Source organism: Pinus tabuliformis, chromosome 3_2 (assembly GCF_031772625.1).
Source record: "Pinus tabuliformis cultivar Carrire ecotype Pingquan chromosome 3_2, CPIR1, whole genome shotgun sequence".
Lineage (NCBI taxonomy): Eukaryota > Viridiplantae > Streptophyta > Pinopsida > Pinales > Pinaceae > Pinus > Pinus tabuliformis.
Window position 1 is genome coordinate 678,240,701 of NC_142302.1, and position 72,089 is coordinate 678,312,789.

General features: G+C 38.1%; 1 protein-coding gene and 1 pseudogene across 2 annotated transcripts; one reads left to right on the forward strand and one right to left on the reverse strand.

Annotated features, from left to right (window-relative positions):
* Positions 1–11,506: 11,506 nt before the first annotated feature.
* Positions 11,507–48,421, reverse strand: LOC149182460 (peptidyl-prolyl cis-trans isomerase FKBP62-like; annotated as a pseudogene). The gene is made up of 13 exons (XR_016257130.1): positions 48,118–48,421; positions 47,868–47,954; positions 16,519–16,779; positions 16,150–16,230; positions 15,901–15,981; positions 14,916–15,110; positions 14,570–14,659; positions 14,294–14,469; positions 13,856–13,978; positions 13,445–13,591; positions 12,922–13,049; positions 12,704–12,824; positions 11,507–11,907 (listed from the first exon to the last, which is right to left on the reverse strand). The product of XR_016257130.1 is annotated as a peptidyl-prolyl cis-trans isomerase FKBP62-like (transcript).
* A 10,280-nt stretch (positions 48,422–58,701) lies between these two features.
* LOC149182461 (uncharacterized) lies at positions 58,702–62,993 on the forward strand. The gene is made up of 7 exons (XM_089414563.1): positions 58,702–58,893; positions 59,029–59,127; positions 59,220–59,229; positions 59,730–60,080; positions 61,385–61,607; positions 61,922–62,531; positions 62,691–62,993. The coding sequence occupies exons 1-7, from the start codon at positions 58,702–58,704 to the stop codon at positions 62,991–62,993; spliced, it is 1,788 nt and encodes a 595-aa protein (XP_089270689.1).
* Positions 62,994–72,089: the final 9,096 nt, after the last annotated feature.

Sequence of the window (72,089 nt, forward strand, 5' to 3'; positions counted from 1 at the left end):
AGTCGACCATGGTGTCTAGTGTCGGGTCAAATAGGGTCGATCGAGCAAGAGACTGTGAACAAACATTTGTCTGAAACCCAACCACATTCGGCGACATAAAACCCTGTAGCAACATGATGCCACCCAAGGGTCGAAACCCTTTTTTGTGCCCACACCCACCTCTGCGGCCGAACAACACACTGCAGCATTCAAACAACACAACGCAACAGTCAAAAAAGACACCATAACAACCTATAAACCCTCCCTCACCTCACCATTAACCAAAAACTCACACAACTACAGGTAGCGCTCATAGACAACTGCCAACAGAGCAGAACAAGCCATTTTCGAGCCTGGACAGAAATTAACGAGAATGAAACAAGTTCACCCTAATCGTCACAAAGGAAACCCTATTTGGCGCCAAAACCGAAGTTCGGGTTCACTCCGGGAAGGTAACAAGTGGAGATGTGTGATGAACGTGCGTCGTACATCTTATTGTGTATGCCAAGTGTCTAAATTGAGCCACGTAGGGAGGCCACAGAACTACTGGCCTCCCTCCCTTAATAGCTATTTGATTATTTCAACAAAACAATAGTAAATTCCTTCAACCATTAAAATATCATCCTGATTTCAAGATCAGTATTCAGTTCTTCCACCACTTCTATTGTGCCTATACTAATTGTAACTTGCTAGCTAAAATCTCGCAGCAACACAATGCATTGTAACAAATCACTATGGGTACAACAGAAATTCAAAAAAAAAATCTTTACTCCAGTGGTTCACAATGTATTCCTATTATCAGGTGGTGATTATAGAAGGCCATAATCCTCCCTCTATCCACAAATTTCGAGTATGTCTCTCAAACTAACCACATCAAGAGCTCAGTTGACTTTGATGTAATGAATTCAACTATGATAAGGCTCGTTTGACATAAAACTTAGATGGTAATGGAACTCAGGTAAAACAGAGCGGATTAATATCCTAGTTGTCTCAAGGACCTTCAATCCTTGAGAAGGGAAACCCTCACCAGTGAATATAAGAGGTAGATCGAGCACTTGTGCTTAAAACAATCTGGTCATTGTCACATAATTTGCCCAAAAGCACCATGTTTTGCCTCTGCGTAGGGTCCGCTCACCTTATGGTGGTCATCCACAGCCCTTGGGGGGTCGAATATCAAAGGCTCCATCCATAATAGACCTCAAATAGAACTCAGATACTTGGCAGATTGGTAGGTTGTGTGGAACGAACCACAATTGCGCTTTTGTTGTTCCTAATAACCTCGATTTTTTCAACGAATTAAGCCACAAATTTTAAGGCTCGGGCTGAATCTTCCAATTGAACATAGAATGCCTCAATGTGCCAAAAATGTACCAAAATTACCCCCAGGAATATATTGTGCCAAAACAAGGAAAAAGGTGCCTATCTGAGGTGGGGTCAACTCCACTGAAACTAGACAAGGGATTAGATAGGGTGGGATCACCTCCATTGAAGCTCATTAAAAAGAAAGTGTCTTAAAACCCTTAAAACCTCAGCACAAGAAACAAAGATATCCAATCCAAATCAATGATGAAAATGTGATTTCAATTCTCCTTTATTTACAGATTCCATCATGTGGTTTCTCAAATGTGAGGGGTTGGTTGCAAATGCAAACCTCAAATTTGACTTTATGTCCCAGATGCCCCAAAATTTACCTAATGTTACCCCAAACATTGGATAATTGGGTTTTCCCCTTTTATCGAGACTATTACATATGGGGTTGGATACACTACTTCGTCCTCCCATTAGTAATTAATTCATTGAGGACATTACAAATACCTCTTTACAAAATTTACTATTGCACATGTGTCGATATTAGTTGTCCACAACATATAAACTCCAATAAAACATTAGCATTATTCCAATGGGAACAACCACAAAGGAGTGATGCCTCCTACTAATATAATGTTTGATTGCTTGTAACTTAAGAAAGCTTGTTGTGTAGCCATCACCCTCCCTTCCTACTAAAAACCTCTTACTAGTGACACTCCACACTTCCCTTAAAACCTCAGCACAAGAAACAAAGATATCCAATCCAAATCAATGATGAAAATGTGATTTCAATTCTCCTTTATTTACAGATTCCATCATGTGGTTTCTCAAATGTGAGGGGTTGGTTGCAAATGCAAACCTCAAATTTGACTTTATGTCCCAGATGCCCCAAAATTTACCTAATGTTACCCCAAACATTGGATAATTGGGTTTTCCCCTTTTATCGAGACTATTACATATGGGGTTGGATACACTACTTCGTCCTCCCATTAGTAATTAATTCATTGAGGACATTACAAATACCTCTTTACAAAATTTACTATTGCACATGTGTCGATATTAGTTGTCCACAACATATAAACTCCAATAAAACATTAGCATTATTCCAATGGGAACAACCACAAAGGAGTGATGCCTCCTACTAATATAATGTTTGATTGCTTGTAACTTAAGAAAGCTTGTTGTGTAGCCATCACCCTCCCTTCCTACTAAAAACCTCTTACTAGTGACACTCCACACTTCCCTTTCACATTCCTTGTTAAAAAGATCCCTTCTTAAGTAAGATAGCCTAACATCTATGCATTTTGGAGTTGTTTCTACAACATAAAATGTCTCTTCTTACAAAAATTAATATCCCACATTGGATGAGATAAAAGATCCACAAGAACAAATAAATTTCTATATACCATTATCCTTATGCCACTGTGGCTCATGGAAAGATAGTGATGCTTCCTACTATTATAATGGTTGATTTGTTATAATATGGATATATTTGTTTCTCAACTTTCTCCCGTCATCAATACCTCTTTCATATGCTTTCCTATAAAAAAATTATGATAGGTGGGATATGCTTAACATCTATGCATCTTAGAATTGTTTCAACATAAATCATCTCTCTATCCAAAAATTACTATCATATATTGGTTGAGAAACTCGGTCCACAACAATGTAAAAGCTTCAATATACTATGATCCTTATACCAATGGAGGCAACCACTAGGGAGTGATTCCTTCTACTAACAATGTGGTGTGAGTGTGGTTATCGCATTTTCCCAACATCTACATCTCGAAATTGTTTCAACAACACAAATCATCTCTTTATACAAAAATCATTATTCCAAATTGGTTGGCAGTGATCCATTATAACATATAACCCCCAATATACCATGATCTTTATGCTAACAAGGGAAACACAAAGGAGTGGTACCTTATACCTAATGATTCATTGGGTGTACAGTGAGTAATATTTTTCATACAAATATTACCAAGATAAGCTCCAATATACCAAGATCCGTATGCCAATGGGGGTTGTGACAAGGGAGCTACACTTGCCATTCATATAATGCTTGCTTGTAGTGTGAATCTATGTATAGTTGTTACTTGACTTTCCCCCCTCCCTTTGTGCAAAAGCTAAAATAAAAGTTTATTTTATAGCAATACTCCACAATGTTCCTTTCACATGCCTCTAAAAAGAATTACCAATTTCAAGTTCAACACGCCTAACAATTATGCATCTTAGAATTGTTTTTACAATATGGTACTTCTCTATACAAAAATTACTATTGTGTGATGGTTTAAATAAGTGGTCAATAACAATATATATAACCTCCAATATACCATTATCCTTATGCCAATTGGGGAAACCACGAGACAATAGTGCCTTTGACTAACATAATCATTGATTGCTTACAATGTGAGTATGTTCATTAATCAACATTTCTCTCTCTCTCTCACGCACACATATAATAGCACAATTTGAAATTGATTCTAAGACATAAATACATCTTTCCTCCTATATATTACAAACCAAATCTACTCTAATAATAATTAATAAATCACTTATCCACAAGTCTTCATAGTACCTCTCTCACATGCCTTACAAAAGCTATTCATTGCTAAGTAGGAAATACCTAATATAAATACATGACAATACATTTTGAAATTATTTCTAAGACATAAATACCTCTCTTACCATGTATTACAAACCAAATCTACCCTAACAATGATTAATGAAAATACTTATTTAAACTTAGCTAAAAAGCCTTGAAACCTAAAGTTTTACTCTAAGTAAAAACATCACAAAGTCCTCTCCTATTGAAATGACCGTTTTCCACCCCAAATGAGCACTATTCCAATATGATAATTATGTTTATATTCCAAAAGCCACCATTGAACTTCATCTTTGTTTTCATGACCCATCCATCTTTGTAGTAAACTTTATCACAAAGAAATGACAAAAGTTAATAACTCATATCAATAAACCTGCCTCTTTCTTAAATAGGTTTTTAGTTTATGCAGTTAGTTTAAATCAACCTTAATTATTGGTTTATTAAGGACCAAGAGTAATTAAATTCTTAAAAATCCAAACTCATCTTTTTCTTTATAATACACAAGTTTTTCAGTTTAGAGGACTAAATGAATAAGTACTATAAAATGCAACTTTTTTAATTGTTCAAAATTTATCATTACACTCACTTTAAAATTAGTCTCTCTCTTTCTATATATATATATATATATATATATATATAGTGTCAATTGGGTTGTTTTCGGCAAATGAGTGAAATGATTGTTATCCTTCCCAGCAAAGTTCAAATCCTTATTGACATGTTGAGTTTTGATGCCTTGAAAACTATTGTTGCAATGGATTTGAGCCTAAAAAACCCACTCTTAAATAAGTATAATCGTGGGTTGGCCTAGTACTAGCAACCTCACTCGCCTTCAAACTAAGAGAAACTGATTTCTTTCCCGAAATATATTTACATATTTTTTTAAAACAATATTTTCATTAAAATAGCATTATATGTGTGTGTGTGTGTGTGTAATCTCACAGTTATTTTAAACAAAGTAGTATTTCTATTTATGCATATATCTTGTACGTCTCTTTTATATTCTCTCTTTTTTATATTATGTATAAATCTTATATATTATATATATTATGCATAAATCTCATATATTTTTCTTATATATAGCAAAAAAAATTAATAATATGGTGGATTAGTTTAATTAATTCACATGTGTTTTAAAATAGAGTTTATTTTCAAATTTATTATAGAGTTTATTTTCAAATCATATTACTAATGAATCACCAACCTAAATCCATCTTAACTCTAAATCTACCTGTGCAAAGGGAGCAAATCTCTTTGATATCTCTCAACATCTAGTATATTAAAAATTATGATAGATCTAAGCTAATTTAATTATTAACTATAATTATAATTATAATTATTTTAATTATTAATTATAATTATAATTATTAATTATGCTTATAATTATTAATTATTAATTTTATATTTTATTTTAGTTTAGTTTTATGTTCTTTGACCTAATCAAAATGTTCTATTAATAATTATAACTATTAATTGTCTTTTTTTCTTTTTCTTTTTTTATAGCTAAAATGTTTATAGAAGGTTACATTACATCTCTCTAAAGATTACATAATTATTCATTCTATATAATAATTTTTCATAACATTTAATTAAACAATGCATTCAACTTTGCATTGACTAGTTGTTAGTTGTGTTTGGCCAAAAAAACAATTGTGACTCCTCCATAGTTTAACATTACCAATTGAATTTTATTATTTTTTCATATTATTTAAATTTATTTATTTAAAATGTAATTGGTTCAATTCTTATAACTCTTATTTTTGCATCATTACTTGTGTACAAATGTAATTAATAAAAAGAACAATGACTATTGCAGAGCCCATCCTCCACACTATAATGAAGGTATTGGTTTCATGTGTTATTCTACATCTATCAAGGATGCCATTGAATTCTTTTTAAATTCTAAGAAGACAAGCATTGTGATTAATTTAATAGAAGTTTAGTAGCTTTAATCTTCTCGCACGCACACGGTAAATGGTATGATATTTAATGAACTTTGTGTTGTCATGACTGCATAATAACTACTCCAATTAAATTGGTAAAGTTTTGAACACAAATATTGCAAATAAAAACCAAAATTAAAGCTTGCAACATTTAAGAGATTAAACACTTAATCCAAGCAAGTAAACAAAAATTCAATAATTAACAATCATAATTGTAATTTAATTCTTACATGGAATAATTAATAGTCATAAGGTTAAGTTTTTATTTATTTTTTCCATTTGATGCTATAAAAAGTAAAATAAAGTAAAATGTGGCATTTAAGATTACATTAATCATATTAATGTTCATTTAAATAGATGCATGTAACATATTATAGAAAAAAACGATGTTTAATATAAAAATATTAATATTTTTAATACAATTGTTAATAATTATTATTATTTGCTTTATATTAATAAGAAGAATAATGATTTTGATATATGGTTGATTATTATTTTTAAATTTTAGTAAATTAAATATTTCGAGACCTTTCTAAAAGCTTAAGAGAAATTGTCTTATGAAAACATTATGTTCTCAACCATTCTAAAGGTAATTACTAATTTTACAATAATTATTTAGTATAAAAATATATTTCAACTCAACTTAATTGAAAAACATTTAATCAAATTTTAGCCAAAAATAATTAGAAAACAACTAACTAATTGTTGAAAACTAATTAGAAAAGAAAATCTTAAAAAACTCAAAAAATCAAATTTTCAAACTACTCATATAATTTACATATAATTTACACATTATATAAGAGATAAAAATTGAAGAGGTTTATGTTTTTTACATATAATTCAATTTTCATAAAAAATAATAATTTTGATATATGGTTGATTATTATTTTTGAACTTTAGTAAATTAAATATTTCTAGTAACAAAGATTTATGAGTGTGTTTAGCACATTTAACTCTTGTTCTTAATTTTCATTAAGTATATTCATTGTTTATCTATAATCTTTCTAAAAGCTTAAGAGAAATTGTATTATGAAAACATTATGTTATGAACCATTATGAAGGTAATTATTAACTTTACAATAATTATTTAGTATAAAAAATTATTTTAACTCAACTTAATTGAAAAACATTTAATCAAATTTTGGGCAAAAATAATTAGAAAACAACTAACTAATTGTTAAAAACTACTTAGAAAATGAAATCATAAAAAATTCAAAAAATCAAATATTCAAACTACCTATATAATTTACACATTATATGAGAGATAAAACTTAGAGAGTTTTCTGTTTTTTATATATAATTCAATTTTTATAAAAGGTTAAAAAATCAAATATTTAAATTCCTCATATAGTTTACACATATATTTGAAGAAATAAAAACCAACCTAGATCCATTTTAAATTCAATGTCAAGAAGAATCAAGCTCTTATTCTTTTCATTTTTGACTTTTACATAATACGTTAAAATAACATTGATGTAAATTTTTTAATATTTAATAAAAAACTTTTTTAAATTTAATAATTTAAATTATTATTTTTAAATATAATCATTTTAAACCCCCGATCGGGGTGTGACAGGCCTCACAAATTAGAGGCGAGAGAGGACGGTCAACAGGCATGGGGGGGCGAGGGTGGATCAGGCTAGTTTGCATGGCGGGCAGAGGGAGAAGACGTTGGTCAGGCACCACGAGAGTTGGCAAATGGTAGTGGAGTAACAAGCAATACAAGGCAGGGACAGTTGTTAAAGCAGGCAAAGGTAAGAACGTATGGCTAGTTGTCACGAACGGCGGAGGGAAGAAGGCAAGGACAAATGCACCGGCAACCGACAAGTGGCGAGATTGTCATAGAAAACTCGCAACAAGAGCAATCGGTGGTAGGAGAGATTTAATGATCTGCAATTATGGGACTGTTAGTGGAACCCCATCCCGAGACTCTCATGCAGGAGAAAGGGCGGCAGACAGAGGAAGAGATCATGTGGCAGGTCCTTCGAGCGGCATACGGGGCAAGTGGAAAGAAAATCAAAATGGTAAGCAGGCTAGGTGGAGAAGCATTCGCATGCAGCAAGACAAGGTAGGACATGCAGTTGAAGGTGGTGAGAGCCAAGGGTTGGAGGACGTCGAGCAGCATTCAGCTATCGTTTGCAAGAACTGGTATGTGCTCTCTGCTTTCACTCACGATTGTCTGGATATGAATTGGCTCCTGCAAAGATTTAGTTTAGAAAGCGGCACGAAAGTGATTCTGGAAGCAGAACATTGGATAATTCTAATGGTGCCCCCGGATGTTTTCAATGTTGAGGTCTCCCGGTCTTCTTGGGTATTCGGTCTGTCATCTTGAGGAGAGATCAACAGGCTTGTCATCCGGGGAAGGGGGTATGAGAACCCTTATCTTGGCCTCTGGGTAGATAGTTTCTGGGGTATGAGTAGAAAGCTGAGTCGTTTTGCAGCCAGCCGAGTCATCCAAAGGGGTTCCCCCTGCGTCTGTAGGACCAATTTCTACAAGTTGATATGGTTGCGAATGTGGATAGAGAAGGAAGGTGTCTCAGATACGTGCAGAAGGCTAGAAATTTCTCTTAGCCTTGACACCTCCCTCGACCTGTTGATAGGGTGGAACTTCCTCATTCCAAAGCTGAGCCTGGACCTGGAAAAGGTTTGCGGGAAAAGGTGCAGTAACTGGGGATGCAATTGGGGGTGGGAAATCGCTCTAAGTAGGCTTTTGCTTTGCTCCCTCGCAGGGACCCAATGGCGAAGGATAGCTCCCTCGTGGACCGGAATAAGAATTGTAGTCTGGTGGGCGATTGAGAAGCAATGTCTTGCTTGTTAGGGTGGCGATAACCAGGGTAGAAAGTATATTGGGAAATCGGGGGGCAAGGCTGCAATTATAGTAGGGTGGAGGTGTAGGGAAGTCTTGTGGGAGCCGGGTAGAGGGGTTATTCAAATTTTCATGGGAAGCAACTAGGACGAGGGTGTTATTATTATCCTTCAAAACTCTGTGGGGGGAGCGGGGAATAAGGGTGTAGAGGGGGCTTATCACAGTTCTCAGGGCACGGAGCGGATGAAAATGCTCGTGCCCGAGAAGACTCACCCGGATTGGGGGAAGTTTGTGGGGAATCCCAAAATGAGCAAGGCCAACTCTCAGGCCGAGTCTCCAAACAAGAACAGAAGGAAAGATGTCAATTTCATTACCAACTCACAAAGCGCAAAACTCTATGAGTACACTAAGGTTAATTTGATGATGACTTACAATGTTGTATTACTGGTTTCTGTTATAGGTAGCTTAAAAATTAGAGTTCAGAAAACTCGACACGACAATCAAACCGTGCTCCAACCCCGATACAGTTACGTTGCTTGGAAAGGGAAGAAAAAAGTAGAAAGAAGAATTGGATGGCGAAGGAAGGTCATCAACCGGGAAGGAAAGGAAACAAAGGAACGGGAAAGGCGGGAAAGAAGATGAAAGGCCTGGAACCAACCTCAAGCAAAGGCCCGAGCAAAAGAGGCAAGAAAACAGGGAAGGAAAGTATGCAAAACCTGATCAACGCATACTACATAGGAACCCCGACTGAGGTGAAAGTCATAATCTCCAAATGGGAAAGAGAACTAAACACAAACATTGAAAATCAAGAGATCGAGGCAGAGGAATGAGAAACAATCATCAAAGACCTAGGGAATACTAGAGGGCATCCAATGTTGTTTTGTCAAACTATCCAGCAGTATTAGGTCATGAAAAACATCTTGGCCCACACTATGACAACCTATAAGAAAAAAGAAGACCCGGAGGGGGATAGACCCACTGAGCCAAGTATGAAGGACCTACAAAGGGAGATACAATCTATCCAAATGCAGTTGCATAACAACAACCTCACTGTGAACAAGATTGAACAGTCTTCAGAATATGATGAGAAGTGAAGTTCCAAGTTCAAGCGCGAAAGCACAAACCCCGGTGGATTCTTAAGATGAATGAAGTAGACCAGTCAATATAATTGTATATATGACGACTAGCATTTACTTTTTTAACAAGAATTATATAGTTGATAAAGTTGTCAATGTAGCATGGATGGTAAGAAAAACTCTTTTTATAATTCAATGCAAACAAGCGGCCAACAGACCTAGTTCCTTATAGGCAAGTTGAGGCGACCTGCAATTTTGTAGAAATCATACTTATTTTCATGAAATATTAATATAAAAGAGATCTACCAAGCTTACACAAATATATATATATATATAATAATTTCAAATTAAATTTAAATATAAAATAATTATAGTTTAAATATATATTAACCATATAATATATTTATAAAATTAGAAGAAAAAAAAACATATATATATATATAAGAAATTGCAACATTATTATTACTAAACAGCAGGCACTTGTTAATATCTATATCACACCTTTTGTATACTAAAGCATGGCAGTGCCTTTAAAATTTTTAAGTTCTATTACCAAAAAAAATAAAATACAAAATATGTCTCAACATCAACATCAATATATATAAAATTAGAATTAGAATATATATATATATTTAAACTAAACAGAAACATTACTATATTTAAACTAAACAGCAACATGATCATATTTAAACTAAACAGCAACATGATCATATTTAAACTAAACAGCAGGTACAGCACTTGTTAATATCTATATCACAACACTTTTTCTATACTAAAGCTTAAATCATGGCAACATCTTTAAAATTTAACTTCTATTACCAATCTGTATTCAAGCTTCTGTGATCCATAATGAATTAAGCAAAGTCTTTCAGTAGAAATCACATAAGAGAATTTGTTGGCCAAAAAATTCTCTTATGTGATTTCTACCAAAAAACTTTGCTTAATACAAAATATGTCTCAACATCAACATCGCAACTCCTTTGAAATTTAAATTTTCCTTAGAAAACATTAAATTCAAATCTCATTTAAACACTAATCTCATTTAAACACCAACGGCCCAACGGCCCTGACAACTTATAACAAGTGTACCCCTCCCTCTCACGAACTCAAAGCCATATATTAATCCCTCTTTATGAGGATGCTGTCACTTTGCAGCCACGACCTAAAATGCAAGAACCCACCTTAAAGCTTATGTCTTTCTTCTAGGATATCGATCTCGATGTTGAAATTTGAACTATCAGTTTGCAACCAAAACTTCAAGACCACCCATTTAAAACAAGAATCTAATAAATTTGGTACATAAATCAAAGAATTTAATAGAGTCAACCCACCAAAGAAATGATAGATCTATTGTAAACTGCATAAACAATTTTGCAAGATCAATAACCCATATAGGGGGCCAAACATAATTTATTGAAATTTCAAACTGAGACATTTTCAGAATGCCTCACAGACCCCTTCAAATATGTGGTCAAGTTGTCTAAAAAGGTTTAAAGTACCCACGTACAAACGGATCACCCAAAAGATTTTGTAAATCCAGCTAAACATTCATTTTATCTCTGCTTCTGTAAGTAATGAATCTCATTGCAATTTGTCTCTGTTGGTAATATGTTACCATGTAAAAATTACTTGGAGCCTCGTTTAGCCTTAAACTTCTTCAAAGTGAAATGTCTTATTTAGGAATTAATTTGTTACAATTTTTAAGGAAACAATTGTAGAAAACAGTAAACACCATTGTTGAAAGTTTTTTGGTGTGAACTGTTTGCATTGATTTGAAATGTCCAATGTCTCGAGTAAACACCATTTCCATATCACGTAACTTGCTGTGTCACAAACACAAGTATATCTACCCACATGAGAAACTACTCATTTTTCAAATATCAAAACACCAATACAATGACACACCCAATTTTTCCTCTTGCAGTGCTTTACTACATATTTACAGTTCTCTGAAGACTAAATGTAATATATTAACATGTTGTCGTTCAAGTGTCAAAACACCAAAACAATGACATAGCCACTTCTTCCTCTTGCAAGTAATTTCCTACACATAAACAGTTCTTTAAAAACTAAATGTAATACATTTAACAAGCTGTCGTTCAACTAGAATCTATATCCATGGCCTCTGGCTTTCTGTTTTCATCAATTTTCTGTTGGCTTTTCCACCTCCATCGGTTCACCTTTACCCTTCTGCAAATGCCATTCAAAACAGGATGCTAATCAACACAATGCAGCTTTTATATGTTAGTATAATATAGTCAGTCTACTAAGGCCATTCACAGTAGTAGTTTCTAACTTTCTAGTTGATATATAACTATCTGAGTGGATTATCTGATCTTGCAAGGCAAGCAACAAAAAGAGGACAACTGGTATCCAGATGACTGACCAAATAACAAGCACGCTATTCATTACAAATTCCATCGATGAAATTCCTTTGTCCATTCGATTGTCATATAGTATAACGAAAGAAAAGAATAGAAACCAGAATCTGCAGAACGATCTACTACTTGATGTCACAACATGTGCCCTTCTGCTTGGAATTTAATACAGAAGCAACGAAGCTACAAAATTTCCAAGACTTTCACCAGAGTCAAGCTTCTTGCTTATAATTGCAAAGGTGAACTAGAGAATCCGGTGATTATGGAGACACAGAATAAGATAAGAAGATAACTCTTTGCAAGCCAACGACAATAGACATGCTGGCAACTTGTAATATGGAACAGCTTTCATTAAAAAAGAAAAAAGAAAAAAAATCCTAGTTGCAAAGAAAAACAGCAATGTAAGTTTCCATAAACCATGCAAAACTAGGTGTGAAAGTACGGCCTAAAGAGTATCTGCCCAAGAATAGGCAAAAATTGAATACAGTTATGTTCGAACCATTGCTTCAGTGATTCAATTTACAAACTATAAAAATACACAAAAAAAAAGCCTTTCGTTTAGTAATTGTCCCTCGCTCTGTTAGGTTTGATGGCTGTCAAGACAATACCTTTCCTTCAAAGGCTTCTAATTTGTTCAGCTTTGCGAACATGTTTCCATATAGCTTTGCATCTTTCTTATTATATTCAATTTGCTTTTGCTTTAAAATTTTATACTCCAGTTGCACTTCCCTGTGTATGGACATAGAATAGATGATTGCAGTTAGGAAAAGTAAACCAATAGTAGGATATATTCGCAAAACAATATCAAAGGTTCTTTGCAATGTACCTATTTTGTGGCTCTATCTCTAGAGCTTTCTTTATATCAAATTCAGCTAAATCCAAATCTGCTGTCTCTATGTATGCTTGTGCTCTTCTATACAATGCCTTCACATTTTGTGATTCAAACTCTAACACCTGTACAGAACCATGTATAAAATCTCTCTCAATATTCTTTGACAATTGACAATACTCTCAATGAAGTCTCAGAGAGTCCTCCAAGCAAGACTATTTTTCCAGAAGCTAAAATGAAATTTATATAAACAAAATTTGCGGTAATAGCCTAACACATCAGGATTTATATATCATAAAAGTCCTTAGCTGGTACTGACACAAGCTATTCTGTAGACAATACACCAATCTATCTAGAGACATGATTATTCCTTTCCCTAATAACCTTCCATTTAAACTGCCTTCAGTAAAGAAAAAACTACTCAGAACAAAAGTAAATGAAACCTCACTATCATCTAGGTTATACATTTATATCTGTTAGCTCGATGATGTAAATTTCTCTGTTTCTCTAAATCAATTACCTTTGAACATAGTTTAACTGCTTCCTTGAAGTCTTTCAATTTAAGACAGCATGCTGCATGATTCAGGTTACACGATACTTTCAAAACCTTTGATTGCTTTTTCTCCTCAGCACTGAAGGAACTGTCGTGCTCAATATATTTTGCAGCCTGAAACCAACAACAGCACTGCAGATCAGACTCGTGATAACCATAAAAAGCTATGCACAAGCAATTTCTAGTAGTCGAAAAATCTCAATTTTCAAATAAAGTGATTAGCGCACTTCAACAATTGATACACCCAACCCTTGTGCATGTTGCCACTAAAGTATAAAATTAACATATAATAAGGACCTTAAATAAAAAGTAAAAACACTCATTAGTTGAACCCTAATGTCTTGAAGTTCCTCACAGCACCAGTCATTATTATAATACCTTCTCATATTTCTTTGCAGCTCGCTGGTACTTTCCAACCTTGAACAGAGAATTTCCTTGCTCCTTCTTCTGTTTAGAGGCCTCTATTTTCTCTGTTGTATCCATATCCCACGATTCTTTTTCCTATCATAATACCAATTTAACGTTAGATGTTGAAAGAGATATTATTGATCATATAAAAGTCTGCAGTGATATAGAAACTCTGCTATCAAAGCAATGCACTCAAATTAGTGAATTACACTTTCAACTATGCACAAGAAGTTCAAAACTCTATCAGGGTGGTACATCTTCTCCTATGAGAAAGAGATACATTTTTTGAAGAGAAGAACATCACCCTGTACATAATTTCCTTACTAATTAATAGTATGTATAAAATCATTACCGTGTATATTCTACTTCCTTGCAAGTTGCTAATTTATAGTATGTATTTTCTCTTACCTTAGTAAATGATATCATTTCCACCTCATAGATGAGAGTTGAATTTGGTGGAATTACAGCCAGATCTCTCTGGGTTTCAATATTTCCAAAACCATATTCAGGTCCTATTGTAATCAGGGCAATCTCCCCTGTCTTCATGGTTTCCACTGCCTTATCAAGACCAGCAATGACTTGTTCTGCAACCAGTTTACTTAAGATCAACCAGTTTGAAAATTATACTTTTGACATCTTACCACCCTTTCCGAATCCTAATTCCTTAAATTGTTCCAACCTTACCTTCATCAACTACAAATTGGAAAGGCTCCTCGCCTTCATATCCCTTCTTCTCAAAGATTGTGCCATCTTGCAGCTTAGCAGTATACCTGACTGCAAGGTAATTATATCCCACAAATCAGACATAAATAATGGCCAAAAATACGTCTTCTGGCCAATTCAGGCATTCGACAAACACAATACCCAGATTTCCAACCTAGCAACTTTAAGATTAATGAAATGCCAAAAAGCTCAATCCATTTAAATTATAAGAATCAGCATCCACTTTAAACCCCATAATTGTAGGAGGCCTCTCAGATTTCATAATTTCTTTACTTGGAAGAGCAAGATTGCTAAAATATGCACATACTCTGCACTACCGTCCCGTCACTTGGTTCATCATACCCATCAGCTTCCTTCAGGATTTTCTTGATAACCTTCTTATCTTCCGTTACTTCTTTAACAGCTTTAAATGAAACTAATTCCAAACTCGTAGTGATAGTAGCATTTGGAGGAATCGCAGCAAACCCCTCTTCAGCATCCTTACCCTGCTCACCAAAGGCATCTGAGCATCAATATATCACGTTAGTTTTCCTATTGCAATCATGTATCTAAGTGTAGTTACCAAAAGAAAATAATAAAACTATACATTTCTAAGGCAACAGTAACAAGCAGATAGCCAAATCCTGTCTAAAGGAAGACATTAGATTGCAGCTTCAAAGGAGAGAAAATTAGTCACTGTAACGGGAGCTCTACAAAACATGTGCATGTCGCATGGACTTCCCAGCAAACAGCAAAAAGAGCAAACCTGAGTACTCCAAACTATTTTTATAAACTTGGGTGCTTTAAACTATTTGACATAAAATTTTCAGCCAAGCTGACAAGAGTTGCGTAATTCCTCACTATTTAGTCATGCACTAACTGACAATGGAGAGAAATAGAATATTACATGCAGAGCTTAGCCTGAACAAGAAAGAAAAGCATAGGCATTCTGTTAAAAGAGAAAAGCCATATCCTCTTGACAAAAAAATCAATAGAACCAAGGAACTTAATTCCGAAGGTAACTTCATGTATATGGATAAGCATAAAATATAAAATGACAATGAAATCTTTTGACTCCGTATGATAACCAAAGCCCAATTTCCTAAGCCACTAACCACATGTAGACATTGACTTATATCTGACCCATGATATCATGTGCACAGGGGTGAAAACTTGTGGATTGATTCATGACAATACTAACAATAGAAAAGCAATATTCTTCTTAGAAGTGCATATATACAGTTCAACATTGGAAGGTAAAATATCAACCCAAAGCAATATAGAACAAACCGAGTTTGGAGCTTTCAGCTTACACGTAGGTTTTATGGTAAGAATCACACTTTCTCCTCTCTTCATTGTTTTGACTGCCTTCGCAGTAGCTGGACAAAAGTGTCCTGTAGATCACAAGTGTAATAATAGAATAGATTGAAACCTTAATGCACATAAATTGGTGAGAAGGTAACAAGATGGCAAAACAAGTTTTTTAAGCAGCTTAAATAGTGACATAAAGCCCATCTGCTATTGGGAAAATCTACAGTTTTGCCCAGCTGAGCAAAATTTACCATCATTGACATAAAACTCCACGCCTTCTTCTGGGGATTTTGCCACGAGTGTTCCATCCTCAAGCTTTGCTTCATATTTCACTAATTATAAAGACGCAGCACAGTTAGCACAAAAGTTCATACTTTAATCGGTATACCAGTTTCTGAAAATACAGGACCCACTAGGGCTGCCATATGTAGTTGTAAAATAATAACAGTGACTCCCAAACAAGAATGGGAAAATACACATTTACAAAAAAACTAGAATTATATAAACAAAAACGAAAAAAAAAAGTCTCACAGTTGCAGGATCATGGTCTTATTGGTCATCCTTTAAAAAAAATACAATTAAAAGACGATGAAAATTAGCTTTAACTTCAAATGAATTACCAGTCACCTCGTCTGGGTCTTTGGGTCTTTCATATTTTTCTCCTTCAGATATTATTCGCTTGATAATGCCTCCATCATTTCATACATCAACAATCTTAGTCCACGAAAGTAATTCCACATCAAATTGGAGGGTGGCATTGGGAGGTATAGTGGGTCGCACGCCAGAAGAACCATAGGCCAATTCTGGAGGTATTGTGAATAGTGCACGTTCTCCTTTCTTCATGGTAACAATGCCTTGGTCCCATCCTTTGATAACTTGGCCTGAACAGATATTTAGGGGGCAAAATATAAATAGAAAATACAAATAGAATCTATAAGACATTGGCATGAGCCTTACAAATAATGACAAACATAAACATACAGGGGGCTAAAATGAAATCTTTTACTAAAACATCTGAATATACATAGTATATAAAACGTTTATATCAACATGTGAATATATTAAACCATGTATAAACACAACATATTAAAAAAATTTATTACTTCAGAATAAATTAAAAATATCCAAAAATGTCCATAAAGACATTTTCAATTTCAGTTATGCACCAGGGAATGGCTCTAATATGAAGGCTGAATTCTCAACCTTATGGACTATTCTTTTCTTTGCAGCCAAACAGAATATCAAGAAGTTGCAGCTGTTGGGAGATTCTAAGCCAGTTATTGATTGGGCTAAAAAGAAGGAACCAAATGGAAGTGGTTTGCCTGAAGCATCTTTCAAGCGGATTTCCTTCTCATATATCTGCAGGGAATTGGACTCAGGAAGACTCCCTACCCAAACAGGCGCTTCTCTTGAATGAAGGTTCTCTTGTGTTTTATTAATTCTTTGATGGCAGGGAACAGGAGGCTATCATGTCCCATTATTAGTTGTACTGTCCTAGTCTGATGGTCTGTCCTGTTTTTATTTGATAGAGAGGATATAATTTTTTCCAGCAAGCATGTAAAGCTCTGTATTCCTAGTTTGTTAGATCAATGATATGTATGAACAGGCGGAGGATTAGAGTTTGGATATGAACTGTATGTAGGTTTGGTATTTAGACTGGAAAGGCTGGTCACTTTTTGCTCAGTCATTTTGGACAGAGTATTATGTATATTCTACTTTGAATATAAAGATTTTTTCTTCAGAAAAAGGAGAAAAAAATTTAAAAATACATTTCTGAAAAAACTTATCAACAAAACTCAACGTTGCCCCTTCAGGATAACTACCTTCAAAGACACTCATTTGGGTGTGATGATGCTGCTTTGATGAGATCCTTTGTTCATCTTCTCAGATTCGAACCTGTTCTTCCACTTCTTTCCATCAGATACATAACTGGGCCTTTTCAGATGACCCTACTATGGTATATCAGCTGTTGCACCCTAGACTTCAGATTATATGTGTGCTCACAAATAGTACTTCATGTTATTTCAGTTGATATGATTTCATGTGTGAGTTTCTTGCTTAAATATGGTGTGATGGTTTCTAACTTGTCATGAAAGTAATAAACATTGGATTTGAATTGACAACACTTCTTAACAAGTAAAGAATTTATTATTTTGCCTTGTGTGCCATGGCATGGCATAATTGTCCTTAAACAAGTGTGTCATGACTTAGGCCAGATTGTACTATTGATGATCAAGGTGAATAGAATATTCCATATCCTAACCCTACCTAACAGTTTCCATCATTTCCCTTACACTACCATCCCATTCATAAAAAAATAATCTCCATTTATGTGTGACTTATCAAATATCATCTAAGAATGTCCAATGATGAAATCAAAGAAAAAAGTCAAAGACAAGCCTAAATCAAATAAAGCCATAAAAGGCTAAGGTAAAGAGAATAAAAACAAATTAAAAGCAACAACAAAGTTGAAGTTAAACCACTTCAATAAAAAGGTCCACCGACTCCACCCCAAAAGAGTCCTATGTGAAAAAAGCATATCTAAAGGGAGAGGACTAAGAAAATAAAATAAAAAGTGTAAAAGAAGTAAAAAATAACGGGCCAAAGTGATAATTCTAAGAAAAGCTCCCTCTCAAAATGTTTGCATGAACAAATTGAAGATTCCTAGCTTTAAAAAGCTAGTTGGACCAGTTTATAAACCTTAAATATCATTAATATGGCTTTGAGGTTCACTACATAAGGTTTCCCTTTTCCCTATTGTGTCGGCCCTTTTATTTACCCCCAACTTTTGTAATGTGACTGAAATGCCAGTTTGGGCAGAGGAGCCACCGCTCACTGATACAATATGTTTTAAACATTTAAATTTAATTCTTATCATTGCCACCTGAAGGACCCCAATGTCTAATGGAGGTTGCTTGCTTGAAAAGCCAGGAACCTGACCCTAAACTTAAATGCTTAAGTTAATGAGCTAACGCATGCAGACCTGGTTGAGCAACTTACTGACAATCAAATTTATGAGATACAATTAGAGGTGAGCCACATACTGACAGTCAAATTTATAAGATGTGATTGGAGGTGGTGGAGTAAAAGATGGTGCCCGTTCCTCTAGCGCATCAAAGGGACAAACCTGCAACCTCTCAAATGCGCGAAAGGAGACTAGAAAGAATTATATTAAGGCATAGCAAAAAGAGAACAGGAGGTGGGCTCTCTTAGACGTTGTTGGTTTCTGCTGGGTGGTCTCTCGCTAGAGAGTTGGTCTTTTGGCTTTCTTTTCACAAAGAAAAAACACAGTAACTTGCCATTCATGAGATAGAATCAAAGTTACATACAGATTCAAGTTCCAAAGACCAAAATATGGCTTCTTATAGTCAAATAGCCATAAGGAACTGATTTTCTATACTTTAGTAACTAGACATCTAACCCCATATCAAAATGATAAAAGTTCCAACCCAACAAAACTGATAATGTCCCAATTTTCTGAAAAGACACTGAATGACTAAAGCTGTAACAAAGCTGACATCTACTTAAAACAGAGATTCCAAGCTGAAATAGTCCTCAAACTGTCATAAGGATTAATGAATTTTCTTGTGAAATCCAAAAAAATCCAAGAAAAATCTGCAATCTTGTTATAAACAGTTGCATAATTTGGAACTTTTCCTTCAAAAATTCTCTGATTTCTGCAGATCCAAATTCCCCAAGTCACAAAGAAACGAAGGGTATGAAATTTTTTTGTTTTCCAGAATCCACTTCCTAAGACTATCTTCGAAGTCTGATCCTTCCTAGGTACCCTTAAACTGTAAAGTCCTCCAAACAGTTTTTGCAAAAGGGCAGAAAAGAAATAGATGAGAAATGGATTCACCATCTAATTGACACATATAACATATATTTGGTCCCTTGAAACCTCTTTTCTGTAAGTTATCCCAAGTAAGAATTTTCCTTTGAAGAACCAACCTACTGAAGCATTTGATTTTCATAGGTAAATGCCATTTCCATAAAAGGGAATACCACCACTTCACAGGATGACTTTGCATTAAGAAATGTGAAATGGCTTCATATGCTGAAAGTGTTGTTACCTTGCCTTCTTTTACATTCCAGCTCCACACAATTTCATCATCTGAATCTGACAAACTAATCCCTGCTTGAGAAAGTATCATAACATAACTGTCCCATTCAAATGCAAGTGTTCTTTGTAATCCCAGATGTACAGCAGAAAGTCAATAGGATTCAGCTAAAACCTGTTCATTTTTTACTTGAGCCAATCTAAAGATGCCTTTTGAATGCAAAAATTAATGATTTGGTCATTTGGCATCTGAACTCTCTTGTTGATCAAAATCACTGGAGTTTTCTCCTGGACTGAATTCCTCTCCCTTCCGAGTGTGCTCAGCTGATCATTGGAGCGTATGGGAGTTGTTGACTATTGGCAATAGAAGACAGAGCGGTGTTTGAGCTAATATGCAGAGCATTGTGCATGACTTAAACCCCTGTGAATCTTGGGTGAATTCCCAGTGAACTATGTGTGAGACTACTAGATAGTGTTGTCTAAGCCTGTGTGGATCAACAAGAAACTCAGTGGAAGACTGAATCACTATGGTGCTTACTGCATAGCTGATAAAACACCTGGACAATGGATTCCAACTCTTTAGACAAAGCAATACCCCATATGAACCATGGATTAAATCCTTGAGAATTTTGGGTGAATTCTCAAACTGTGTGTGAGGCCACTAGACTGTGTGTCCAATCGTGGATCAATGGAAGGCTCAGTGGAAGAATGAATCACTGTGGTGCTTGTTATATAGCTGATAAACCACCTCAAAAAGGAATTCTAGGTCACTGAGGTGCTTGCTAAGTAGCTGATAAACCACCTGGACAGTGGACATCAGACCCCTGTGGTGCTTGCTATGAAAAGACAACTGATAAACCACATGAACAGTGGATTCCAACTCCTAAGACTAGGCAATACCCCATCTGAACCTTGGGTGAATCCATGTGAATGAAATCGAAGGAAAGTTTTGGTCATTGTGGTGCTTACTGCTAGGAACAGTTGATAAACCACCCTAGTGCTTGTTGTAGGTCCAACTGACAAACCACCTTGGTGTTTGCTGACCAGTTGATAAACCCCCTGGGCAATGGGATCCATACTCATGACTGTTTAACCAAGCCTTTGGTGTTAATTCCCTGAGCAAGCATTTCCCCGAACATTAGATCCGACACGGGGGTGGTCAACTCCAAGAAAGTCGTTGTGTAGCTTGTCTGTGGTTGGGTGGAGAGTGCAAGTCCCTCTTTCAATTGCCAGCCAATTTAAGATATACAAATAAGCATATTACAATTGCATATTTGCATCATGAATCATGATATTCAACGCTATGCTTAAGTATGAGATCTTGTGTGTCTATGATTTTAATGAATGTCTGGACTATGTTGTTCAACATTATTTCATGATTGACATGAGAAAATGCATGTTTATACTCTCTTATTTGACAACAATGGCTTATGAATATAGTAGCTCAACTTGTTAAAAGGATTAGTAATGTGATGAAATGTAACTCTTCTTATATAGTTCTAAGAACTTGTGTGTTCATGCTTAGTAAATTGATAATCATAGCTCTCTGAATAAGTTTAACTAGATTGCAAGTAGTGCAAGGAAACAATAGTGATTTATTAAATGTTTCATTATTGATGAAATGACCAGAGTCTTGAAATAATGTGTTTTCTACATGAAACCCAATGAACAACATGCAAGGGATTAAGACATTTAATCAACTTCCTATTGGCCTGAAAAATGTGATGTCGAAGGAAGCACAATAACAAGGAAATTGGCACCCAAGAAAAGTAAATGATGTCGGGTTGAGGAAACACAATACCAAGGGGGAGTGATCCCGAGGAATATGGTACCCAAGGTAAGTGATACTGGCTTGGGGAATGCAATGCTAGGGAAGTGATCCTAGGGAATAACTTAATAAGGTACTCGGGAGAGGTGATATCGAGCCGGGGAAACACAATTACCGAAGGGGGGGTGATCCCAAGGAAAGCAATATTGGCTCCACCCCTCAGGGAATATGGTACCAAGGAAAGTGATATTGGCTCAGGGAATTGTAATATTGGGAAACCACAATACCGGGGAACTAAAGTATGTCCCAATACAGATATGATATACATGCCTTGTGGACCCCCATGTCATTGTGGCGTGGCGCTACATGGGTGCCACGTAGATTACTATCAATGGCATGGGTTCGTTAATGGGCTAAAGTTATAAGGGGCATAGCTTTCTAGAATCACGATTTGAGCCATCACATCAAATGCATCGTTGAAAAACTTCCATCGAACTGTTAGTTTTTGGTGGCATCAGAAGTGCTCTAGCCTTGAAAATTGGTGGAGAGGCTAAGGCACATGAGTTCTAAAGAACCCAGAAATCGTTTGGTGAAATTCCACCCAGATTATATTTTATTAAAATAATTAATATTTTTAATGGAGTTCCTAAGTCTAAACTTAGGGAAATTAAAATATTAATGGATATTAATCAAAATATGGGTGAGAATGATCTAGAAGGCGGATCAAGTCATGTTTTAATCTTAGTTGTTGATTAGAGACTTAATCTCGGTCGTTGAAGACTCAACAGGAAAAGTATAAAATGGAGGCTTGGGGTTCATTTGGAAATACACATAGAGAGAACGAATTGATCTAGAGTTTGATTTCTGGGGCTAGGAAGCTGAGAAATTCGAACTAAATGATCATTCAGCAGCAGAGAGAATCCGGAAGAAAGACTTTCCGGAAAACACTGATAGAGAGGCGGAGAGAGCTTGCAGAGGCAGTGCAGTAGCCAGGAGAGTTGACGTTGGGCCAGTCTGGGCCCACGCAGCCCTGACGCAGAGCCAGAAGGGCCAGCGCAGAGCAGAAAAGCTGCTTGTCACGCAGAATCCAAAACTGCCAAAACAGACGAACCTGCCGGGAACTGGTGGGAGAGCTAACGCAGAGGGCAAAAAAAGGTAACACAGGGCTGACGCTGACCCAGCGCAGAAATAGCTAGGGTTAGCCAGTCTTGTGTCGGATCAACCGGAATTCTGCCGGGTGAAGTGAGGTAAAACTCACTCAGATTTTCCACCAGTATTTTTCTCTATAAAGGATTGCTAGATGAGCATCCTAGATTTGTATTCAAATATTTCTCCTGCATAATAATAAACCCTTAGAGTTGTTGCACCGGTTTTCCCACATTGGGTTTTTCCGAGCATTATTGTGTCCAAAAATAAGTGTCCTATGTATCTTGTTCTTTGCTCTATTTTCTGTTTCATGAGATCAAATATATAGTTAGTGTAGGTTGCAGAAGTAATTTGCCTCACTATTCAGAAGAATAACTTGATGGATGTAACTTAAGAAATCAAGTAGGTGAAGTAGATTCAGATTTGTTGTAGTAGGGGTTCCTATAGTGTAGGAATTTTCACATGGTATCAGAGGACTGATTTTGAAACAGAAAGCGCAGATCCAGTGCTGAGTAGTGAGGCCGAAAGCTGCACTTGGCAGCAATTCGAATCCCCTTGAAGGGATTGCGCAGTCCTTGCCGAGAAGTAGATCCGAGGAAATCTCTCTCTGAGTGAGACGACAGAGGTACTATTTCTAGTTCGTGAGTTTGCAAAGGAAGAGGGAGTGACGCAAAGCCTCAGCACAGTGCTTGAAGAGCACAGTTTTTGCTAGGGCATAAATCTGCTGGAACAGAACGAAGACACATAGAAGGGGAATTTTCTCCTTAGAGAAATTTTCGCCAGAAAGTTCGAATTTCTCACTTGCTGAGCAACTGAACAGTGCTAAGCAGTGACTAGAGGAGTCAGTTCGACAATTGGGTGAGATGGCATCGCATGGGCTCAGAGATCAGGACAGGTTGGAAGGAGCTTCCAACTATGTCATATGGAAGACCAGAATCATAGTTGTTCTGGAGGAACATGATCTTGAGACCTACGTCAATAGTGTTGTAGTTGTTCCTGCTGACAACGATCAAAAGAAGAAATACAAGGCCGAGCAGGGGAAGGCAAAGAGGCTCATTCTCGATGGAGTTCGAGATCATGTGGTCTCACACTTGCAGGGCAAGGATACAACCCGAGATACAACAATCAAAAGAAGAAATACAAGGCCGAGCAGGGGAAGGCAAAGAGGCTCATTCTCGATGGAGTTCGAGATCATGTGGTCTCACACTTGCAGGGCAAGGATACAACCCAAGAGATGTGGGAAGCCTTGTCTTCTCTGTATGAAGGCTCTTCCGAACAACGGAAGATGTATTTGGAGCAGAAGTTGCAGCGGACTTTGATGCAGAAAGGAGAAGGGGTGAACCTCTATCTTCAACGTCTTCAGGACACTAGAGACTAGCTTGCTGCAGTGGGGTCCACTCCTCAGCCAACCGCGATGGTGAGGATAGCCCTTAATGGAATCTCGGATGAATGGAAAGTTTTCGTAAGCATATTGGGCACCGAAAAAATACCTTCATGGGAGGAGATGTGGGCGGCTCTTCAACAGGAGGAGTTAAGGAGGGACCTAGTGAAGGTCAACCTCAGTGGCAGCAGTGGGAGTGGCACAAAGACGAAGGAGGAGGAGGAGAACGTAGCTCTAGCATCAAAGGGACAGCAGAAGCCAAAGCGAAAGGAGGACATTTCGAAGGTGAAATGTTTCAGTTGTGGCGAGATGGGCCACTATGCATCCCAGTGTCCTTTGAAGAAAAAGGACAAGGATGAGAAACATGATCCTAAGGCTGCTTCAACAAAGATTGACAAGGATGAGTTTGCCATGAGTGCCCACACATCTCCAGGAGGGAGATGGGGCGATATTGAGCTATAGTCGGGAGGACTACATGTGGGCAAGATCCTTGAGGAGTCCACCTCTTGGATCAATTCCTTGCTATGGGAGCCCAAGATTCAGCAGTAGCGAGATGGACTTAGTGTCAGATGATGCAGTGGAGTGTTTGGAGGACAGATGCAGTAGCTGGGGACCAGAGACTGATCAGCATAGAGCAAGGTTGGCAGTAGTGCAGTTGGCACAGTGCAGGAGTCAGCAACAGCGCAGAGGATTCAGAGGGTCAACAACAGTCAAATTCCAACATTCATTGTATTATGTTCAACATAATTAAGTTCAGTTGATTTTGGATGTTTTTCAGTTGCTTCTCTCAACGACTGAGTTGCAGTACAAATGCAGTGTTAACAATGGAAGTGCTAACAGCATAACAGATGCAGCGTTTAAGAGGGAGTTGTAGTACAGATGCAGCAATGGCAGTGGTAGTGTCATGGGCAGCAGTACAGTAGCAGCAACAGCACAGTGTTGGTGGCAACAGCAATGCAAAAAGGAGGTGCTTCAGAAACAGAGCAGCATGCAAGTGGACATTGTTGCTAGAGCACTTTCCTCGCTAAGAGGGAGTGTTAGTTTTTGGTAGCATCGAAAGTGCTCTAGCCTTGAAAATTGGTGGAGAGGCTAAGGCACATGAGTTCTAAAGAACCTAAAAACCGTTTGGTGAAATTCCACCCGGATTGTATTTTATTAAAATAATTAATATTTTTAATGGAGTTCCTAAGTCTAAACTTAGGGAAATTAAAATATTAATTGGTATTAATCAAAATATGGGTGAGAATGATCTAGAAGGCGGATCAAGTCATGTTTTAATCTTAGCCGTTGATTAGAGACTTAATCTCAGTCGTTGAAGACTCAACAAGAAAAGTATAAAATGGAGGCTTGGGGTTCATTTGGAAATACACACGGAGAGAACGAATTGATCTAGAGTTCGATTTTTGGGGCTAGGAAGCTGAGAAATTTGAACTAAGTGATCATTCAATAGTAGAGGGGTAGAGAGAATACAGGAGAAGTACGTTTCAGAGAATACTAACAAAGAGGTAGAGAGAGCTTGCAGAGAGGCAACGCAGTAGCCGGGAGAGATGATATTGGGCCAGTCTAGGCCCACACAGCCCTGACACAGAGCCAGAAGGGCCAGCGCAGAGCAGAAAAGTTGCCTATCACACAAAATGCAGAACTGCCAAAACAGGCGGACCTGTCGAGAACTGTCGGAACTGTCGAGAACTGCCAGAACTACCAGGGACTGCCGAGAGAGCTGACGCAGAGGGCAAGGAAGGTAACACAAGGCTGACGCAGAGCCAGCACAAAAATAGCTGGGGTTAGCCAGTCTTGTGCCAAATCAGCGAGAATTCTATTGGGTGAAGTGAGGTAAAACTCACTCAAATTTTTTGCCAGTACTTTTCTCTGTAAAGGATTGCTAGATGAGCATCCTAGATTTGTATTCAGATATTTCTCTTGCATAATAATAAACCCTCAAAGTTGTTGCACCGGTTTTTCCACATTGGGTTTTTTCCGAGGACTATTGCATCCAAAAATAAGTGTGTCCTATGTATCTTGTTCTTTGCTCTGTTTTCTGTTTCATGAGATCAAATATTTAGTTAGTGTAGGTTGCAGAAGTAACTTGCTTCAGTATTCAGAAGAATAACTTGACGGATGTAATTTAAGAAATCAAGTCGGTGAAGTATATTCAGATTTGTTGTAGTAGGGGTTCCTACAGTGTAGGAATTTTCACACGAACCAACACACCACACCATAACACCATCGCTTGCATGAGGTAGGCAATGTCCTTATAATACTAGATGCCACCTACTCCTATAATATACAGAGCCTCCATGTATCATGCACGAGATTTGAACAGATGGAGCTTCTCACCCCACCAACTTTAAAATTTTAACCATAATTCAAAGGGTTAGGAAATAGGTTGAGATCCCACCCTGTTATTAATAATAAATAAAGGTGCCTTGGATCCAATTTGATCCCTTTCTTTGCAAGCTTATCTGCCACCTAATTATTATGTCTTTACACATGATGCAAAGAGTAATCCTTTAAATAGTTGAGCTAAGAATAAATCCTCTTGAAAATAGATTTTAATTTCAGATCTTGAGGTAAAGAAGACAAATATAAATGTTGAATTGTATTACAATAATCCCCCACTATTTAATTCTAATCAGATTGAGAGAAGTAACATGGAAAAGCCCTTCGAGAATGGAATATTTGTTTCCCTCCCAAGACTCTAATAAAACAATAATCCAACTCGTCCACCAAGGCAAATCAGCACCCTCGCCCCCCCCAAAAAAGGCCCTACCACCCCTACCTTAACTTATTTCTAACCAAGTGACCTAGGAAATATTTTATGTCCTAGGAATTAACACTCATAATGAGGGTAAGGTTGTACCGCCCCAATAAACTTAGGCAAATGTATAAAATTAGCTTTGAAGTTGCTAAAAGCGGTTATCTATGTGATGTATTTAATGACTTGTTTTCAAGCCTAGCTCATCATTATAGGTGGGGTGCCACACACTTGAATCCATTCACCATTCCTTCGAATTTGTGCATTGTGCATTGAGATTTGTGTACCTACATATAGTCATACCTACATGCATTGTGATCCATGTCATGAATTTGTGACACCTCACTTAGCCATTATAGGTGATGTAGCTTCTAGAGACAATTCTTGGCTAGGGAATCATGCCCAAGCTTTTGAGAGTTCTTCTTTGATAAGTTTTGTCAGAAAGCAAGCTTTTCATACAATGGATCTTGACCAGAGAATTACTTTATATAACCCACAAGCCATATCTTGAATACCCACAGATTCAAAAGCTAAAAACCATGACAAAGGTAGAAAAAGAACCTCCTCCCTGAGTAGAGGATCACTGAATTCAAGAAGTTAGAACTCGGTCAGAAATGCTTTAAACAACTGCGATTAAAGGGATGTAATAGTATTCATTATAAAGAACCATGAGCGTAAAGGCTTTATTCATATAGGATAGCAAGTGTGACTTGCACAAATCTATCTAGCTTACACAAATAAAAACCTATCCAAAGACAACTTTATGTATATTCGGAAATCAAATTCATCCTAATTCCAAAATACCATTAAGTATTAACAAGATGATGCAAAGATAACATGAATAACAAAGGAAAGAAACAAGTTGTAAACACATCCAAGATCTAGAATCTTTATTGGTTATGAAAATGTCTCACAGACTGCTTGATACAAAAATCATTCCTAGACCTAGCTTCCAAACCCTTTCTCTTTGGTTTTGCATTCTTTTATACATTCCTTTGAAAATTTGTTTAGTTATAAGTTTGTAATTGGTTGTTAATTAATTAATAATTAATAAGGCATTTAACTAACTAATACAAAACTCATTACATTAATTTTGCTCTGCGTAAGCACCAAATCTGAGCATCACCATGTTGAGCATAAGCACCAATCATGGCAGTTCAAGACACCAAATTTTGTTCAGGCATTCCCATGCAAATCCCTGGCAAAATGACTAGCCTCAAAACAAGCGAAATCTATTAGCAGATGGTTAATCGTTGCTCGCTGACTATGCCAGTCAAGTGTTGACAAAGGCAGGGATCCATTAAAAGACAGTGTAAACACGAAAATCATTGAGTTGGGGACTTAGGCCAAATGGCCATTCAACCCCTTTAAATCAATATAACAAAAAAAAAACTATAAAATTGTTAACTTCCTCAAACATCTGAATGTTCAGGTTTCGGCCATTGTTCGAGGTTCCAACCTGTCGGGAGGCCCAAACATGCCGAGAAGGTCTGAATTTGCAACTCGTGGTCACGAACAGCCTTGAATGCCCAAATTCGGGCCACTTTCCAACACTTCAACTTTGCTTTCGTCAAGTTTTGCAATGCGCTCTTTAGCCTCAATCCTCATAAACTCTTTTTGTAAGTGTGCCATATCTTACCAAATAAATTCTTTATCCCTGTAGACACATTTCCAAAGGAACCAAATATAGAAATGGTTAAATTACGTCGACCCTACAAACTATCGCTTCAACCACAACGATGTCTCATGGACTTTTACCCCACAATGTTCAATCTAGCACTACTATTGTCATCGAGTTGTAGAAGGTCAGAAAAATGTGCTATGATGTTTTGGTTCCATACTCTTCATGCTCATTTTGAAGCCTCCAGTTTCTTTCTTAAACTCATGGATTGCGAGAAGCTTCACACACCCCATATCTAGCCAATTTCTCTCTAACTATTCTAGGCCCCTTCATAGTCTCAAGCCCCTCATTAGTTAAGATATCTTTCTTAGATGCATCACTCTTCTTAATTACACTAACAATATATTTTTCCTTCAAAATACACATAGGTTGAGAGGATGGCAAGGTGAATCGTTCCATCGAAATCAAAATGCCATAAGGGCAACTACAATGACGCTGGAACATAAAAGAAATATCAACTGTAATGTTGAAAATGGTAGCGAGTGAAGATCTTCTCTGGTTCCTGCCTTAGCCAGAATGACCACAAGTTGTCTTTCCTTTACCATGGAGATGGTGAGTTTATCTTCCAGTTTCCGAGATAAAGTTCACAAGTTCATGCACAGTGTTGGAGGATCAATCACGTGGATCATTCTTCAATTAACTACAAGATAGATGGCAATTCGAATTTGGAAAAGGACAAGTTGAGAACTTCAGTCTTTGATTGAAGGAGGATGAGTTATAACTCCAAGTGATGATTAGGGAAGAGAATCGGTTTGACTCAATTAACTGGTCAGTCACAACTCAACTTCCAAATTTGTAACTTGCCTATTATAGCGTGGACAAAATCTATAAAGGAAGGACGACACAAAGTTTAATTCATTATTTTTGTATGCACGAGTCTGTGTGAGAGATCTTTGTTGTGAGAGCGTATCTTAGAGGAGCCAATACGCAACATTGAAGAGAGACTTTCTTGTGGCAGAATTGCGTTAAGAAATAGGGCAATTATGCGCTAGGAAATAGGAGTCGAGCCCCATAGAATAGGGAGTCCTCTATGCTAGGAAATAGGAAGCATGTGCGCAAGGAAGTAGGGTCTAACTAAGCGCAAGAAAGTAGGAGCAAGGATCAGTGTGTTTGTAGGGTGAGTCCAACAAGAGTGTTCTCGGGGTGATTATTTGCCTTGTAAGAGATTCTATTACTGAAACTCTATCAATAAAAATACTACAGTAAAGTAGAGGGTTTTCCCAATTGGGTTTCCCGAGAAAATCAAGTTTGTAAATTGTGTGATTGTGTTTTTCACTCTATGTTCTAATTCCACTACTTATAAATGTTAAGAAATTATGTGTCTTGGTGAAGGAAAGTTAGTTTCCAATTAATCATCTAAGCAATTGCATAATGACGTGGAAATTAACATGGTATCAGAGCATAGATCAACATAAAGACTAGCACCAAGTTGATCATTAGTGAAGAGCACGGTTCAGAGTTTTGAAAAAGCAGTTCTTGGGATAAGCAAGATGTCAGTCCAAGGACTAAGAGCAGATCATTGTTTAGAGGGTGCCTCTAACTTCTGCTCGTGGAATGAGCGGATTTCAATAAAGCTCAAGATCCCCAACAGTTGGCCCATCATAACAAGAATGATACCAAGGCAAGGAGGATCATTCTAGAAGGTGTCAAGGACCATATCATTCCTCATCTCCATGGGAAGAAGACAGCATTTGAGATGTTTAAAGCCATCTTAGATCTGTATCGAGTATCTAGTGATGTCACGAAGCTAGCTCTCAAAGAGAAGCTAAGAAAAATCAAGATGAGCAAAGGAGAGCCCATCGTCACATATCTTTCAAAGTAAACTCAAGTTTGGGATGTGCTAGGTGGTGTGGGCAAGACAATAGCATAAAAAGGCCTTGTGAGTCTTTGCACTTTTGAGACTCCATAAGTCTTGGTATGTTTTCCAGTATGCAGTGTGTGGCTGAGAAAACTTTCCCAACTGGGAAAGGTTCTGAAGTCACTGTGTTCAAAAGAAATCCAGAGAGGGACGAGAGATGGTATATCAATGAAGACAGAGGACAAGGAGAATTTTGCCCTGGCAAGCAAAGGCAACAAAGCCAAGGGCAAAGGCAAGGCTGAGACCAGTCAAGAGGGCGAGAAGAAGAAGGATCTAAGTAAGATCAAGTGCTTCCATTGCCATGAGTTTGGGCACTATGCTACAAAGTGTCCTAACAGAAAGAAGGGGTCTAGTAAGGATCATGTGGTTGCATCAGCTGAGGTAGATGGGTTGGCTTCTCAATTCGAGAAAGACTTCTCAATGCTCATTGTAATGGCAAGCTCCATACACAGTAGCACATGGTATATTGATTACAGAGCATCCTTTCACATGACCGGGAACAAGGAGTGTTTCAACCAATTGGAGGAGAAGGACATGCAAGTTCATATTGAGCTAGGAGATAATGGCAAGTATGTGACTAGGGGAGTTGGTATTGTTAGCTTTGAGAGGGAGTCTAAGTCTGGGAGCTCTCTCCATCTTAGAGATGTCCTCTATGTTCTAGGGTTGAAGAAGAACCTTGTTTCGATGGCAACCCTAGAGGACAAGGCTTATGATGTCATCTTCGGCATAGGTAAGGCTTACCTCTAGCACTTAGCTTCTAGATGTAAGAAGCAAATAGGTGTAAGGATGAAGGATCTTTACAAGTTGCAAGTTGGGACATGTGCAACCTTAAGCAGAGATGTAGGAGAACTTTGGCATAGGTGCATGGGACACTTACATCATGATGCATTAAATATCCTACAACAAATAGCCACAAGACTACAACAGTACAGTCTTGACAAGAATGGAGTGTGCAAGGGGTGCACACTTGGAAAGTATCCCAGGTCATCTTTCCAGAGCCGTAACAGCAGAGCCAAAGGGATTTTGGAGTTGGTTCATTCAGAGGTATGCGGGACCTTCTCTTCTCCATCACTTATGAGACACAAGTATTATGTTACTTTCATTGATGATTATTCTCAAAAAACTTGGATATTTTATATGAAGAATAAGGATGAGGTCTAACCAAGTTCATGGAGTTTAAGGCCTTGGTAGAAACCCAAGCCAGGAAGAATATCAAGGCAATGAGGAGAGGCAATGACAGGAAATATATCTCCAATACCTTCGAGGATTTGTGTGCCAAGGAGGGCATTAGGAGAGAGTTGACAACACCCCATAACCCTCAGCAAAATGGGATGGCTGAGGAAGAACTGCAATAATGTTGGAGCAGCCAAGGCCGTGTAGCATGATCAAGGACTACCTATGTTCTTGTGGCAGAGGCACGCAACACTGCAATATTTTTGCAAAACAAGAGCCCACACAAGGTGCTTGGATGAGCTACACCAGGAGGCTTTCACAAGCAAGAAGACTAATGTTTCACACTTTCGTATCTTTGGCACAAAATTTTATTGCCATGTGTCCAAAGATAGCCAAATCAAGCTGGAGCCCATAGCAAAGAAAGGCATTTTCATGGGTTACAATGAGACATCTCAGGCATACAGGGTGAATATTCCATCACTCAAGAAGACAGTTATCAAGTCAGTCGTGAGGCTTGAGGAGGACAGAGATTTGAGGGAGCCCTTAGAGTAAGAGTAGGTTGAAGTACTTGAGGAGGAGCCACTCGCTCCAACAGAGGAGCCTCAGCCAGGATCGCAATTTGAGTCTCAGTCAAGTGGCAAGAGGGCCACACAGCAGGATGCACAACAGGATGATGAGGAGGAGATACCAGGACGAGAGAAGGCAACTACTCAATTAAAGACTCTTGGCACAGAGATGAAGAGAGACAAGTGGGCCACCAACCTGATTCAGGGGGCCTAGGAGTTGAAGCTCCTAGCTCTATGTTTAGGCAGAGCAAACAACCATAGAGGTACACCGCCTATATGGCAATGATGACCGAGTTATTGGACACACAGCCTTCTTGTTATGAGGACGCAGCCTCTCAACAGGTTTGGTAGGATGCAATGGTGGAGACATATTCCTCCATCATGAAGAACAATGTATGGAAGATTGTTCCATGAACAGAGGGAAAATCAGTAGTAGGCTCACATTGGGTGTACAAGGTGAAGCATGGAGCAGATGGGAGTGTGGAAAAGTACAAGGCCAAGTTTGTGGCCAAGGGCTTCTCACAAATTGAGGGCATAGACTATGATAAGACCTTTGCCCCAGTAGCATAGTATTCATCCATTAGATGATTTTGGCACTTGCAGCACAGATGGTGTGGAAGATCCACCAAATGGACGTGAAGAAAGCATTCCTCAACAAAGTGGTTAAGGAGGAGATTTATATGGAGCAGCCAAAAGGGTTTGAGCAGTTCAGCAGAGACATGCATATGTGCAGGCTAAAGAGAGCTCCTTATGGGTTCAAGCAGGCTCCGAGAGCATGGTACACTCGTATTGACAACTACCTTCAAGGATTGGGATTTCACTAAAAGAGTGAGGTGGATCTCAACCTGTACTACATCATGGTTGGAGGGCTTCTGCTCATTCTAGTGCTCTATGTGGAGCACAGACAATTTTTATTATGTAATTGACACACACACACACACACATATATATATATTAAACAATGAATGATGATTTTTACATAGAGGGCCCCTGGCTTATATACAACCTTGGGTGCCTTTTCAAGAAAGGAAATGATCTTATGATCGTGCCCTTTCCCTAAATAAACTATAATTACAAGTTACAAATTTTACATAACATTGCCTTCCTCTAGAAAATATGTTTTGTCCTCAAAGCATACGTAACGACGGATGTTGTTGACGAAATGCTTTTGTCTCCCAAGAGGCTTCTTCTTCTAATAGGTTCTTCCATTTAATAAGGTACTCTTTGATTACTCATGATCGCAATCTGCTTTCCTGGGTGGTGATGATTCCTTCTGGTTCTAAAATGATCTTCCCTTCATCATCTAACGTTGGAAGTGTTGTCTGTGCTGCTTGGTGTATGCCAACATTGCCAAGTGCCTTTTTAAGGCAAGATACATAGAGCTTTTATCAGGAAGGCTTAAGTTGTATGCTACTTCACTGATTTTTTTGTTAATCTGGTACAATCCATAGAATTTTGGTGCCAATTTGTTTTTTCCCTTCTGTTTTAAGGACAATTGCTTGTAGGGCTAAAGTTTAACAAATACCCATTCTCCAACCTCAAATTCTCTCTTTGTTCCGTTTCAGTCAGCCTGCTGCTTCATATGATTTGTTGCAATATTCAAATTTTCCTTTAGTGCTTAGAAGACTTTTTGGGTTTCTTCTAACTGATCTTTAACTATTGGAAGTTTTGTCTCGACAATGGCAAGGTCCTTCCATTTAGGAGGTTCATAACTGTTTAGAGCTTGAAATGGGGTCATTTTAACTGAACAGTGATAAGTGGATTTGTACCAACATTTGGCGAGGTGTAACCATTGAGCCCACTTATTTTGCTTGTTTGTTCAATAACAGCATATGTATGCTTCTAAAAATTATAAACAACTTATGTTTAATCATTTGTTTGAGGATGGGATGTTGAACTCATGTTGAGGTATGTTCTAATATGTTAGAAATTTCCATCCAGAAATTTCCTTTAAATTTGGTGTCTCTATCGCTAACAATGACCTTGGAAAACCCCTATAGTTTGTACACGTTCTCGCAAAATATCTCATCGATTTGTTTTGATGAGTCTGATTTCTTCATTCCTATGAAGTATGCATACTTGGTGAGTCTGTCTACTACTATGAGGATTTTGTATCTTCCATCTAACACGGGTAACCCTTTGATAGAGTCCATCAATATTTCTTCCCACTTTTGGTTTGGAATATTTCATGGGTGGAGCAGACCAAGCATCATAATGTTCTCATTCTTATTTCTCTGGCGCTACATATTTTTGAATATCATTATTATAGTAGGTTTTAAAGAAACCTACATGTCGTGTTGATAGTGAATCATGGTACTCCTTGAGAACTTTGGACTTATATTTGGAATTTGGGCTTGGGTAAATTCTTCCTTTACACCACAAAATATTGTTTTTCCATTCAAATTTTGAATTGTGAAGAGGATTATTGATTATAGCACATGTTTCTAGATATTTTGCATATTCATTTCGAATTTCATTAAGCCATTCTGGAACTATAACCAAAATTGCAAGTAATGACGAATCTTCATCTTTCCTGGACATAGCATATGCTACTATGTTGTCTTTCCCTTTCTTATGTAATATATGCATGTCAAAGGCGGCAATTTTTTCAATCCATTTTTGTTGTTCTGTAGAGAGTGTTTTTTGCTAGAGGAAGTGTTGAAGACTATTATGGTTTGTTCTATAAAGAACTTACTTTCCAAAAGATATTGCCTCCACTTGGCCAATGCATGCATAATGGCGAGCATTTCCTTGTTGTATGTAGACTTTAAAAATTCTTGTTTATTGAGCTTTTTGCTTTCAAATGATATTGAATGGCCATCCTGCATCAATATTGCTTCTATGCCAAAACCTAAAGCATCACATTCAATTACAAAGGACTTTGAAAAGTTTGGAGTTGCTAATACAAGTGCATTGGACATAATTTCCTTTAAATCTTCAAAACACTTTTATGCCTCATCATCCCATTGAAATGAGTTTTTCTTTAGTAGGTTTGTTAAAGATGTGGTGACATGAGCATAATTTCAAATAAACCTTCAGTAGTATCCATTTAACCTTAAAAATCCTCTCAACTTGGTGATGTTAGTTGATCTAGGCCATTATTTTATAGCCTTGATCTTATTAGGATCTACTTTTACTCCTTCATTGGATATTATGTGTCTGGGATACTCTACTTTTTCCTTCCCAAAAGTGCATTTGGACATTTTTGCATAAAATTGATGTTCTTCTAAGATAGTGAGAACTTGTTCCAAATGTTGTAGATGCTCCTTCCATGTTTTACTATAGACTAGAATATCATCAAAGAAAACTAGTACAAACTTTCTCAGATCGGAATACCTCATTCATGGTAGCCTGGAAGGTCATTGGAGCATTAGTTAACCCAAAAGGCATTACCTTAAACTTGTAATGTCCTTCATGGGTTTGAAAGGCGATCTTCACTATGTCTTCTAATCTTATTCTAATTTGGTAGTATTCGGACCACAAGTCCAATTTCGAAAAATGCTTGGCTCCATGAAGTTCATCTAACATTTCATCTATAAAAGGAATAGGGAGCTTGCTTTTAATCATTATCTTGTTCAATCCTCTATAATCTATGCACAATCTAAATGATCCATCCTTCTTCCAAACTAGAACTACCGGAGCAATGTAAGGGTTTCTACTTTTTGTGATGATACCACACTTTCAAAGATCATGGACTAATCTTTCGATTTCAGTTTTTTGATGATGTGGATACCTATACAGCTTGTCGCTAAGAGGGTTAGACCACGATTTGACTTCAATTATGTGCTCAATTTCTCTTTCATGAGGTATCTTCATTGGAAGATCATGGAACACCTTTTCATGTTTTTGAATCAGCGCCTGAAATTCAAGTGGTTCTTCGCTAACCAATTTTGAAGCGAGCATTTCCATTTGATGACACTACACTATATACATCGGTGCTCATTTTCAGATCAGCTTCATCATCTAGTAGGATGACACAATTTGATTTTGAGGTGGTCGAAAACCAATAAACATATTTATGCCCCTCCCATCTAAACTTTATAAATTGCTTTTAATGGTTGGCGAAGTAAGTGCCCGAGGTTTGTAGCCATCTGATACCTAGGACCACATCTACTCCTAGTGGTACAATGTAGAACGGAGATTCTAGATTGTATCTATTAGAACCATTACATTGTTCTTCTTGATATGTCCTTTTAGCTTCAAGGTCTGGGCTGGGATATCCCTGTCATAGCTAATAATGATACTGAATATTCTCCCTATCTGATTCTGGGGAAAATTGTGGAGAATCTTCAATTTCTACCATGTTTAATCATTGGTTTCTTCACATATATACAAGGTCTTGGTCTTTTTTCCCTTAACACATATATGTCTGGGATCCCATTTTTCGCCACAATGTTTGCACTTACCTTCTTTTATTCTTTACACTTCCAGATTACTTTTTCCTCCTTCACGTAGTTGTGGTGGAACGTACTTTGTATTTTCTACGCTAGATTTCTTTTTTGCAGCTTTTGCTTTCTATCTTGCTTCTTCTATAGAGATGTCATAAAGCTTAAGTTCATCCTGGAGATGTGGTTTAAGTCCAATGATATATGATTGAATAAGGCGTGAATCTAATTAATCGAGTTACTCATGTAGCTAGAGTTTCCCATTCTCTAGTATATTCATCCACATCTCCCTTTTGTTGTAGCCCGATGAGTGTCATGAAGAAACTCTTCGTCTTTGACACCTTGGAACCTATTAAAGAAAGCATTTCAAAATTTCCTCCAATTGATAGCATGTGTCATTTTCTTCCACCACATATTCCAATTATAAGCTTTGCCTTCCATTTGCATGGATGCATGCTTGATTTTTTTCATCGTCATTGTCAATACTGTAAATCTCAAAATACTCCTCTGCCTTATTGAACCATGCAACATTGTTTTTTCCGTTACCATCAAATTTGGAAATCTCAAGTTTTGCTCTTCCTTGATATGTGGCAATCGATGGAGCAAAGAAGGGAAATTGGGTCGAGATTTGCATATGTTGAAAATTCATGTTACTATTTTATGGATTGGGAATGGAAGATGCATGTGGAGATTCAAGGACATGAGGTGTGTTTGATGGATTAGATGTATTTGAAGAATCTAGTTGTTGAGTTGCTTCATTATTTTTATGTTGTAGATAAACTGGGATATTAAATTTTTGACAGATCAAGGTCAACAACCCCATTTCTTGAGTGTGATTTTGATCAACTTTATTTGAAAGGGTTGTGTGGTCCCTTCAAAGGTCATCATAATCTTGTTGGAGTTGGTTCTTCATACTCTTTGTTGTATCCTTGAGCTGCTTAATGTCCTCGACATTTCCGTTGACCATATTCTCAAGTTCTATCAACTTTTTACTAAATTCGCTCATCGACATTGACGACATTGATCGAGTGTGTGGTGGTGTATATTTATCCAAATTCACTCATTCTTAACATGAAAATAATCATATATATATATATATATATATATATATATATATATATATATATATATATATATATATATATTTATATAGATATATATATATAACAAATTAATTTATAAAATAAAAGACATAAATTACAAAATTATATAATATTGAATTTATATAGGTTAGTATATATATAACCTTTATATAATCTAATACCTAACCCAACCCCAAGGGTTAGCTCAACCGATCGAGTTAAGTGCCTCGCCGATCGGGAGATAACAAGGTCAATTCTCTCCTCGACGCCCTTGGGGTTAGGCCTTTATAGTCTGGCCGCGGGATTTGATTCCCTCCGAGGTTGATCTGCCCAAATTTTCCTATGTGAGATAAAATTAACAAAAAAAAAAAAACTTAACCCAGCTTCACTCATTTTTAACATGAACCTAATCATATATATATATATATATATATATATAACAAATTAATTTATAAAATAAAAGATATATATTATAAAATTATGTAATATTGGATTTCTATAGCTTAGTATATACTATATATATAACCTTTATATAATCTAATACATAACCCAGCCCAAGGGTTAGCTCAACCGGTCGAGTGCCTGTTGTTAAGTGCCTCGCCGATTAGGAGATCACAGGGTCAATTCTCTCCTCGATGCCCTTGGGGTTAGGCCCTGATAGTCTTACCAGCGGGATTTGATTCCCTTCGAGGTTGATCTGCCCAGATTTTCCTATGTGAGATAAAATAAAAATAATTAATATAAAAAAAAGGAATTCAGTGTTTCATGATCGCTCCAAGCATATCAAGATCAGGTATCATCATCTCAGAGATTGTGTGCAAAAAGGGATGGCGAAGCTACCGTACATCCCAATAGAGGAGCAGAGAGCAAATATATTGACCAAGGCATTGGCAAAAAGTTTTGTCTATTTCATAGCCAAGTTGGGAGTTGAACAACATCCCTTCCTTGCTAAGAGGGAGTGTTGAATATGGTAGCGAGTGAAGGTCTTCTCTGGCTCGTGCCTTGGCCAGAAATACCATGAGTTGTCTTTCCTTTACCATGGAGCGAATTTAGAAAAGGACAAGTTGAGAACTTCAGTCTTTGATTGAAGGAGGACGAGTTATAACTCCAAGTGATGATTGGAGAAGAGAACCAGTTTGACTCTATTAACTAATCAAACACAACTCAACTTCCAATTTTGTAAGTTGCCTATTATAGCATGGACAAAATCTATAAAGGACAAAAGGCACAAAGTTTGAGTCATTATTATTGTATGCATGAGTTTGTGTGTGAGATATCTTTGTTGTGAGAGTGTTTCTTGGAGGAGCCAATATGCAATATGAGAGAGACTTTCTTGTGGCAGAATTACGCTAAGAAATAGGGCACTTTTGCGCTAGGAAATAGTAGTCGAGCCCTATAGAATAGGGAGTCCTCTGCGCTAAGAAATAGGGAGTCTTTTGCGCTAAGAAATAGGGTTTGTCTAAGTGCAAAAAAAGTAGGAGCAGGGATCAATGTGTTTACAATGCTCGTCCAGCTAGTATAGCGTGAGGACAAGAGTGTTCTCAAAGTGACAATTTGCCTTGTAAGAGATTATATTGCTCAAACTCTATTAATAAAAATACTACAGCAAAATAGAGGGTTTTCCCAATTGGGTCTCCCAAGAAAATCAAGTGTGTAAATTGTGTGACTGTGTTTTTAGCTCTATGTTCTAATTCCACTGCTTATAAGTGTTAAGAAATTCTGTGTCTTGGTGAAAGAAAGTTAGTTTCCAATTATTCATATAAGAAGTTGCAAAAATTCGTCGAAAATTAATGTGCAATGACATCTATGATCTTCAAGTATGGCTTTATAATCATCTAGCATTGCTCCAATCCCTCTGATCTCTGCCTCCTGTTTGTCATATTTTGTTGAGAGCTAGACATCCTTCTAATTACACTGAAATACATGGTGGTGTCTTAGCTCCTTCATACCAAGAGAAAAACAATTTAGGGAGGCTCTGTTATAGCACATATTAAATTCTTAAGATGGCATCAAGCCTACATTCAAATGAGATGGAATGAGGGATCTGTTTAAAGTCATTTCTCTCATTATTTCACGCTTGCAAGAAGTTCATCAAGCTTTGTCTTCTAATCAGCACTATTCCTTCTAACAAGCAAGACATAAAGTGAACCCTTTACAAAATCAAAAATAATCAGTTGCCCACCAACAGAGTTGAAAGCTCTCAATGGTGAGTTCACACCTCCTGGCAATAACCCTTTAATGTAGCCACCTGGAAACTCTCCCCAAGCATCAAAAAAAAATTGATGGGTCAATTTGTGCTACAGCAATAGGAGCACCGCACCAAATGTGTTCATATCAGCATCTTGTACACTTGGTATCATATGGATTGCACACGAACATGTCATGGTAGTTAGTATGTGTCACAAGGTTCACCGAATTCGGATAGAAATTCAGCGAATCTCACTAAAAAAAGTTTAGTTCATTGAAGTTCAGCGATGAAATTCATCAGCTAATCATACAACCAGTGTTTTGAAGAACGAGCAAACATTTTTTTCTTCTCAACTATTTAAAAATTGAAAAGAAAATACAACCAAATTCAATGATCTACAATATAGCTCGAATAAAACATGCAAAGGCAGGCCATCTAAAGCAAATGGAAGAAAAAAAAATACATTGGGCCAAGAAGAGCTTCAGTTAATTAATCTCACTCAGGACACTAATGCCTCTCTTTGGACACTATAAAGGTAAAATAACAATAGCCATGAACTACATTTGAAAGCATAAAACTAATTGATCCTTCAAATTAGAACTAGATGTGACAAGGGATGCCCTAAATCGTGTTCAACACGTGATTTTTATATTTTGGTGATGGTGATATGGTTAATATTTAATATATATAACTTATGTAACATATATATAAATCACTAGTCCCGAGGGGTAGTTTAGTTGGTCGAGTCCTCGTCATTAAAGCATATTTGCTATTAAGAGGCCACGACTTCAAATCTCTTGACACTCTCAGGGTTAGGCTTCGTGGTTGAGTCGGCAAGAAGTGATCCTTTTGGGTAGATCTGCCTGGTACAAATATTTTGTGGACATAGCGATCACCGATATTCAGGTATTGTGAACCACATGATATATATATATATATATATATATATATATATATATATATATATATTATAATAATAGCCATGAACTACATTTGAAAGCATAAAACTAATTGATCCTTCAAATTAGAACTAGATGTGACAAGGGATGCCCTAAATCGTGTTCAACACGTGATTTTTAAATTTTAGTGATGGTGATATATATATATATATATATATATATATATATATATATGTGTATCATGTGGTTCACAATCCCCAAATATCGCTGATCGCTATGTCCACAGAATATTTGTACTAGATAGATCTACCCAAAAGGATCACTTCTTGCCGACTCAACCACGAAGCCTAACCCTGAGAGTGTCAAGAGAATTGAAGTCGTGACCTCTTAATAGCAAAGATGCTTTAATGACGAGGACTCGACCAACTAAACTAACCCTCGAGGCTAGTGATTTATATATATGTTACATAAGTTATATATATTAAATATTAACCATATATGTCATAACGTTATTTTTAGTTTTTTATTTTATGTTAACTTTGTATTATATAATGTTATAAAATATTTTATATATTATATGGTTAATATATATGTTATAAAGTATTATATATAAATCAATATCTCATATAAATCATTTAGGGAAGGATGGAGCGAAGTGTTAAGGTTTTTTCTCTTTGCAAAGTTGCGCAAAGCGTCGTCGTCGAACACGAGCTCGATCCTAGCATTAAAGGAGAGCCAAGGCAGGAGGAATGGCACCGAAGATGAATGGTTTTGGGTTCTTCGTGTGGAAAAATGGCGGCCTATCCGTTGCTTTACGACTATGGATCAAGAGGGAAAGTGTGGGTTTAGTCCTGTGGAAGTTCCCCACATCTAGGCCTGCTCTGAGAAATAAATCCGGGTTCAAAGTGTTAACAAGCGACTCAAAGATTGCTCCAATGACAGCGACGCATGGAAGGAGAGGTCACTGCGAGAATGTCTGTCTAGGCTTCCACCCGAATACTTCTCTCCCACGTATTAAGATCTTTATGTGTACACAGTCAGGTTGGGTTTGTAGCCTGTAGTGGAGCAAAAACCTATGCACATGGATGCTAGAAGCTTACATGTTTGACCTACCCTGTTTCATTTCGTGTCTGCAGATTTGAAGCGACCTATGTACATGAGGGATCCATCCTCCCAAGGGAATCCCCAAAGTTTTTCCCTCTCTAATCGGGCCAAAATACAGAAAAGTAAACATTTCAAATTTTCTTAAAAAAATATTAATGGGAAGACCTCTATTTTTCTAAGTAGGGGCTCAGATCTAGTGGAAAACTCGAAACAAAGCATTCAAAACATTCTGGGTATATCTGCAATTTTTCAATGCTTCTTATTCTAAGGAAAAAATGCTACAAGACTCCTTCTAGAAGGATTATGGCATCACAAGGAACTCCATTATTTTAAATCTGAGGATGTATGGTGGAGCTCAGAGCTCCAAAAACCCTAGTGGATCTGTCTCTTTCAAGGATGCAATGCAAGGGAAGGCTTTCATCCCAACAGATCAGATCCAAAACAACCCAAGACCCTACATCATGGAACAAATGGAATAGGTACCAAGCATGGAAGTTAAACTTCCAGAGGTAAATACCTTTGTTTTGGTTCTCCAATGTTGTAATATGCAGATTCAATGGTTTATGGCCTAGATCTGACGCATTACACCAGTGGATTTTTTCTTCTTGGACCCCCAATTGTGACATTTATTTATGTTCCAAAGGTTTCTTCATTATTCAATTTGATACACAAAAAGATCTAGAGAATGTCCTAAATGATGGGCGATGTTTTGGGGCAGAGTTAGGCTCTTCATTACTCCATGGTTCCCAAATTTTGATGCCACAAATAAGGTGGTCTCAACAATGTCAGTATGGGTGAGACTACCCAATCTCCTTCTTCCTTTCTGGCACTATAAGGTCCTAGAGGATATTGGAAATACCCTAGGAAAATTCAAAAAGATGGACCTTGAAAAAACAAAGAAAGGCATCTTTACTTTCACTAGAATGTGTAGACATAGACCTCAGCAAAGGTCTACCTGACCACATTCAACTGAAATACAAAAAATTTTAGTGGACCCAAGTATTAGATTATGAGAACACTGCGTTCAAATGTCAAACATGCTTTCTAAAGGACACTTGCAAAATATATGCCCATGGGCAAAAAAGTTTCTAAAAAGGAAAAAGAGGCAAGCCCATAAGCCAAAGGGATGGTAAGTACTCGACCCTTATCTCTTAAAAGAAGAAGAAGAAGAAGAAACCATGGAGAACTATCCAATCCAAGTAAATGTGGATGCAAAGGTTCAACAAGGTAACCAAGCAAAATAGGGTGTTGTGGCTCAATTTGGAATCATAACCCACATTCAAAAGGGTACCAAATCAGTAGAGATCCAAGCATCATAGCAGCAAAAAGAGGAAACACACAACGAAAACGACAAGGGGGTATAAAGAGATATTATGTCTCTAACAGCTCAAACTCAGACAAAGAAGCCCCTTTGAACACAGTTGGAAATGAATTGGCAATGGTACCAGTTGATCCCAACCATGGGGGTTGGCAAAAGGTTCAAAAAAAGAAAGGCAAAAAGGAGAAGTTAAGGGATTTTTATCACACTTAACTTCGGCATATTTTATGTAATTTTTACAGTTTTCTTTTTTTATTGCTCATAAGCTAAGAGGTTTATCTGACTGAATGCTTTTAACATCTACAAAATTTAATTTTATTCCTTGCTTCAAGTTGAATAAAATTACGAAAAAAATATTATATATAAATATGAAATGTTATTTATTATATACAAAATAGAAATATATAAAATATATTATCAAAAATTATATTTTGAAACATATATGGACGAACCTAATGTCGAACATTATCTAAATCTCATTAAAAAAATTGAATTTGAACAAAATTTTATCCTTGTTGAACTCAAATTCGAACCTGAACCATGTGACTTAGGTTATTACTACATTTTCCTAGCACATATGAGTGCCCCCATTTCTTGATCCTTTTTCTCACATGTATTTTTATGTACTTTTTAGATGGTTTCCTTCTCCCACATGAGTGGAGGACACTCATGCTTTTGACCCTCGTTTAACCTCACATGTGCCACAAAAAAATATTCAGTACTAAGTAGTGCCTAGGTTTGGGTTAGCCTACATGTTGGATGGAAGAATGATCTACCCAATAGTGAGATGTTATTATCACAAGGATTGTGTGAGACTCTATTGAACCTAGGCGCCCCTTAGAGAAGTGTAACCCAAACACTTGGCTCCCATCCTCAACCCTTCCCCATAAGATTTGTACTTGAGACTTGATGGAGAGTAACCCTACACAAACCAATTGGTGTACGCCTCATGGGTCACAAGAAAACTAGTTGTACATTTTTAGGGAGGGCGCACTTGTTTCTCTCTCCTACGAGCCACGTGTGTGGAGTTAATTGGGCTTTTACTCATTGTGAGTGCACCCCAGCTTTGTGTGGTTTGCTTTGATTTCCAATGGTGGGGACTATGTAGACCTCATAGGTCACAAGAAAGTTAGTTGCACATTTTTAGGGAGGGCGCACTTGTTCTCTCTCCTATATGATATTATGGACCACATGTGTTGAGTTAGTTAGGTTTTTACTCATTGTGAGGGCACCTCACCTTTGGGCAGTTAGTTTAGATTTCTAATGGTGGGGACTAAACCCCGCACAAACCAACTGGTCTATACCTCATGGGTCAAAAGAAAGTTGCACATGTTTAGGGAGCGCACACTTATCCTCTATCCTACATTGACCATGTCGGATTTAGTTGGGTTTTCACTCATTGCGAGGAGGGCACCCCACCTTTGAGCAATTGGTTTTGATTTCCCAATAACAATGAGCTCGTGGTTTTTATCTAGCACATGATATGAGCATAGGGTTTTTTGTAGCTCATGGTATAGTATTTTAAGTTTTGGAGGCCTCTCTTCAATCAGGAGGGTGTCGTCTCCATTTTTGCTTGTTGGAAATAATGTGTACATCATTCTTGTTTTTTGTGGATGTGATTTTAGTTCTTCTTGAGCAATATTTTAGGCGTTTTTCCAAGAGAGATAGTAGAGTTGTGATCTTCAACGAGGAAAAGGGCTATCACCAATGTATAAATCTAATTTCTATGTTATTTCTTTGACAAATCCAGATCGGATTCATCTAGTACTAGAGATAAATATCCTCTAGTTTTATTTCTTTCCTAGAGATTTAGCTTAATTTCCTTGCGATAAGGTTTGGTTCATTTAAAGACTAATCTCCCTTTGAAGCATGCAAGCTCCATTGTCTTAAGTTTGATACTCCTCTAACAATACTTGATATTGGAGGACTTGAACAATTTCCAAGGGTTTCTAAGACCCCATAGCCCAATAATAAGAACTATCTGCATCTTTTATTCTTTAAACACCATCTTATAATTTCTCTTCTTCTTTTTTTAAGTGGTCCAAGGTTTAAATCCCTCCACTCAAGTTACAAGCCAACCCTTGTTCAAATATTTCAAATATTTCATTACTTCAGTGTAATATTGCATGTCAACTTTGTCTCTGATGGGTTTTCATAAGAGGTCGATTTGCTTTATTGTGCAAAACATACACATATTAAAAATTTATATACACACAACGGCAGGTCATTACATCTTTTGATTTTATTTCATTCATATTGACAAGGAATTGAATCGGGAAGTTGATAACTATCAAAGGAGGGCCAACACCTAGCTGAGGTTTTAGTGTTGATGGAAGAAGCCGGGGATAGATCAATTTCCCTACTTAATTCTTGTGTTTGATGCAGTCTCTAATCATAATTGTATCAAGAATAGTTCATGGTAGAGTTGATCTTGATGTTTTGGAAATGGTTTTGTAAACTTAAACTAGATTTTTGGAGGTTTTTTAAAATGTTATTTTTCAACTCGATAAGAGGTGCTATTGTGGGAGAGATATATATGTTTTGTCTTTGGGCGTTGCATTTGTAATCAACCGCAGTCCTTGAAGATAGTCGTGCATAACGACTAGAATATAGGGGGTTAAACTTAGTATGAGATGCAGAAGGAGTTCTATTTTGTTTTTATCATGCGATCTCTTTTGACTTTGTCCATTCCATTTGTGGCAAAGTACTTGAAGAGAGTAATTTCCATTCTTTATGTGTGCAAGGTTTTCATGTCCATAGCAAGTAATGATGAACCATAGATTGAACCATAAAAAGCATAAAAACATAAAAAGATTAATTAGATATTTTTATAAATTAGATATAAAAAGCATAAAAACATAGATTGAACCATATAACATCAATCATCTAGAAGTTATAATCTTCATCAACCACGTCCACAAGTTAGTAACATACAACATATTGAGTCTCATGATTCATCAATCTTAAAGTTTCAAGCAGTCAAAATTCAATATATAACATTTATCATCATTGATCACCAAAGTTGTACTTGTAAGCTAAGTGTAACCATTACAACAAAGAATATCTAACATGAAATGTTATAAAATGAAATGAAATGAAACAACTTTCAACTTTCACGAAGCATCATATTCATAATTCATTACCAATGAGTTATAATTGCCAACTTCAAACTTACATTTTCATATATTGTTTACAAAAAATATCATAATAAATATGAAAGAGTCAACAATTATAAAAACTAATAGAAACTAGAAAAGGCAAGTAAATCTATTATCTATTGCTAATGCTTGGGCCTCTTGTTGGAAAATCAAGATCTTTGTCATTAATATCACCCTCTAAGAATTAACATAAGATAGAAAAAACATAGCATGTCAAGCCAAGATTTTGTCTAAGTGATAAGTACATTTTTAGTAGGGTCATGATAGAGGAGTTCGACAACCAACGTCACTAACATCAAGGTACATAGAGGGACTGGTGCTCTTGATTAAATATGAGTTCCATACCCTAATACATGACAAAATCCAATGAAAACATTGCAATCCCCTCAATCCTGAAAAAACTGATAAGTTTGTTGGATTTGAATGAGATCTAAAATTCTACTTTCTCCATATGAAATGCAATGAGGTCAAAACCACTCTCAAACATCCCGAGTCATTTCATGGTAATGTTAAAAATTTAAGTAAAAGGATGAGAATGAAGATTAAGGCTAGGGAGCGAAAATTTCGCTCCGAGGTCACTCCCAAAATTCGCTCCTTGCGGGAGAAATTTCGGGAGCGCGCTTCTGGAGCAGGTCCGGAGGGGGGACGCCACTCCCACACAACCCTGGCCATAACAAACAAGGACCTGTATTGGGGTCCTTCTAAAAAGCTTCTAAAAATATCGAGAAGAACCAATCAATATATCAATACACAGAGCAAGTGTATCTGTACATCTCAACAAAGAAAATATATTAACAATATTATTAAAAAAATATACATAAGCTCAAAGAATATGTATCAACAAAAAATATTATATTTATATATATATATATAAGAAAGAAAACTGTATATTATATCATACTTCTATATAGAGAGAGAGAAATACCTATCAACACATTAATAAGAGAAGATGAGCATATGTTTATGTTTTTCTTTTAACGTCTTTTGAGACAAACATGTCTGTTCTATAGAATATTTTCTCAGAATCAGGATTAAGAGTTGAATTTAGTCAAATTTTGATGAAAATTTAAACTAGATAAAAATATAAATTACATTATTTCATTATATTTAATCAAATATCAAGCCAAAGAAAAAATTAATCAAATGCAGTTTTATTCTGATGTTTTTTTCTTGTAGTCTCCTTGATCTGCCTGGTCTATAGAGGCTCTTTTCTTAGCATCATAATGGAAAGTTAAATCGAATCAAAATTTATCACGCCTACGTATAAGATGCATACCACGTCCAAACACAAGCGCTTTCAATCAAATTAGAATGTTACTCGCAACATACAAAAACTACAAGCAAGCAGAAATCACTCTCTTTCATAAAATACGCCATGAACAATACACATTTTCGAGGTCAAAACACAACAAAACACAAACTTCTAAAAAAACATGCATTTGCATACCTTGGCCAAGCTTGAAAGTAAAGGGCTCTCCTCTGTCTCTCGAGGAATCGAATTTGGTACCATCTAGTAAAGTTCCAGTGTAATGCACTGCCGAAAAAGTTCAAAATAATTTAGGAAAAACAAGAAAACTAACTTTTGAAATCCTTCGTATAATAAAACTTTAAATGATTACAAACCCTACCTATAAACCCTGACAAGGCTCCAAATCATAAAAAGGACGAATAAACCTGCATTTTTCGATTAATTATACCTGTTACTTCGTATCCATTTTCTGGCGTTTCCCACCTTGTGCCAACCTTCAGAAGTTTTTTCTTCAAACCCGAGCTGTTTATCTCCTTCTCTTGCCCTACAGCGAGGGGTGGAGCAGATTCGATCTCCTCACCTGGTTCATCTTCTACTTCCCCTACATCGGAAAGATCCAGATCTTCGTCTGCCATAGATTTTCCTTCAAGAGAAACAACAGAGAGTACAAGAACTGCAACGGGCAATGCCTATAAATTGACTGGAAAAGGCCGATAAACCGCCTGATACAACCATTCGTCGGCCATCATTTGAAAACGATTCAAGATTTCTAGAGTTTTCTTTACAGCTGGGACTGTCCAGCTCAGCGATCCACGTGGGATGTTGTTAATGAAATTACATGTCAGCATGGCCACGTTGTTATATCATGGAGCGTTCAAGTTTTAGGTTAAACTTGTAAAGTGGAAGGAACTTCCCTATGGTTAAGGTGACTTGTGAATTCCATGGATTTTTGTGACATTTAACATTTAAATTTAATGGAAGATATGGTTAAGCTAAAAAGTAGGTTGGTTGTGAAATTCAAGGATTTTTGTGTGAAGTGGTTGTGAAATTCAGATAGGTTTAAGTGAAAAGGTTAAGAAAATACTAAAAATGTGTAGGATAAGAAAATGTAGTATTAGGTAAAGAAATCAAATGTGTTAGGTTATTGATATGAAAAATGTGTATGGTAAGAAAATGTATTATGAGGTAAAAAAATAAAATGTGTTAGGTTATATAATGTGAAAAAGAAGGTTGTTTATTTTGGACAAGGTGTTAGGATTAAGAGACGGTAGGGGTGGGTTGTTATTGTTTCACTAGGTCACATGTGAGGGGGATGTGGCAACACGTCCTTATAACAATTTTGGTGATAACACGCAGGATGCGCAGGAGAGTCATCCATCTCACTATTTTGTGATTAACATTGCACGTCTTTTGTTTATTGGAAGTGTTATTTGATGGATTTTCTTACAACCAAGGAGGATTTTTGTAACATACAGTGATACGTCATCAATTGTTTTTACCAAGTTTAATTATCACTATTAATTTTATTTTGTTTTAATCTGAATTATTAAAACTATTAGGCTAAAAAGCCAGAACAAATGTTGTTAAGTATTAATTAAAAGATTTTGGATCAGTTTGTTAAAAGACTAGAGAAACAGTTGAATTAACTTCTGAAAACAGTTACAATTGTTCCTTCACCCTTTTCCTTTAAGAGGAAAAAGGGCAGAACCCTGTAGGGAGGTGAGAGGAACTGGACTGTGTTGAATTCTTCCTAGAGCTGGGAAAAAACTTAACCAGTGGAAAAGAAAATTGTGATAATAGTTGTGGGGTACAAGACTTGAGGCTGGACAGAGTCCTGATGCCCAAGGTACCCAATTGTTCATCACTGTCAGAAGTGGAAGAGCTCGGAGGGGGAATCTGGATGTAATTGCCAGTTCCAAGGCTGGGTGGTGAGACCTTCCAAAACAAAAGTTACATGCATAACAAGAAAACAGATAAGTGATATCACCATGTCAATCATTATTACTAGGAATGGATAGACTGTTTACTGTTACAGCAGAAAGTACATTAATAGACTAGTAGTAGTAATTAACGTTTATTGATTTCTGAATAGAGTAGGAAATACTGTCTTGATTCTATGCTTTATTAGCAGACATTTACTTATAATTGAAATATACAAAAGTAGTGAATATACTAGCTTACTAGGTAAGATATTTTCAATAGACAATTTAATGATTAAATTCAGAAGAACATGCTAAGCAAGAACATTAAACCAATATTCCTTTCTGGTCTTTCTATATTTTCTATAACACTGAAATTGCACAGTCCGTGGACAAAACACACACCCACACAATATACAAATATCAGTTTTTACACTACACTATGGTAATCTTTCTTTATCATTGATAGAAGGAAAACTTAAGGAAACTTTATAAAAACATAAACGACAATTACCCTACAGTTTACATTGCTTATAACAACAACCTAGGGTTTATCAGTCCTCAGACGAGTTTGGGAAGGAACTCACCAAGAACCAAGTAACCAGGTACTGTTTAAACCCTGAACCTCTGAACTATTAAATATTAATTATACTTAAACAGAAACTGAAAGACTTAGTTCCAGAACCCAGCATCGATGGCCATAACATGATATCACAGTCGAACTGGAAGCATACAAAACCTTAAAATCAATTCATTTAAACTGATACGACACAGAACTGTATTTCATAAACAAAAATTATTAGAAGTCGAGTTACCGCGACGGACTTGATACATCAGTCTAAACATAGATAAATATACAAAACTTATGCCAAGAAATGTCCTGTAGATTTCCACAGAAGTAATGCAAGGAATTACTGAACCAGTCCCAGTACTGTGTTGGCATTTCCAAGGCCGACAGTCCCAAAAATAACATAAATACATTCTTTATCGAAAGCACACACTCCGACCGTAGCCTTAAACCCTAGCTATCAACATTCTGTGAAACCCTCTGTCATGGAAAACCGGCTCAAAGAGCTCAAGGCATAAGATAAGTTCAGAGTCCAAAACCCACCTGGGAAACGAAGAAAGAAGCATGGTTTAGTAAGGTGGTCGCCTTCCAAAAGCCACATGCCGAACGAGGGTTTCGAGCGATCATCAGTGGGCTTACCTACACAGGAAAAGCCGATAGTGAGGACCCGAAATCATGCAAAAGTCTTGATTACCATATGAAACCTGTGATAGTGAGGTGGCTTACCTGAGCGGGAGCTGGACATCCCTCGAAGCGGCGGTCGAACCTGCAAATGCATCAGGCAGTCTCAGCGAAATGAAAGTGGAGAATAAACTTTTAATGTCAATACTTCGAAAATGAATCATTGCTTACCTCTTGCTGCCGCGGAATCGACCCTCTCCACCAGGGTTTTGGAACCCATGCCGTAGACATTACACCTGTTCCAGAGTGGCCCAAAAACCCGTCAGGCATCCTCATGAACCACCACAGTGCACCTTAGCATCTATAGAGGAATCTTAATGGAGAAATGTTGAGGTAACAGTAACAAGGGTTTGCAAAGCACCTGGAGTTTCGGACAAAAGCCTGACTGAGTGATGCACCAGGTCACCATTGCAGAGCCGAGAGCCGAGCTGAGTCATGAACAAATGAACCTCCCTCACCACCGAAAAGGTCATTATACTTCCCCGCCAAACCTGAAGTATCGAGACCGTATATCTAAACGAATCCAACGGCGGATGTAAAGCCAGGTGCAGTACCTCGAGACCTTTTCGGGAAGCTGTAGTTAAGTGCATTAACGTCGAACCAGATGAGAAACACGGAGATGAACGAATATGGCAGGAGAGGACCTTGGGGCTCTCCCGCCTTAATGAGGAGGGGCCTACCCGAGGTCGATCAGCTCGAGGTAAGTTATTGCAAGTTACAACATGGAGTTCCAACGAGGAGACCAAGCGGAACCACAACCGCTTTGAACTTAAACCTTAAGTAGTCATCAATCAAACATTTGATATAACATTAATATCTTGTATGAGTTTAACATATGAAAGAGTCTGGTCCACATTCGAGTAATTCATAGTTACATTACCAAGTAAAAAAAAAATTAGGAGTGAAGTTTGTTACAAATGGTATCAGAGCCCAGGCTCACATACTGAGACTTTTGGGTTATTTTAACAGTCAATTAAGTTATGATACTTTAATATTGATGAAAGAAACATAAACTAAGTATGGTTGAATATGAACAGAGAGAGAGAGAGAGAGAGATTGAGGTCAGCACCAAGGGTAAGATGCGGAGGAGCCCCAGATTGTCGAGCGAGCCGGAAGTGCCTTATGTGGAGGCCAACCCAGAACTATGGGTACAACTGGGAGAAGAATCGCGACAGGCTAATGCTGCCCTGCTTGAAACAGTGCAACAATTACAGGCAGAGATGATGAACCTGAGGATGGACAACGAACGGTTAAGGCAGGAACAAGAGAAGATCCTTAAAATTTTGTCCGACTGACAACCAGACCCTAGTACATAGAATAGGGAAAAGACCCCAATTGCCCATAATGGGGAAGATAATGTAGAATCCATGGAAGGCCATAAAGAGGAAGAAGAAGGGCATTCAGATAACGTTTCTGATCAAAGGAAGACTAAAAGACAGAAGATAGAGTTACAAGGCGAGTTCAAGAAAATCAAACCATCGCTATTTGAAGGAGAGTCTGAAGAAGCAGCAGAAGCTTGGCTGATAGACATGGGTAAATATTTCCAGATTTATGAATATACTGACAAGCTTAAAGCACGGCTGGAAGTTTACCAATTACGGGGAAAGGCCACCCTCTGGTGGGAAGAAATTAAAACTATGAGAAAGATTGATGAGGAACAAGTAACGTGGCAAGAATTCTAGAAACATTTTAAAGATAAATATCTAATGGAACGTTACTATGATGAAAAGGCAAAAGAGTTCCATGAGTTAAGACTGGGAGCCTTGACCATGGACGAGTATGTAAAATGGTTTACTTCCCTATTGCGATACGTTCCATATATGCAAGAGGAAAAAGCTAAGATTCAGCGGTTTATTAGCAGTTTGCCCAACTTCATGAAGGAAAAACTAGAATTCGATTATCCTAGAACAATGGACGATGCAGTACGAAAAGCCTGCATCTATTATTAGCAGATGAAGTAGAAAAATGAAGGGTCTAAAGGAGCTATTGGCAAGAAAACGAGGAACTTACCACCAAACAAGCAACTGTTAAACACACATGGACAGCAAGAGAGATATGAAAGATAAAACATGCAATACATTTTTTATTAACATGAGATATACATTTATAATACAATATGTGACTCTTGGGTTTCAGATCCCAAGGTCTCTTGGACTGCTTTGGTCTATTCGGCTTCCACACTAACCCATTTAGGATTAGGTGTCCAACATTCCCCCCCTTAATCCGAAGGGTTATGTATGAGTCCAAGAAGTGAGCTGTAATACAAAATGTGCAAAAAATGCATGGCAGCACTAGGTTGAATGTGCTCTATGAAATGTTGGTATAAAGGGCAGTGGTTTAAGGATGACCACCAACACTGGAACGCTTAGTGCAGTTCCCGGAACTCTTCCAAAACTAGCAAGAAACTGAAGTTTTCTGCTAGAGGAAGTGATCCTATTGTTTTAAAGAGGGAAACCTTCAACCATAAAAGGGAGGTCTCACCCCGCATAAAAGGTAAAACTTCAACCTGAAAAGGGAAGTCTCAACCTGTGATGGTTTAAGGATGACCAACAACTCTAGAATGCTTAATGCAATTCCTGGAACTCTTCCAAAACTGGCAAGAAGCTGGAGTCTTCTGCTAGAGGAAGTGTTCTCAATTTTGTTCCTAGAATTCTTCCAATACTGGCAAGAAGCTGAAGTCTTCTGCTAGAGGAAGTGTCCCAGATTGCCAACTGAAGGCATGTTCAAGCATCTTTGTCTCTGGCTACAACTCTGAAACTGGTGTGGCAGGTTGTGGCTCAGGCTTGCTTGATGTGGCTTTGAAGCTTGTAGATGACCATCATTTCCCCCCCTGTCAGATACAAGGTGAGATGATGGAGAAAACTCAACTGCAAGACTGTTCAATACTCTAGAACAAGTTCTGACATGTGTTTGGAATATCTTCTTGGCTGTTGATGCTCATTGCCAAGAAGCGATCCATCCAAGATGAATCTTTGTTCTTGCAGGACGTTTGTTTCTGAAGCATCTGTGTGAAGAATGATTGGTTTTATGACAGTGCTTACATGGTTGAAGATCAAAACAGTGATCTTTCAAATGGCCAACTCGGTCACAGTGTTGGCATTTCACGATCTGTTGTTGTTGTTGTTGTTGTGGAAGAGGGGCAGAATCTGGAACAGTTGAAGGTGAACTGTCATGAGGAGCAGGTGAACTGTCATGAATGAATCCAGCACTCTGAAACTGAATAGGCTTGGCATAGTCTGGAATATGAAAGGACAAGTCCTTGTCATATCCAAGACCAGTTTTGTGCTTGTTGTGGACAAGCTGTTCCCAAGGTCTGATGATGGGCTTGGGAAGTGCAGACTGAGTTTCTGCATCTGCATGTACAACTACTGCTTTTTTTTTCCAGAGGAAAAATCTGTAACCTTTTATTTAAAAAATGAAAAGTTACAATTGCAGATGCATGATGCATTTCCATAAGCTGCCCCATGGGCTCGAGTGCCTTGGCACCCTTCGCAACGTTACATGACTAACGTGCAAAAATGATGAGAAAAGAAGAGAGAAAGAGAGAGGGAAGAGGAGTGAAGGCAAGAAAAACTGAATTACATATGTGAGTAAGACTCACGCTTCAGGTTTTTCTTCCTTTTTTCTTTTCGACCTTGCGCCACTCTCCTTGAGTGGGCTCGATCGAGGCTATGACTAACTGTGTTTCTGCTTTCTGCGAGCCTAATTCCTTGTCTGAATCTGATGTGTCTGATTGGTGGTGCCGCTTTATCCCTCCCATGTTCTGGTCATCATTTGTCTTCTCTGCCTGATTTGGGTGAAGCTGTGAGACCTTGGTGTCTGATGTGGTTTCCTTCTGATTCCCCGTTTCTTGGGAAACCTCAGCTTTCTCTGTGGTGGTATCTTCCTCTTCAGCTTCTGATTCTTCATCTTCTGAGACCGGAGGGGAAAAGAACCATCCTTTCTTCTGCTTTCCTTTCTTCTTTCTTTTGTTGTTTACTTTTTTGGCTTCTGGACATGTGCTTTGCAAGTGTCCTGTTTGTCTGCAGAGCCTGCACCTGAAAGCAGTATTTTCATAGTCTAGTGCTTGCAACCAGTTTTGTTGTTTATAGATCAGCCTTATGTTGTCAGGCAGCCCTTTACTTAGATCCACTTCCACACAAATTCGTGCGAAAGTGAAAATCCTTTCATCAATCCTTTCCATATCTGTTTTGATGTATTTCCCTATGCTGTTCCCGATTCCTTCCAAGACTCGTTCACTCCAGAAGTGTAGGGGAAGGTTATATAGACGAACCCAGACCGGCACTTTGGAGACTGTCATTTTGTTTGGATCGAAGTCTGTAAACCATGGGGTCATGAACAGCCCCGCCGTTCCCCAGAACCAAGGCCCAACATTGATGATTGTATCTCTGGCTTCCCTGGATGCAAATCTGACTATGAAGAACCCTTTGGAACATAAGTGTATATCGCATTCCATGGTCCAATTGGTGAAGATCCAGTGAAATAGATTCGTTGGTGTTGGCCAAAAACTGTTGAATCGGCATATTAGGGCCTGCGATTCATATGACTTAACATAGTCATCCAGCCCTATGGAATCAAAGTTAAGAGCTGGAGTTTGCCCTAGCTGGTTTACTATGTATGGCCTAGGTGTATATCCGCCTTGATCTGGAGGGGGTCCTGAATCTCTGCTACCTTGAAGGATGTTTTTGTAGGAGGGACCTCCCTTGGGTTGATGCTGAGGAGCTGTCTTTTTCCCTTTGTCTCCTCCTGAGCTGCTAGGCTGGCCCTGAGGAAGGGCCCCTCCTCTCAGTCTGAGGTTCAAAAAGATGGTTTCTCCAGGGCTAATCTCATAGCTTGCCAGAGTTCTGTTGTCCTGGAGAGACCTTCTGCCATTTACTAAATGTTGGATCTGACCAGGATATCCAGTCAGTGCCCAAATTTGCTGCTTCAGCTGCAGAACAATACTTTCTGCATGTACCCATACTAAAGAGGATTGCTTATCTGGGGTTTTAATGAAAATCTGAAATCAAGCTTTTTTTACCTGATGTCTGCATTTTAGCTGAGTTCCTAACCCTGAGCCGGTGTCGTTGCTGATTGCCTTGGGATCTGGCTGTAAGCAGTCTTCCAGATCTGGGCTCTTATTGGGACGATCTTCCATTTGCATGTCGCGGTCTGCGATCCCTCTGTTGAATCGATGCGTATATCCTCCGATCTGCTGCCTGGGTTCTTGGGAATCTTGAAACTTGCTCATATCAGATAGATCCGGCCTGGATCTGCAGGGTTGGGGCCATGCATTTGTGTGAAGAGGCAGATCTGCCTCATGCAGTCCCTTGTCTTTGCATGCAGGAAGCGACTGAGGAGGGATACGCCTGACGCTCATCAGACTGGCGGATCCTGTGAAAATCAGGCCAATCTCTAACGATTTTCCGCCCCCGAGTTGGGTTCTAGGCCCAAAGACAAATAATGTCTGCAGATCTCTGGCCTCGAACGGCTTTACTGGCTTCTCCGTCAGATCGGTTATATTTTGCCCATCAAACAGTAGGTGATATGGACGAAGGGTGACTGCTGCGTCGAGAACATCCGGTACTTCCCAGGCGTTGGGCCACATGATCAATACAGTTCCGATATCTTGAGGGGGGTCACAGCGTTCCAGCACCGTGCTCTTAGTATCGATCCTGTGAGGAGCAGGGGCTGCGTCCTTCCCTCCCATGCCGCCTCCGACGACCGCAGTGACGAGGGTTTCGTTTCCTGCGCAGAAAGAACTCTCAGCGATGGCCATCTCTCCGTTGTACAACTACTGCTTTATTTGAATGAACAGTAACATTATTGACTTGGTGCTGATGGGTGGTTGTATCAATGTTCTGAGCAAAAACAGGTTCAGAATAATGTCTATTTTGATGTAGCTCTTCTTGCTGTAGCTGTGATTCAAGCTGCAAAAAATCAATCTTTTCTTGTGCATTTTGTATACATTTTTGAATGTCAACAATAATGTCTTTATTGATTATGATTGTGCTGTCAGCAGTGGATACGATTAGAGTTCTCAATAGCTCTAATATTCTTTCAAGCTTAGCCATTTTTCTACACCTTAAAAAAACCTCCAAAATCCCACAGAAAAAATGTCAGCTACTAAATATCTTCAAGTTACACAAGAAAGCCCTGTAGCTTAACGAGAAAAAACCAACCAGAGATATCTTAACACTATGAAAATTATACAAATATCACCGAGTCCTTCTATATTTAGCCAACAGTTACCCAAATCCTCTAATATTTTGAAGAAATCCCTCGACTGCTGCAAAACTATCAACTGCTAAATATCTTCAAGCTACACAAAGAAAATCCTGCAGATTAAAGAAAAACGCAGGGCAGGCGCTGGTGGCTTAATGAGCAGACTATTGCAACTGTGGCACTTTTCATTGCATCCACAACAAATATTTTAGTTCCAAAATATGGCGGCAAGATTATTGATATTGTCAGCAGAGATTTGAGAACGGAAGAAGAGAAAGCAGATGCTTTTAATACCATCAAAAACACTCTTGTGGAAATTCTTCTTATAATCTTAATTGGTTCATTTGCTGCTGCACTACGTGGATGGTGGTTTGCATCATCAAGTGAGTGTGTTGTTGCTCGACTGAGAAAAGATTTATTTCGACATCTTATTAACCAAGAGATCGCATTCTTTGATGTCACACGAACTGGGGAACTTCTTAGTCGTCTTTCAGAAGATACAAATTATTAAAAATGCAGCAACGACGAATCTCTCAGAGGCTCTCCGCAATCTCACAACTGCATTGATAGGCCTTGGCTTTATGTTTCAAAAATATAACTGAACCATCCATTAAACTGCTGCAACAACGATATACTATGATTGTGCCATATCAGAGAGCGAGTAACTTGTCAAAAAACAAGTGTCGTAAAACTGACTATCAAACCAAGAGTAATGAGGGCTATCATGAAGCAATATTCTCCTGGCTTGACCAGATTCAAGGCTTTCGGAATAATTAAAGCAAATTTTAAGCTCCAGCCCCGGGATTATTGAACATGATTAACCAAATATTAAAAGCCTTGTAAATGCCCGCATCAACATTTGAGGATAGCCAGCAGTGATGATGCACATTGATCGCGGATTGAAGGCCTTTCTGGGTACCGAAATCACATTTGAAGACCAATCACAATTACAGTCTAAATTCTTAACAATTTCATGGACCTTTACAGTACCAAAATCAGACCCTAAGGGCTCTGACAATGTAAATACTTGATCAGAGATTGAAGTCCTTTTAATTACGAAAACAAAATATTCGGGATACCCAAAAAAGATTCAAGTTCTTCCAACTTAACAATATGTGATTTCTGGGGATTGAACACTGCACAAACTGATTTCAGATGTACAACAACATCGAATAATGTCTGGAATAATTCTTATGTATAATGATAACTCAGCAGATCAAATTGTGGTACGCATTAATGAACCATATTACTCCTCGATCACAAAGCCCACACCATCTTTCTCGCTAAAGAAATGCGTTGTGTGATCCACCTCCTGTGGGACGGGGATACACCTCACGATCCATGGATATTCCCTGAGCAGTCACGTACTTGAGAAACATAGCTTGCGGTCCGATGGCCTCTGGGTTCTGTGGCCTAAGAACAATGTTGTGAGCCTTTAATCCAGATATCCTCAACAGACCCGAAATCACTTCATTTTTAGAAGAACAGCTCGTCGAGGAGCTCCAACAGAGCTTAGGTCCAAACTGAATCACCCGCCCATTGTCAGGCTTCCAGAGATACCATATGCGCTAGATCTTCAACCACGAAACAACAAATCTTGTGCACATTGTACACGGCACTAAGAAAGGTTCGCACCACATCGATTCTGTCAAATAACTGAATGGCCCCGTCTCCACATAACAAACGTTCTTCTATACTGTCTCCAGAAGGTCCGGTTCAGGAATCAAACGCCCTCCGGGGAAAAATTACAGAAGGTTTATTACTCACTGGTTTATGTAGCATGCGAATTATATACCATTCAGGTGCAACGCATATACCAAAGCATTCAATAAAACTGTTGATATTCCACAGCGTATAACATTTCAATAAGCGCACAACAGTTCATATTCCATTCAACGTTCAATAAACCATTCAATGAACCAAACGATGATTCCACTGGACAGCGTTACGCATACCATTCAATATCGAACCATAACGCATTCAACAGGAGCAGTTCAGGCATTCAAACCAGGCAGTCAGAGAGCGCAGAGATACCATGTCAGAGGAATATCAGACAGAGAGCGTAGGGATGGCAGATAGAGGTCAGGTAACATTTATCTAACAAACCAGGACGTGTCGGAGTGCTCAAGTAACGTTCAACTAATACAGAATTTCATAATGGAAACGTTGGACGTGCAGGAGTGCTCAGGTAACGTTCAATCATATATAGGCTGAGGAGGCGGTATAGGTCGGGCGTTAACCAAACAGCTCAAGTCATAAAAATTTCGACATTTCACACTCAATCATGCCATTCTCGCAGCAATGCACGCAGTCTGATGCGCTCAGCTTCGATGTTTTAGGTTGTCAGGGGCGTTAGGTAGCCAGTAGTGGTATTAACAGGGTGCAGCTAAAATTTAGCTGAATAAATATTCATGAGAAAATATTCATGAATTACATGGCATAAATAAACTGCACAGAAAGGCCAAAAACAAATGGCTCAAATTACTTATGCAGGGCAGGAATGCGCCTGCCCTGATACCATGTTAAACACACATGGACAGCAAGAGAGATATGAAAGATAAAACATGCAATACATTTTTTATTAACATGAGATATACATTTATAGTACAATATGTGACTCTTGGGTTTCAGATCCCAAGGTCTCTTGGACTGCTTTGGTCTATTCGGCTTCCACACTAACCCATTTAGGATTAGGTGTCCAACAGCAACAAAAAGTCATAAATGGCAGAAATAATCAGCAAAGGACTTTCGGAAAATTTGCAAGAAATTTACCCAGAGCTCAGACATACACCGAGAATAGACAACCTGAAGGAGTTAGCAGAAATGCTACTGAACAACCACCAAAGCCACCACTGCAATGTTGGGGATGTGGGGAAGCGCATTATTACAAAAACTACCCGCACAAAGCTCGAACTGAACAACTTTCGAACATGCAAGAAGCCTCTACAGTAGGAGATATCGCAAGGAGCATGCCCAGAATTAATGCTGCCTTGGATGATCATCAGGCGGAATACCAGCCCACCATGATCAAATGTGAAGGTATGATTGTTGATCAACCTATTTATGTTTTATTTGATCTCGATGCTAGCCTAAGCTACATTAGTCCTAAAGTGGTAGAAAAATGTCAGCTGCAAAGCAGTAAATTTAAGAAGTCTTGGCTAGTTCAACTAGCCACCGGAACAAAAAGGAAGGTGTCTGCAAAAACATAAAACTGCCCTATAACAGTTTCAGGACAACCCATCCAGGTTGATCTGAATATCCTTCCCCTAGGTTCGTATGATGTATTAATAGGGATGGACTGGTTGGAAGGTCGCTGGTCCCTGGTGGATTGCAAAGAAAAATCTGTAAGTTATCTTACTGAGTCAGGACAGCGAAAATAAATTCAAGGAATAAAAAAAAAAAAATCAAATTACGCCCTATTACGGCTAACCAGCTCGAAAGATGCATAAGGAAAGGCTGTCAGATCTATGTTGTCCAGGTAGGGTACAACAATGACAAAAATAAGATGACCTCCTTAGAGAATATTCTTGTAATTCAGGATTTCATACACGTATTCCCTAAATCCATCCCTGGTTTGCCGCCAATACGAGATATCAACTTTACCATTAAGCTAGTGCCTGGAGCAACCCCTGTTTCGAAATCCCCCTACCGTATGAGCATTCCTGAGTTAACAGAACTTAAAATGCAACTTCAGGAGCTATTAGATAAAGGGTACATTCGCCCTAGTGTGTCCCCTTAGGGAGCCGAAGCGTTATTTGTATGAAAAAAGGATGGAACCTTAAGATTGTGCATTGATTATCGTCAGCTAAATAAGCTGACCATCAAGAATAAGTACCATTTACCTCGTATCGATGATTTATTTGATCAAGTGCAAGGAGCTAGCGTGTTCTTGAAAATCAATTTAAGGTCTGGTTACCACCAGATCAGAATAAAGGATGAAGATATCTGCAAAACTGCATTCCGAACTCGTTATGGACATTACGAGTTCGTGGTACTGCCTTTCGGCCTTACCAATGCTCCAGCCACTTTCATGAGCCTAATGCACAACATTTTCCAACCATTTCTAGATAAATTTGTACTGATTTTTATTGACGATATACTAATCTATTCAAAAAATCAAGAGGAACATGAGCAGAACTTGAGAACAATATTGCAGATTTTGTGAGATAACCAGCTATACGCAAATTTTAGCAAGTGCGATTTTTATAAAAATCAAATCCAGTACCTAGGCCATGTTATATCAGTAGAAGGAATAGCGGTGGATCCAGAGAAGATCAAAACTATTATGGAATGGACCACACCGAAAAACGTTGCTGACATAAGATCCTTCTTGGGCTTGGCAGGGTATTACCACCGATTTATTAAAGGCTTTTCAAAAATAGCCTTTCCGATGACTTCACTTCAGAAAAAGGGGCGTGCTTTCCACTGGACAGCGGAATGCCAGCAAAGTTTTGAGCAGCTAAAACAACTGCTTACAACCGCTCCAGTGCTGAAAGTAGCAGATCTAGAAAAATCCTTTGTAGTATGCACAGATGCAAGTAAAGAGGGTGTACTCAGGAAGGAAAGGTCATTACCTATGAGTCACGCAAACTGAAGGATTATGAACAACGCTACTCTGCTTACGATTTGGAGTTGACCGCGGTAGTGCATGCATTAAAAATGTGGCAACACTACCTTCTAGGGAAGAAATTTCTGTTATTAACTGACCACAACAGTCTGACCAATTTCTTTAATCAGTCTAGTTTAAATGCGCAGTAGGCCAGATGGACCACATTCTTGAGTGAATTTGACTTTGACATGAAGCACCTCAAAGGAAAAGAAAATCGGGTAGCATATTCTTTAAGCAGAAAAATACATTGCATCTATGAAGTACATTTCAGTCAAGCACAATCTAACCTACCAGAGGTTATCCGAGAGGCATCCCTCAAAGATCCAGAATATGCATTCCTATGGCAGCAAGCTTCGGAAGCTCAGGCAAAAGGGGAACAGTGTGAGTATGCAATTAACCCCGACAAATTGTTAACATTCAGAAATAGAATTTATATTCCTAACCAAAACTCTGTGAAGCAGATGTTATTAGATGAGTTTCATAGGAAGCCTTACGCCGCCCACCTAGGATACCAGAAACTATTTTCAGCTATCAAGAAAAGTTATTTCTGGCCAGGCTTAAGAAAATATGTGGCTGAATATTTATCCAAATGCTTAGAGTGCCAATTGGTGAAGGCGGAACATCAACATCCTGCGGGTCTGTTGCAACCATTACCCATTCCAGAATGGAAATGGGAGACAATCACTTTAGATTTTATCACTGGATTACCTCGTACTAAAAAGAAACATGACTCAATCATGGTTGTGGTGGACAAGCTGAGCAAGACCACTCATTTCATTCCTGTAAAATCCACCTATAAAACGGTGGAGATTGCAGACATATTTATGAGAGAAATCTTCCGACTACACGAGATACCCCGAGTGGTGATCTCCGACAGAGATGTAAAATTTACATCCGCTTTCTGGAAAACTCTCTTTGCAGGGTTGGGTACCCAAATCCATTTCAGCACTACCTACCATCCCCAGATAGATGGTTAGACAGAGTGAGTGAATCAAGTCTTGGAAGACATGTTGAGAATGTTTGTAATGCAACAACCGCAGAAGTGGGAGGATTACCTCCACTTGGTAGAATTCGCCTACAATAATGGACATCACGAATCATTGGGTATGAGCCCTTTCGAAGTACTATATGGAAGAAAGTGTCGAGTACCCACGGACTGGAATAGTCCGGATAATAAATTAGCATTGGGCCCTGATATGTTAGTGGAAATGGAGGCCACCATTAAGAAGGTTCGCCAGAACTTAAAGGCGGTGCAGGATAGGCAAAAGGTGTACGCAGATAAGAAGAGGACTCATAAAGAATTCCAACTGGGGGATCACGTGTATTTGAAGGTTAAACCCTAGAAAAGCACCTTACAATGGAAAGGTTGTGTGAAGTTGGCACCATGGTACTGTGGACCTTTTCAGATTTTAGAACGGATTGGGCCCATGGCATACAAGCTAGGACTTTCGGGCCACATCTAAGCCCACAATGTCTTTCATGTATCCTTATTAAAAAGATATGTATATGACCCTCAACATATTATTAACTGGGAAAGTATTCAGGTAATGATAGAATGGAATCAATATGTTAAGAATTGTTGTTTTAGGAATTTTTCTAACAGCGCATATGAGTATAAACAATTTCATTCCTGAGATGGCGTCAAACCCAGGAACACCATGACTGGAAATTTGGGGTGAGGTTAGGGAGCAACCCTGCCTTGCCTGATGTCTCGTGGGTCCACCGTGAAGAGTGGTCCTTCAACGGGCAACCAGGTTTTCTCTCCCAGCCTCCTCCTTGTGGGAGGGGGTTGTCCCAGCCCCAAAACTTTTTATATCTAAAGAGTGCGCTAAAGCGTATGGGACTTGAGTGAGCCGCATACAAGTATAACCAATTTCATTCCTGAGATGGCGTCAAACGCAGGAACACCATGACTGGAAATTTTAGGGTGAGGTTAGGGAGCAAGGCTGCCTTGCCTGATGTCTCGTGGGTCCACTGGTGAAGAGTGGTCCTTCAGGGGGCAACCAGGTTTTCTCTCCCAGCCTCCTCCTTGTGGGAGGGGGTTGTCCCAGCCCCAAATTTTTTTATATCTAAAGAGTGCGCTAAAGCATATGGGACTTTTTTCACGCTCAATATTGTAGCTACATTGAGTGAGCCGCATACGAGTATAACCAATTTCATTCCTAAGATGGCGTCAAACCCAGGAACACCATGACTGGAAATTTTGGGGTGAGGTTAGGGAGCAAGGCTGCCTTGCTTGACGTCTCGTGGGTCCACCGGTGAAGAGTGGTCCTTCAGGGGGCAACCAGGTTTTCTCTCCCAGCCTCCTCCTTGTGGGAGGGGATTCTCCCAGCACCAAAACTTTTTATATCTAAAGAGTGCGCTAAAGCGTATGGCACTTTTTTAGATTATGAATATGCAGGTAGAACTCGAGGGAGAATTTCTGGCAGAGCCTCTTCGTATCCTCGATTGGAGAGAAACCACCTTGCAGTGGCGAGCCATCACCCAAGTTAAAGTGCAGTGGAAGCACTTTGGCCCGGATGAGGCTACTTGGGAAGAAGAGGAACCATGCGAAAAGCTTATCCTGCACTGTTTACATAGAGGAAGAACACCAGGGATGATGTTCCTCTCAAGGGGAGGGAGCTGTAACATACAGTGATACGTCATCAATTGTTTTTACCAAGTTTAATTATCACTGTTAATTTTATTTTGTTTTAATTTGAATTATTAAAACTATTAGGCTGAAAAGCCAGAACAAATGTTGTTAAGTATTAATTAAAATATTTTGGATCAGTTTGTTAAAAGACTAGAGAAACAGTTGAATTAACTTCTGAAAACAGTTACAACTATTCCTTCACCCTTTTCCTTTAAGAGGAAAAAGGGCAGAACCCTGTAAGGGGGTGAGAGGAACTGGACTGTGTTGAATTCTTCCTAGAGCTGGGCAAAAACTTAACCAGTGGGAAAGAAAATTGTGATAACAGTTGTGGGGTACAAGACTTGAGGCTGGACAGAGTCCTGACACCCAAGGTACCCAACTGTTCATCACTGTCAGAAGTGGAAGAGCTCAGAGGGGGAATCTGGATGTAATTGCCAGTTCCGAGGCTGGGTGGTGAGACCTTCCAAAACAAAAGTTACATGCATAACAAGAAAACAAATAAGTGATATCACCATGTCAATCATTATTACTAGGAATGGATAGATTGTTTATTGTTACAACATAAAGTACATTAATAGACTAGCAGTAGTAATTAACGTTTATTGATTTCTGAATAGAGTAGGAAATATTGTCTTGATTCTATGATTTATTAGCAGACATTTACTTATAATTGAAATATACAAAAGTAGCGAATATACTAGCTTACTGGGTAAGATATTTTCAATAGACAGTTTAATGATTAAATTCAGAAGAACATGCTAAGAAAGAACATTAAACCAATATTCCTTTCTGGTCTTTCTGTATTTTCTATAACACTGAAATTGCACAGTCCGTGGACAAAACACACACCCACACAATATACAAATATCAGTTCTCAGACTGCACTCTCGTAATCTTTCTTTATCATTGACAGAAGGAAAACTTAAGGAAACTTTATAAAAACATAAACGAAAATTACCCTACAGTTTACATTGCTTATAACAACAACCTAGGGTTTATTGGTCCTCAGACGAGTTTGGGAAGGAACTCACCAAGAACCAAGTAACCAGGAACTGTTTAAACCCTAAACCTCTGAACTATTAAATATTAATTATACTTAAACAGAAACTGAAAGACTTAGTTCCAGAATCCAACATTGATGGCCATAACATGATACCACAGTTGAACTGGAAATGTACAAAACCTTAAAATCAATTCATTTAAACTGACATGGCATAGAACTCTATTTCATGAACAAAATTTATCAGAAGTCGAGTTACCGTGACAGACTTGATACATCAGTCTAAACACAGATAAATATACAAAACTTATGTCAAGAAATGTCGCATAGATTTCCACAGAAGTAATGCACAGAATTATTGAACCAATCCCAGTATTGTGTTGGCATTTCCAAGGCCGACAGTCCCAAAAATAACATAAATACATTCTTGATTGAAAGAAAACACTTCGGTCGTAGCCTTAAACCCTAGCTATCAACATTCCATGAAACCCTTTGTCATGGAAAATCGGGTCGAAGAGCTCAATGCCTAAGATAAGTTCAGAGTCCAAAACCCACCTGGGAAACGAAGTGTTAGTGTCGGTATCTTCATCCCTCCATCAGTGATCAAATTCTCTTGTTGCATTGCATGTTAGGTGTCTCATCCGATCATCTGCATTCCATTAGGGTCATGGATCATCTGATGGTAGTGGCATATTATAAATTTTCCCTCATGATCTTTACCTGCTGGCCCATTTTCATACATTTAGGTCATTTGCAGTCATTTTTTGTCTTTAAATCTGCAAAAGTCATTTTTAGGGTTTTAGGTCTCATTAGGTCTAGGGTTTTGTCAATAAGGTCTTGTAAACACTCAATAATGGTCAACAGGCACATGAGGAGGTCAAATAAAGTCTCAGCGACAAAAATTTAAATAATCACATGCTCAGTGATTGATTTTTCAAACAGAGTTTTTTATGTTTTATGTACAAAATTTCATTCATTTTTTCTATATGCAATAATTTTGAGATGCAGCCCTGGTCACCTTGCCAAGCCCCTGCACTCCAGTTCCTGCAAAAGAATCAAAAGTTCAAAGCATTTAGTCCATCAAAGGCAAAAAGTAAGACACACTGCCCAAAACAGAGTTTTGAAAAAGCAAGTGAAAGACAAACATTAGGAAAGTGGGTTTTCATAAGTGAAAAATCATAACCATTGGTATATAAAGTTTTTTCATGTCAAAGAAGCTCATTTGTATGCCAAAGGAGAAGAGAGCAAGTGCAAACTGTGTTTTCAAGCCTAAGGAGCGATTTTTCATTAAAACAGTGAAAATTTGGAGGCGCGGCGCACCTGGCCTGCGCGACGCACATAGAGAAAAATTTGCACTGAGTTTCTAACTGGCACGACGCACCAGAGAGGCGCGGCGCACCTGTGAGTGGGCGCGGCACACTAGTCTTCAAAGCCCAAACTTATTCAAATCACCTCCTCCAAGCTTCCAAATCGAAAATTCCTCATTCCACAAGTAAGTCAACATCTCCATATTGCTAATGTATGAGTTTCCTTCAGTGTTTATGCTGTTTCAATAGGGAAAAAAATAAACCCTAGTTCCTTGCAAAATTAGTTGAAAAAAGCTGCCTAGGGTTTGCAAATTACAGTTTTTGTTGTCTAAATCCCATCCCACCATTTTCACTCCCTCACTACATTTCATTCACCTCTTTTATCCTTCCATTTTCCACCTACACTTACATATTCCCCCTATCCCTAAAACTGGTAACCCTAATACCTACCTTCACTTATCCCAAACCCTAATTAACAACCTTAAACCCTAAATATTATTCCCCGAACCCTTCCATTCCCCAAAAACCCAACCAGCAGCATCCCCAACCTCTCATTCACAGTCCCTTCATTGTCCTTATCATCAAATCCCTGTTGTTTAGCAGCAAATACCTATTGACACTATAAAATATCTTCATACTCATCTAAGAAAAATCAAGCATTAGCAAACATGGAGTCAGATTCTTCTTATGACAGAAATGAGGAAACAGTCAGTGACTCCTTCAAAGAAATTCATGCACCAAGGAGACCTCACAAGAGTGGAAAACATAACCGGGAGGAGCCTAATACACTTACTGAGCTGTTGGCTTGCCCTCTTGCTGTAACATGTTTCCAACATCAATCTTGTTACCAATTATGTGAGATAGTGGAAAGAGTCAAATACCAGCATGAGCTTGCTAGACTTTTTGTGCTCCATCTTCACAATGGCCAGGTCAATTTGGCAGGTGTGACATTCACTTTGACACCTAAGACTATAGCTCAAGCAACCGGTATTCCGAATGTAGGTGAACAGTGGAACAAGGGATAGCTGGTGGATAGAGATCATTATGAGCCTTATATCAAGGTTGGTTTTCAGAGGCATGTCAGTAGGGTCTTCCCTTTCAGGTACCTACAAGACACATATGCTCATCTTATGAAACTCATAATCAAATATTTCAGCTATGAAGGCAGATTTTCTCGCCTATACACCTATCATATCAAATTGTTGATGCATTTTACTAGGGTGAGGATGATGAACCTCCCCTATTTCATTTGCCGGAATATTGAGAAAATGACCACATTGGTGCAAAGGAAACCTCCTCATCAGTAGTATAACAACATCTATCACTTTGCATTGATCAAGATTGTGGTTTTGCATCAGCTTAGTTTACTGAATGTTTCATGGGAGGATTTCATTTCACATGAGGTCTTTACAAGTCCTCAAGTGCCCCCATCAGTTTTAAATGAGGCAGGAGAGCCTTCACATCAACAAGAGGTGCGTGAGACTCAAACCGCTAGTGTGCCAGTGTTTTTCACTTACCAAAAGGGCACAAGGAGATTGTTTGCAGCAGCAAAACAAGTACTATTTCCACCCGGGGTGGAAGGGATCTCGTTTCCTTCAACAGCAGAGCAGGTACAGGACAAGGGTAAGCAACCATTACATGATGAGGGACCTTTAGAAGGTCAAGAGGCAGATTTCATTCTCATTCAGGAGGATGACACTGATTTGGGCTCCCAAAGCTCAAAGCTCAAGGAGATCATCCGGGAACAACAAGATGACATTCATCACTTGTCTCTCAACCTGGAAAGGGCCAAGTGGAAAATTAACTATCTTAGTCAAAGAAACAAACAATTAGAGGATCAGCAAACCATCATGGAGCTCCAAAACATAAAAGAAAACCGGCAAACTGCCAAGAGGAAGAAAGTCAAGTTGTCACCACTTGAACAAGAAATTGAAGCTGATTGTGAATCTTGGCTTGAGAGGACAAACATGCACTTTGAAAAGATGTTGGAGAAGGCCAAAAAAGAGAAAAATATGTTGAGGCACATGGCCTACCACTATTTGGCGAGAAACAAAGCTTGCAAAGCGAGAATTAGGACTTTGAAGACTAAGTTGAAGAAAGCTTTGAGGAAGAGAAAGGAACAAGATAAGCTCCAGATTTTGGTTGAGGCTTCCTTAGCCCAACAAAGCACTTGGTGCAGGACACTCAACCCAAATTTCAAGAAATTTGGGATACTTTTTGCAAATTTTGAATTTTTGAAGCAAAAAATAGGTTTTTCTACCTGGTGTGTCGCGCCACCTAGCGCGCGCTTTTGCTAGGGACCTCCTTTGGAGGAAAACTCATCATTTTTGGATTCGTTAGGCAAAAATATGAATGCTCACACATGGCCAAGAAATTTTGTCAAGTTTTGAGCTTCCAAAAGGGTCAAAAACACCTCAAAAATGCCCTTTATGCCCCTTTTGTCCACACAGGAAGCAGTGTTGGGAGAACTCATTTTTGGAGGGGCAAATGGACACCAAATTCAGAAATTTCACTTGTTATGGAAATTATATAGGTAGACCTTTCCAACAAGCCCACTTGGAGAAAAATTGGTGCACAGGAAGGCCTCCAAAATCAACTGCAAAGTAGCGCGGCGCACACGATGGAAATTTGACTTTTTGCCCAAAAAACTCTGTTTTTTCGCCTAGTTTTTTCTCAATTTGACTTTTCTCTCCCTTATAGTCAAACTCATGATGTAATTTGATGTAACTTGATGGATTTTGATGTAAATATGCTAAAATTTCACTCATGGAGGTAGATACATCATAAAAAGGTAGTTTGCAACTGAATGAATCAGTTTCCTAGGTTTTAGAGGCAAGCTGTTCCACTGCCTACTTTTCAGTTCTTAGTTTAGATCTTGTTGAAACAACTCCTAAACTCATGAATTCGACCCCTAAAGCCTAGCATGAGTTTTTTTTTGCCTATATCTAGTATTTTTTCAGTCATTGGTAAAGGTTGGACTCTTGTGAATGCTTTGAGCATTATTGTACATTCATTTATGCAGTTTGGCAAAGGAATAGACCAGGGTTTGCAGCAGTTTGTGGGATTCTTGTGACAACTTGATTTGATATTGTTTTTCCTTCTTTAATTGCAAAGTTTTCATGTGTTTATGTATGCCATCATCTCTCTCTGTTCATCTTAACTAAATGAAACAAGGATAAAGGTATAATTCATTGATGTTGCAGTGCTCTACCTAGGGTTTGTTTAGTTATTTATGTTTTCAGTTGTTTGAGGAGGATCCCTGAGACTTTCCTGCCCTCTCCAACTCCTCACCAATCTTAAAGCTCTCCATCTCACTCAATTTGAAGTACTAAACCATTTGCCTACCTCACCCCATAGAGATCTCTGCAAGACTGTGTCCATTCCCCGGACCCAAATTTGTCTTTCACATTTGAGCCAGCAAACCCATATTAAATTCAATCAAACTTCTCTGAACATATACCTCGCCTAAAATCAGTCTTCACATTAGTCATCTCAAGCTCTATTGATCATATTCTTCTGAGATTGACAAGGAGAGAGCCCTCTCCCAACTTGGTAGGGCTAGCTACCAGGTTAAGCGTGGTTTGATGTTACCCTAGATCCTGCCTTTCTCAGCCTGAGGTAGATTTAGGCCATAACATATTGGCGACCGTACTGGGGAAAAAAGTTTATTATCATTGTTTTGCTTTGTAGACTACATATGGAGCCTGAAGTTAGCCAGGTAGCTTTCGAAACGGTCTTGCTTTGCATTAGAGAAAGTAGATGAATGCTACTTCAGTCAATCTCCGGTCTAGTTTATAAACTGAACATCTGATCTAAACGATTACCCGAGTATCATAAAGAAATTCTAGACTTTGGATGATGAGTTTAGAATTTGATAGGCTAAACAAGTTGATTTTGTCCGTTTGATTTTGGGGAATAATTCAACACACTGGCTTCCAGACGATACACTAGAGCCAATCCTGATCCTGATCCTCCTCCTCTATATGAAAATCCAAATCTCATCCCAAGAATTTTCCGACAAGAAAGTTCTGTGATTCCTGTGTTCAAATCTCGTTCATGTCCCGTTGTTTTTGAATATCTTGAAGATCTTGAGTTTGACGAACGTTTTGATTTATCGTTATTTGACACTAAATTTGAAAGTGTTGTTGGTTCTACTGTCCTAAATCCGAGTTTGTTAAAGATCTTGAAACCGAAAGGGAAAATAGATTAATTGACAGTTACATCTTGAATCATCAAACTTCCATTACGGCTTCAAACATATTCCCGAGTTCTTAGAATCTGCATCTGCAACTCTTGGTTCATTTGCTATTGCATCTGGTTCAGGAATTCGTGCCGAACCTCCTTTTATTCCTACCATTCCCGTGCAACCCACTATATCAGATCATAGACCTCCTATCTCTTCTCCATGATCAACACCTCAAACATCTCGTATTTCATCTCCTCCTTCGACACCTCATACACTAATTACATCATCATCTGGTATCGTTGTTCCGACTCCTCCTACATCCCCAAGGCCAGTTGTAAATCCACCTAGAGCAATGGTTGCCTGATATGCACCCCTTGTGTTGCCTCAAAATTTGGATGCCATGCCCGCTGACTATCAAAGCAAAATCCCATTGTTTGATGGCACTCCTCAAAGTATCACAGCTCAACAACATGTGGATAAGATGAACAATTTCTTTGACCTTCATGACATTGATGCCGAAAATGTGACTAAGAGATTATTTGTGTAAACTTTTGGAGGTGAAGTGCGGAAGTGGTTTAGAGCTTTGTCGGCTGCAAGTATCACTACATTGGCTGCTCTTCAGAGACAATTCTTGGATCGCTGGGAGGTAAAGAAAAACAATCTTCAAATTCTTTCTGAATATGAAAACATTAAGAGAAATGTTGGTGAGAGTGTCCAAGATTATTGTGTTAGATTCAATACTGTTTACAATGCAATTCCTGCTGATATAAAGCCACCTATGGTGCTGGCTTTGATTAAATTTCCTGACGGCTTCGATCCCGACATGGTATATCAATTGAGAGAAAGAGATTCGGCCACATTGGAGGACATGCAGAAAATTGCAGTCAGCATTAACGCAAATTTGCTTGCCAAGAGAGCTAGAACAAAGGTTGAAAATAAAGTGACCATAAAGGAGGAAGCTCCTTCCTCCGATCATTTGCTTCGCAAGATCGAGAAGATGTTTGATAGGCTCACAATTGCTGATAAGCCTAAAACACAAGTCAGAAATCCAAACTTCCGTGGTTAACAACAACCACAATTCAGAATCAAGCAACGAGAACAAAGAGCACAAGACCAAGCAGCACAACAGCAAGTAAAGACACCCTTATAGCAGAATTTTGTACATGGTCCGAAATAAAATGATGATGAGAACATAATTGGTGAGGAGAATCATTTCTTCACACTTGATGATCTGCCCATTTATATCACCGAAGATGAAGAGTATTCAAAAAGCCCAGCTGTGCAAAAGGATGAAAACTTTATCTTTGCCAA

Coding starts and splice junctions, on each gene's coding strand:
- LOC149182461 (XM_089414563.1), top strand. CDS start 58,702: ATGGCCCCGTCTCCACATAACAAACGTTCTTCTATACTGTCTCCAGAA. Junction 58,894..59,028: donor AACTGTTGATATTCCACAGC/GTATAACATTTC, acceptor CGCATTCAACAG/GAGCAGTTCAGGCATTCAAA. Junction 61,608..61,921: donor GGTGTACTCAGGAAGGAAAG/GTCATTACCTAT, acceptor AGTACATTTCAG/TCAAGCACAATCTAACCTAC.